Raw genomic sequence first — 72089 nt, 5'->3', positions numbered from 1 at the left:
CTCACCACGTATCTCCCTCTGCTAGTGCTGTTTCTTGTACGTCTCCTCTTCAAACTGTTCCCTGGATCTGCCACCTTTCGGACAACTCGGCGGGTGAAACCTTTTCAGGTCTTAACTCCTGATACAATAATTTTAAAATCTTTCAAGTGTAAATTTTGAAAGGTAGGAGAAAATAGTGCTCTGTCTCTGCGCAGGAAGATCCAGGCACAGTAATGGTTCTGTGTGGATACATGTATTTACTTTAAGTGTATATCTAGACCATTAAAAATGTTATTCATTTAAGCCTATATATGAACAACATTTCTATTGGTGTTGAGAGTTTTTCCTATGTATTTTCTAGTGCTGCAGGGTTTTAAATATTATTTTATTTAGAAGTGTTGCTAGTTTTTAATGTAGTAGGGCAAGTCACAATATGGCATTTCCAATATCTTGTATCTGAAGAGAAAGAATCTCAAGGGCAATAGCAAATACTCTGTCAAATGCAAGGACCTGACTTCCCAATACTATACTTTTCTTTTTAAATGCCGTTTTCTTTAGCGATATGCCAGATAATTGATACATAGTCATGGGAGGCTTTGGAGCAAAAAACCTTGTTTTTTAAGCTTTAAAAATATTTGTTTCCTTCTGGGCAGGGTTAGTTCTGACTGGGAATACCATCTTCTGTTTTGGAACTAAAGATATGAGAGATTTGTTATTGAGACATTAGAGAGAGAGGGATATCTTGTGGTCTGAAACAAGTTTCAGGGCTCTAATTCCACATCCTCCGCAATATTTACAAGGCAATTCGCTTAGATGTAATCTGGCTTTACTCAGCGGAGTTCCTCCTGATCTATACACTGCAGTAGAAATCAGAAACAGATACTCCACATCTGTTTCTGGTTTTCCACATGGGAAAAATAGCTTGGAACCAAAACCTAACTTCTAAACTTCAGTCCATACGTTTTAATATTTTAACTGAGACGTATCTCCAGTAGGACTGACTTGCCTGCTGTGGAGGTGATAGAGGTTAATTAATTAACATCCTTCGCAGACACTTTTTACAATGCACAGCACCAGAAGTACAGAGCTATTGGTTACTTCAATGCACCTCCAATTAGCAGTGCTTTTCTGACTTACCTCAGCGATCGGTTTTAAAAGCCAGTGTTTTCTGTGATTCTGTCTCGGATGCAGTGAAGCAGCAGCACTGACATTGAGACATACCATAGCAGGGTTTGTGGCCTTTCCCAATGACTGGGTTATATCATGGTTATAGTTCTAGATGTTAATATATAGAATAAATGATAGGCCCTGAAGTAAATTCCTATAAACATTGTGCATTGAGGGGATGATGACATCATAGTTAACCAGAAGAGCAAGGCTCCAGAGCTTGCTGTTGTCTCCAGAACCTTCTGTAATTACAGCTTTGTCCATGGTATCTTCCTGTTTCACTTTTTTCCCTTTATAATTCATAGGACCAGTTAGCATTTTTAGTAGAAAACAGGTTGCAAGTTGAGGAGTATAATCTGACAGCTAAAAATTGTGACTATCAGCACTGGTGTTTTACAGAGCCTGAATCATTATCAGCATCAAATGTACTTGACTGAATATGACAGTTCTGTCAACAGGGGATTAATGCTCAGCAGAGTTTTTTTGTCAAACCTACTTCTTCTTACATAGAAGTCAGGGGTGGGCAGAGAAGGTAATTCAGGGTGTTTTAGTTGTCTCAGAAGTTGAATGGTTCTCTTTGCAAAGAGATGATGACTGTATTTGGAGGGTATTTCAGGATGTAGTATGCTCCCTGCCTTATGCACGGTAAGACCTGGGTACATTTGCTGCATAAAATGGAAAACAGGGATGGGGCGTAGCCAGATTGATGGATGTGCTGAGGTGAAAGAGTCATTTTGGGACTATAGGTCTCTCAGAGCAGTTCTATTGCTGGGTGCTGGCTCCCTGCATCCAGCCTTTAAGAAGCATGTCTAAACATCTGTACTTGTGATGACTTCTAGCTGTTTTGTGTCTTGTTATAAATTAGTCCTTTGATCTGTGCTTCCAACTGAAGTTACTCATTTTAGAGAGAACTTTGTAGAAAATTTATGATTTCCCCCCCCCCCCCCAGTTTTTGTCCTTTTCCTATCCTGTTAACTACAAGATACGTATCAAATGCTCTGCAGTGGTATTATTAATTCATTACATGTTTTTAAAAACTTTCAGCAACAAAATCTGTGAGCAAGTGTTGCACCACATCTTCTCAGGAGATTTGTGTTTAGTACCTTTAAACACCAAAAAACAGTGAAGAGTTAGGTTTTGTAATCTGGTGATTCTTGAACTGGAGTTGCGTGGAGTATCTCTAAAAATAAGTATGTACTTTTGGAAATATTACTGATTCCAGTGCTGTATTCCTCATTTAAATCCAAGGCACATTACAGCCTTACTAATAGTGACATTAGCTTTTTAAGCAGACACATTCTTAGAGTTGTTTTACCCCAATAAATTTAAGAATGTTTGCTTTCCTGCTCCATCTACATCCATATTAGATGGCACAAAGGAACCTTTTTAATGATAAATACATCTAAAAGAAAGAACAAAAATCCCAAGATTTTAGCAAGCAGATATTTTTATTAGCCCTGCTTTATTTGCTCACACACAGGCGCACAAAACTACCTGGCAATCTGACTGTAATTAGCACCATACATCCTTTGTTGTCTGTATTGTGATTCACATGAAAAGGGGACTGAAAAGAAAATCATCACAGAACAAAGCTGCAAGTGACACTGTCAGAACAGATTAAGGGTTCCCAGTGTGAAATGGGAGGTGGGAGCACTTGCACCTTGTCTGTCAAGGAACTGCTTTGCTGTCCCTGTCACAAGGGTCAGAGGACCCCTGGAGCCCTGCAGGGGTGCATCCAGGAGGCAGTAGCTCAGCTAGCCTTGGTTCTCGGCATCCGGGAATGGAGAAGTGGAGTGATCTGGTCATTGTTGCAGCAGATGCTCATGAAATGCAGGGTGCATCAGAAACACAATTTTACAGGGTTTCAAAGTTTCATTTTCTTTCCATTAACATTCAAACTTACCCTTCAGGTCCTTGTGTCTAAAACAACATAAGAAGATAAAGATTTGCCTTTAAAGAGAGTTGATACCAACAGGTAGGTATCGTAATGCTGTAAGGAGAGAAGCTGAACTGGTTGAGATAAGCACCAAGTTCTAACAATTCATGTCAAACAAACAGGTCTAGACCAAATGACTTTTTATGGATGCATACTGCCCATCCCTCTAAAGATGGATGTGGCTGTAATATTGGTGCTTCTGGCGGGAAGGAGGGGTCAAGTGCATAGTGATTGCGTGGAGCATGCTGATGTCTTCCTTCTGTAAGGCCCTACCCGTGTCGCTGCGTGCAGGCATGGCTGAGATGCTGCTGGAGCCGTACCAGTGTTGGTTTGCACGCAGTTGTTCTGAGCTCTTGTGGGTGGCAAGAAATGCAGGAACTAACAATTGAAAGTCTTGTAAAGATACTGCAGTAGATATGAGAAACTGGCTACAATTTAGTGAAGGTCAGAAAGGTCGTTAATTGTGCTTGGTTAATTACAAACAATTAAACAATACCGCTTTTCTTTGAGGATACCTGCCATCGTTCTGTGTGACAATTGAACAGGGCTAAAAAACCAATGTTAAGAGCCATAGTGCTTGCTAATTTTAAATATTAGCTTAAATCTTACATGAGATAGTGTAGCATTCTCACAAGCTGTTTCATGAAATTACAGCCTCATGCTTTAAATTATAATACCTATGGCTGTAAGGTATATATGACACTTAACATAATCTAGGCTATCTCTGTATATGTCTGTGTAGCAATGAAAAGAACCATGCAGTATGCTAAGCTAAATTCTCTTGAGTGGAGGGGTCACCTGGTGATTTGCCCCTAACTTGCCATTTGCCTGTATCTTACTGTTTGCTGTGTGCTGTAAAGATTGATTCAAACAATGATCACTTATCTGATTCCATTATCCCAGCCATTGAGATATAGACCCTGAATGTGGTATCTTTTTCTCTCCTGTTTTTGGAAAAAAATATTTGCCAACTTAGTTTTTGTTGTAGGAAAACACTTATTCCGTGTGTCTTATTCAAACGGCAAGCACTGTGCCAAACCCAGGGCCATCCTGAGGAACTCCTTCTCTCCCTGGGATTTAGTGGTTTGTGTTAAATAAAATCTGGATTCACAGCTATCCCACTGAGGTTTTTTAAAAACCTTTCTTAAAATTATCTTTTGCCATTTTTGCATTTGCTGACCTGATGCTCTAGAATTATATAGCTTGCCATGGTTTTTACTACTTAAGTAATCTCTAAATTATCACAGTACCATGCCTTGCTAAAGTACAGTACTGTAATTACAGTGCTGCAATTACATTCAGCCATGATTTATGACAAACTTTCAGTGAACAAATAGTAAACACTGTATCACTTTGTGATGTATGTGTAACCGGGCATTTCTCTGTTCTTCTGCAAAATACCATGGTATTTTCTGTAGTGCACAGAAAATCAACTTGTCCTTCATTCATTCAGTTAATCCCTTCACTGTAATTTGAGGCAGAAATCCCAACCTAAAAACAAAACTGGTATTGCAAAAAGTGATTTTAACATGAAGTTTCATTCCCATGTAGTTGATTGAATGTGAAAAAAAGTAGTAGTATAAGCATGCAATGCATGATGTTTGTTTTTGGTTCTTAAATACTTACTGCTGATTTACCACAATCCTAGTTTTGTGTTTTTGGCATGATAAAGGTGGTACTGAATTTGTGCAAAATGCATTGAGAAGTAAGCCACAAACTCTTGTGGCAATAGCCTTATTTCTTTATAGGGTCATTGAAATAGAAGGGCTGGGTGTGACCAGGAGAGATGAGGGTTTCAAGGAAGTCTTCAAGGTGCAAATGAATCACTGATATAAACTTCTGTTTATTTTAGTCCTGTTGTGTAAATAGGAAGAACTGAGTTGCTACTGAACAGCACTCCCAAAACACTGAATCAGCTGCTACAGAGCTCTTGTGTGTGTCTGATATTTTGCAGTCTTTTATTGTCAGGCTGCAGATTCAGTGAAATGTGGATACTTTCTTCTGAGTAGTGACAGCTGGAGTAGAGGTGTTCTCACCTTGTAAAGAAGTCATACTGGACGGCAGCAAAATCCTCCTAAACCAGTGGGGGCTGTGTCTTCCCCTGTGTTACCTCTATGTATGCAGGAGCAGACCTTACAAGTTTTTCTTTTTAAGAAAGCGCTAAAATGAAGCAAAAGTATTTCATTTCATTAGTGCATCACAGGCATGTTTTAACCTACAAAAATGAGTACAAGACAATCCAATTAGTGATCTCTGAAAGTATTACAGAATGAAAGTTATTTCATTTACCATTACAAGTGTCCCCGGCAATTACCATGACTAGCCTTTTTTCATTTTACAGATTGATAAAGCAAAAGTATTATGTGATTTTGCAGAAATTAAGCACAAGCTCTAACTTCTATGATTCATCTTTAAAATGCATACCTATAGACCAGCCTTTGTAAAAATACTAATACTTTACACATTGCATTTCATACTCTGCTCCGGGAGAATGAGACTAGATTTTTATGATAACCAGACAGATGAAATTTGTGAAGTGATTCACTATGAAGTGGTTCACCAAGTTTGCCTGGAATTGAAGTGGACAGCTGTCTTAATCCAGTAGTGGTTATGATACTTAAAATGCTGGGGGCTTCCAAGGTTGATGTTCACCAAACCACAGAGTGTCTTCTCTCTTGAGGAGGTTTGCACAGAACCCTCACATTTTTCTGGTTGGAAGGAAGACATCTAGTCCAATCTGGAGGTGTCAATGTTAAATTCACTAAATTTACTTTGTGTAAAATAATAATTAAATCAGGGACTAGGCTGTTTCCCTACTGGTTAGCAAGTACTTCCCCCCCCTCTGCTCCCCCCCCCCCCCCCAACTAAATGAATATGTAAATACTTTTTTCAGGGAGAACAGTTTCAACAGAAGAACAAATACATCCAACAGTATAAAAAAACCTTAGAGAGCGTTTGTTAAAGTCAGACTCCCGGGGACTAGGAAAATGGCAGAGGATGTATATGTTTTCTTAATTCTGAGTGAATGCTTCAATTGCACAGTAGGTAAAAGAGAATTTTTGCCTATTTCATATTTCATACCTTTGTTGCCTTGCTTTTTTTACTAGTATTTGGAAATACATTTTGGAAGGATTGAGTCAGTTTGCTTTTCCTAGTCCCCAATATTTTTTTCACCTTAAATTTTTTTTTTCAACTTTCGTTTCAGATCAAACCAAGTTTGGATTTTTCTGTTCAGTTCTGTAGCTAAATTGACAATTTAGTTATTTACAACTTCACTGTTACTCTAACTTTTGTTTTTTCTCGGAGGCTCGGGCTTAAAACTGTGTTGCTGTGTTTCAAGCCTATGTTTCTAATAAGCTTTGTAGGGATTTGGTGAGTGAGCTTACAGCTGTGCCCCTTGCGTTCAGATTCTTTAATCTTGAAATTTACTTTTACAAAATTAGCAAAATTACAATTTTATTATTAATTAGCCTGCATGTTTAATAATACAATGTTCTATTTGTGCCTCTGGATGTATCACAACTCATTCTTTCCAAGTGTAAGTACGTATCAATTCCATCTCACAGAGCATTTATAAGCTTATTAGTAAGGCCAGCTCTTAACACCAGAAACCTCCCTGCAACTTACAGGGGCTTGCCTTGTTTCCTGCCCAAGGGGCAGCCTTTTACTTCTGTGAGGGCCCCTTTGCCCTTTTTGAATTAGGCTATGGCTTTGCACATTAGACAGTAATCTCAGTTAGGAATTCTGGCAAGTGTTTTCTGAAAATCCAAGTGCACAGTATCCACAGCATTCCCCGTGTTTGTATTGGCAGCCACAGGCTTAAACAATTCCAGCAAGTAAGCGAGGCATGCCCTTCCCTTCCTGAGACCATGTTGGCTATCCTTGATTCAAGATGTGATTTACTGATCGTTCTTCCATTTGCTCTTTAACAACCATTTCCAAGGCTTTCCCCACAGCTGATGCAAAGCTGCAGAAATAAGTCTATAATTTCCTCATCGATAGGTCCTAAAAATGTCCTTATTTTGGTGACTTGCCACACTTTCAGTCCTTTTCAGTCTCTGTTCTTTGAGTTTCTTTTCTTTGAGTTGAAAAAGCCATCATTTCCTATCAGACTTTCTGTAGGGTTAACTTTTTTGAGGTTTTGCTACCTGTAGCTGATAAATCATAAGAGCTTCAATGCAATGATCTGGGCCTATGAAATGGCAAAGGGAAGACAAAGAAATTAAAGAAGTGTTTTTTCGTTGGATGGTGGAGAAATTATGCCTAGTGGGACTTGACAAATTTCTAGATCTTATAATGAAAATTGATGCTTCTTCAGAAACTTTCATGTCCCATACATGGGATACAATCTGCTAGTTTCTTGCTCTGTTGAAATATGTGGGCTTTTTGCTTTCATAATTGAATCATTCTTGCAGCTGAAAATAATTTTTTTACATAAGACCATTCAGAACAAACAGAGGCAGAAATAGTGTCTTTGACCCATCCCTCTTTCACATCTGTTCATTATAAAAAATCAGAAACCTGGTAAAGCTCCTTTGCCTAATCTAAAAACTAATTAAAATGCGTATTTTGGAGACATAAATGTGGCGGAAAAGGAGGTAGAGATTTGCTCAGCAATTAATGGAGCAGGCTGTTGAACATGCCATTTTCTTCTCTGGTAATCTCTCAAATAATTCCCTTTTTTATCTTTTACAAAATTCTCTTTTACTGGGGGAGGCCCAAACAAAGAAGAAGAGATTGCATATTATTAAGTTTGAGTTGCTCTTTGGTGGACACTAAAGTATTTCCTTAAAAATGTGCTTTTAAGTTTCTGTATTAAAACTTAATATTAACCTTTTTCCTTTATTAAGTCTTTTTTTTTTTTAGTGCATTACATGATGAACTTCAAGGAAAAGAATAGAATGATGTACTCTTTGCAAAAAAAGTAGTCTTGCCATGACAGTCCATAGTATGGCATGAGGTTGTTGATTTCTGTAAAATCTAATTCATGTTACAGAGGATGAAATGGCAAAACAAAGAACATGCAGATAAAATATGGCTAAATGATGTGATTGTATTCTAGTACTAGGCTATGTCCACTGCTCAAAGAGAAAATGCTTTGATTTACCCTGTCCTTGGAATTGTATTTATAGTAGAAGAACTACAATATTTTAAAATCAAAATTAGATTCTACAACATAAAATGATTAGAAAATTCCTGAAAAGCGAAGAAATCACTTTTGTTTTAGGATAGAGGCAACCCACATGTCCCAAAACCTAGTCTTCTCCTGCCTCAGGTCCGCTGTCAGCTGTTCTTCAAATTCTCTGTTAAGGCATGGCCATTCTCTCTGCAGCAAGGGGGAACCTACAGTGTCTTCTTTTCTGACAAACTTGGTTTGACAGGACGTTTTTCTTTGTTCTTGGAAGTAATTTCTAAAGCATTATCTTCACTAAGAATAAATAAACTAAGAAGTTGTTTGAAGGTGACTATAGTTAGGTCATTACTGACACCTCACAACAAGCTAGGAAGCTAAGCATTGCTAAGGTCCAGGCTTGGACTAAAGTCTCAGGATAGGCAATGTTGTCAAACTGTTAACAGGATCTGTGTCATGGATTTGGTCTGCTCCACCTAGAATTCTCCCCCACAATTTCCAGACATGGTTTGGTTTATTAGGCGAGTTAGGCCAATCCTGTTTATCTGATTCAGTGTTTTAGTCAGTTGTAACTTTGCTGATTGTCTATTAACTTGAGAATATTTTCTCTTATTAGCAGTGGCATTAGGGCAGACCAATTTCTAATCTACTGTTCTGTTTCAGGATGTTTCAAGTTAGAGCAAAACCTGTGGGTACATGCAAGAAGGTCTTGTGACTGCTCAAAATCTTTAGTATTTTGGCCTCAGAGGGATGTATTCTCTATGAAAAAGGATCATAGCTTTAATTTATGGAAAAGTGGCACTAATAAAGTATCAAAAATATTTTTCTTTCATGGGGAAGTATCTCCAGAGCTGGTGGTGAGCTAGTGCACTCTGAGTAAATTTCTTGATTAGGAAAAAAGGACATGATAACCTGAGTGGACTGATAAATAGTAAGATCATTTGGCTGAACTTTGCCTGTGTGACAAGGAATGTACATTTATTGATAATAATGGATGGATAGACTACTTCCTCCAAGTCTTGCTGTTCCAGGGCTGTCCCACTATTGATTATTTACCTTCTAACAAAATTAATAACAGACATTTGGGAACATTCTCAGCATTGTGCCATCAATTCTATGTTGCTTGAATAATATTTTGTACTAGAAAAATAATTGTTAGTGCTTGATATGCAATATTTATTAAAGTTAAAAGGGCTTGACTGCAGTAACAAAAAAAAGAAGAAAAACAGATGGGAAAAACAGCTTCAAATTTGGCAAAGTAGAAAATCTTTCTTTTCATAATTTTTGTGATAAATTGAATTAAGACTCACAGTTGCTTTGTATATTATTCACACAAGACCTTTTTTGGCCAACTGCTGTTGCCAAGTGCTAGAGATCTACATTTCATTTTTTAGCACTGGCCTGCCAAGTTATATAAAGGAAATGTTTGCCCTCAATGTTGTTTTTCCTAAATTATTTGGAATGCTGCGTTTCAGTCTCCTTTGGGTCTATTCATTTTACAGAGGTTCTGTATTCTGTCCCTTCTGTTTGTCTTCCAATAATAGCAAATGTCTTATATCCAGAAATCCTTTCTTCAGTCGATGCAGATAGATCCCTCAATTCCTTGATCCCCAATACCCTTCATACAACCTATGCCTGTTTTCCCTGTCAGGGAAAAACCTTTTAGGAATCTTTTTTTTCCCATGCTGTTTACCTTCATCCTTGATTAGTTTTCCTTCCCTGACTCACTTTTTCTGTGTCCCCCCTCTGTTACAGTAATATAGTACTTAAGTGAGCAACAAAAAAGAGTATCAGAATTTATAATAACAGAGAACCAACTGATTGTTAAGAAAGGAGTCTGGACTGGCAGATTTAAAAATACCCTTTTTCTGTCAAGACAAAGCTGATAACTTCCTGTGGAGCCTTTTAGAAGTGGGTAAAATATTCCCGATATGTTGCAGCTAGTGAAGTGTGGTCATGAAATGTTTTCTGTCTTTAAATGAAGAAGCAGAGAGTGACTGGCCTGACAACTCATCATTTTCAGAAGTGAAATGCTATGTAAATTAATTATGGAAATGTGGGGTTTAATATACCTTGTCCAAATTAGATCTTTGCTGCACACATTTAGCTAAATGTTTTGCTGTTTCTGTGTGGCTGCATGTATGTACTGAATGGGAGAGATCACAAGATTAAGTTACACAGAGCCATCACACGTGGTGACATGGGGGATATTATTAATTTCTGTTTCCTGAGAAAAAGGAATGATTCCACTAAATAATAATTTGTGTGTTTTTTCAGTGAATTTAAGACTTGCACCAGTACAGATGTGTTTGTTTTTTCGTAAGACCAACCATGTACTCCTACTGTGGCTTCATTTGGCAGCTGAAAAAAAGAGGGTAAAAATTCCTGAGCTACACTTAGTGACTGAGAAAAGAATTTGGCTATTGTGTTTAAAGGGCATATTTCATAGCTTTTTTCCTTAATGATCCCAGTTTCCCAAAGAAACCCATGTGGCTCTGGGACTTCAGCACATATGGGATCTGCATCTTTGTTGCTGACTCCCTCTTCTGTTTTAGAAGGCGGCAAAATAAACGGATGTGTGACAGGAGGTTGACTTATGTCATGCCACAAACGTCCCAGACTTAAGGTACAGTTATATCTGTGTTAATCTAAGCATCACAACAATGTAAACAATGGTATGTGTGACTAACAGTGGAGCATTGTGGAGAACATTTGTGCCAATTATGTTATTAATGATGGAATTTCAGGCACGTGTTTGGATTACCTATTCATTTAAATCCTTTCCTGTTGTTGATTCTTTCTAGCAGTAATTTTTTTCCAATTACAGGAATCGTTAGATTTTTCTCCTGGAGACAGTAGACCTTTAGTATAGGTAGGAAAAGAGTCTGTAAGATGGTTTACATAGCCATATCCTCAAAGGGGCTGCTGCATAGTGTATCGTTCAAAGCTTAGCAGAGTGCATACCACAGCTAGAGGATGTAGAACATCTCAAGGGTCCCTGTGGCTGTTTTACTCTTTGAAATAAACTGTTCCTTCCAGCATGAGAAGGAAAAAATACACATTTGCTTGCCAAAGCTGTGCAAACACATTCATCCAAATAACGCTGATCAATTATGTAAAAAAGTGAGACATTTTAGGAGCAAGAGGCAGATGAAGGGAAAGAGGCACAGTTTATTTATTTAGCGATCATTTTTGCTTAGAGGCACCCTATACAAGGAAAGAGCAGCTGCTAAAAGAGATATTCTTCTTATGCAAACAGAGGAGACTGGCTTTTTCTTCATTGTTTTGAGAAGCAAAAGGTGCAATGTTGAAAAACAGACCTATTTCCAGGAGTACACACTTTTCCCTTCTTTGGGAAAAAGGTAGAAATACAATGGTTTTTTTAGTTAGAAATGTTGGTCACACTGGTTGTGGAGCAAGGTATCCATTTGCTAATGCTGTCAAAAACATTTGATATTTACCCTAAACATGAATGAAATTCCAGGTATCAGTGGAAATTCTTGGCAATCATGGCAGTTTGTAGAAATACTGTTCTACTCCCAGGACGATATAGTCAGAACAGACTCAACTTGCATAAAGATGGGACAAAGGCAGCCTTCTCTATAGCAGAGATGAAATGCATCTTGCTATGTTTAGCTGTAAACACTAAAACGATTCCATCAGCAGTTCTGTATGCGTGAAGTCTCATCTGCTAGAGGACTTGATGTACATCTTGGTGAGTCGTTTTCCCCCTCCAAGTAGGTATGGCTTCATAATGCAATTTGAGGTCACCAAATATCTAACCTGTCTTTCTCCTGATGTAGAGGAACTGACAAATTAGGGGAAACAATAAGACTAAAAGCAATTGTGTTACATGTTATTAATTTCTTCTTGGTTTTCTTAAGTCTTTATTATTCCTCATTTTTCTATTCTTTCATTTCTTGCCCATGTGGTATTGTTTTTTCCAGGGTTTCATTCCAGGTTCCATTTTCTTCTCACCACGCTTGGCATTTATACGGCACTCAACAGTACTTGATTCTTTGTAGCAATGAAATGCTATTACTCCAGGATACAGATAGGAAAATTAAAGGAAAAAATGTAAATGATTTGTCAAAGACTACTTGTGAATCAGAAATAGAATATAAAAGACAGAGTTTGTTTGTGCTTCCCCTGAATTGTCCAGAAATTAAATCAGACACTTATCAGAGGAGCTTTCAGAGTGAAGCTAGATGCCTGGGAACAAGCTCTCAGGGTTTAAGGGATGCTGCCCTCAGAAGCTGCTTGAGGAACAATCTCTTCCTGTATGTCCCGCTGACTGTTTTTGTCCAATCAGAGAAATCCATGTTGAAGATCTGTTGTGATAAATAGGGATGGAAACTTCTATTTATTTTTAATGAAGTCCTAGACAGCATTTAAGTGCTTCTTTGTGTGTCTGATTGTGGTTAAACTGTGGCTTGGTATTGCAGTCCCGAAAGGACAGCTTGGGCAGCACCATCATTCCTTAAATGTAGTTAACCTTTTCCTATCTTCTACATGTCTAGAGGTAGCCTTGACCAATCAATATAATACAACAAATTCTGCATGTATGTATGTTTACATAAGCTTAGAATATATTACAGCTAAGTAATACAGAACATCCTCAAATCACTCTGTTCAGTGGACATCGTGGAATCATGTCTTGCAAGATGGAGAACGTAGATATAGCTGAGGCTGTGGATGTTGATTCTTCTTATTCCCAGGTGCATGTGGAGAACTAGTGTAAAAAAACCTCCTTTGTCATCCTGTAAGTTCTGTAGGCCAAACTCCTACATACTCTACTCTCTTACAGTAGAATTTTGTGAGACATGGACAGTTACTCTTCCCTCTTCACAAACAAAAACTGAGGTTGTAAGCTTCTTTTTAAACAAGGCCTTAAGCGTTTAATGGTTTTGGGGTCAGAGCAATGCACTCCAGTGCTGTTTCTATCTGCAGGTTTGTTTTCCATGTTTCCTGTAATGAAAAGTCTTACAGAAGTGGTCTGTAGTAGGTGGTAAATAAATTGGAAGCATACAATGCAGGGCATTGTCTAAGTGGAATGAAGGGATTTGAACCTAAGACTGTCGTCTCTACTAAGTGATAGTTAGCTTAGAATTACAGTAATATACACAATTTCCATTGGCTCCATCCTGTTTCCATAGTAATCAGCATGTAATTAATTGTTAGCTTGTTTCTATGGAAATTGTATTTCTTGTATTTTTTACACTTCTAATGTCCCAAAATATAAAGAAGCATTCAAAGTTTCGATTTTGAGGAACCTTTATGGGGCGTTAAAAGTATGCTGATGCAAATCATGTATTTGGTCTGATCACAGTTACTTTCAAAATGATTTGTTTAACTGAATACGAAAAGATTTTCAGTGCCCTAAAATGTCTCCGCATCATGAATGAGAGCTCATTATGAGTAAACTGGAGTAGTAATTACTATATAACCTAGCCTTTAACACTTCTGGATATAAGAATTGGAAAAAAAAAAAAAAATCATTGTAAGACTGGGTAATTTGGCTGGAAGGGGAAACTTGAATCTGTGTAAATCGGCTAGACTGGAGTCTACTGAATGCAAGATAAACAGACATAGAGAGCCAGTTAGTCTTTTAAGTAAGATGTCAGTTGAATAATTCCTCATATAGTAGTCCCAGAAAACAACCTGTCTTTATCCAGGACCTCATCTAGCAATCTTCTGTCAGGGGAGAAGTTTAGGACTGCTGAACACAAGATTAGCCTTCTCAGTGTTTACTCTCATCTGGAATAGATAAAGTGGTGCTGTTCTCTGGTCACCTGGTAAATTATTTCCTTACCTCTACCCATTTTTGTGTCTCCCTCTCACTTATTTTTATAAACTGCTTCTGTAAATTGACAGGTGCCTGTAGTGTCCCTGTGTAGGAAAAAATGACCATAGAAAGTGCAATGTATACTCAAATCCAATTGAAAGCAGATTTATTTTCAGGAACCGTGGTAGGAACTGAAAGATTTGAGTTCTCCATCGATCAAGAACAAAGGCATGACAAATAAGAGGCTAAACAGACTTTTAAGTTAATACATATTCAGTTATATGAGACACTATGATTTAAAAGCAATAAGGCTTTCTGAAGATCTGCGGGCATACTGAAAACTAAATTGCTATCTCTATTTGACCACGGAATGGTCAAGTATAGAGAAAAGGCTTTTGTGATTGCCTGATGAGCAAAAAATTTTTAATTGACCAATTTTGTAACATTATCTAAACCTGTTTGCCTGTACTCTCACCTAAACTGCTCAAAATGATGAGTACTTTCTTGCTTAGCATTCATGTCATCAGCAGCTACCCACCGTTGCCTGGACTTAAAATTCCATTTCTAGTAGTTCTTTAACTTTTATGATCTGAAATGTTCCTCTACTTCACAGAAAAGACATGAGCATTTCTGAAATTGTAAACTAACAGTGCTCACCCTAACTTTCATGGGTTGAAATAGAAAACAGAAAATGGAGTGTTCAGAGCACAAGACTTAGACGAACCAGACAAAAATAGTGCAAAAGTCTGCAGATCCGATTTGTTAATTTAAGGGTTTTTTTTTTAATCAAAACTGCCTCAATGTACATGAAAATAATCTGTCCATGGGGACCTTGTTATAGGAATCTGTCACTGAATTGTAATTCTGTCACTGAATTACTAAGAAAACTCCTTCTTTCAGTTGATAAAGTTCATTTGCAGCCTTTTCTGACAAGTGGGTTCTTTTCCCTGTTGGGTGGGAAAAATCTTATTTTTCTAACCTGAATTTTCCCCTAGGATGCTTTTATTTAATTTTCTACCATGTGAATCTCCTCTCCAAGTACCTATCAATGCAGTCTATGCAGAAGTGGCTCTTTGAACTGTTGCCTCATCTGATTACCACGGCATGCGATGATATTGTTCCTTAGACGGCTGAAAATACAAAGAATGTGTTATGCATATGGAAAATATAATATGAGAAATTTTTTATTACAGAAATCTTATGAGAGGCTGGGGCTTATATAACAAGCTTTATAACAAGCTTTTGGAGGGTTCTTAGCAACCTAATGACTTATAGTAAGATTTCAGCTGAAAGGATGTTTTTCCTTTTAAAAATTGACAAAAAATAGAGACATGCTATTATAAAAGAAAACCATGTTATCTGAACCAATTAAGACAACAAGGAGACCTATCATCTGGATGCTGCTTCTGTGTCTGCATGGAGCATGTCATTGTCTAGGACTTTGTCTCGACAGGAGACAAATCATTTGAACTGTTACATGGGTATAATCTCCTACATGAACACTTTTATTAGAGGAGAAGAAGCGCTTGCTTACTTTAGCCTAGAACTCTTTCCATGTGATGCAAACAAACCTTAAAAAGTTTTGTGGTATTGGAATCAGAACATCCTCATGTAAGATTGTAACTCTATTACTTCAAATTTACAACAAAACTGTACCAAAACAATTCTCTTGTGAGGACAAGACTGAGTTCTGCAACCTCATATGCATGGTCAGCAAAAAGGAGTGATTGAAAAAGCTTGCTGTGCTCCACCAAATGAATAGTTGGGAATGATGGATTTGAAAGAGAGTAATCCGTGGCTAAGAAAGAAAATCACTGCCTCGTGGGCAGGAGGAAAAAAGGTGTAAAATATGACTGTTTTTGACAGAAGCAGCCCTATAATTATATCTTATATTTACATGTCTCTAGAAAAATGAAGAGCCATTTAATGATACATAGACATTGCTTTCATAAAACAAAGAAATATGAAGAGAAATAAATAACTGTAAAATAAAGAGCAAGCTGAAATTTCAATATGGCACATCATGAAAGAAAAATACAAAAATTTTTTTAAACTCTCCCTACAGGTCTCCTGCCTCAGGATCCAGCCCTTCTATTTCTAACAATGTATAGTTTAACTGTCTGCACGTTAATGTAATACACAATAAATGCAAACTGTAATTGCTTGTATAGGTTTATAAACAAGTTAAAATAGCAAATTCCAGAAATATTGCCATCAAGAATACTTTGCACCACTCTGATATCTGATATTTTCCTGAAATTGTGGGTGGGATGCCTTCTAGCAAAAGGCCAGAAAAAGCTGTGTTCTGTCCTGGTGCCAGTGTCAGCATGGAGTCATGACTGATGCTTTCCTGAGCCCCTGTCAGCTATGGCCACAAAGATGGCTCCTTTGGAACCTCACCAACTGGTACAAATTAGAGCAGCCTTCAGGATGTTAAAATTTGTACTGAAAAATTGGCCAGGCACACATTTGGCCTCAGACAAAGGAAGCAGAGAGGTGGCTTGACGTCTGCCTCTGAGTCCTTTTGTGTAGGCTGGTGTAAGAGGACTGATCTTCAGACTTCAGTAAACTTGCGGATTGCAAAAACATAAGCAAAAATATCCATGTTTATGGATAAAATCACTTAGCTGGTTTTGAATATTTAGTCACAAAGTTCAGAAGGTTTTGTGTGATGTTTCTTTTAGAGTGGATTTCTTCCCATGACAATTTCTAAATATGTCATTTTAGCAGTAAGTTATTTCTTATTTTCCCCAAAGGGATATAAGGAATGATCCTGTACTGAAATGGTGTTTGATAGCAATAGCTTTTACATGGCTACATTCCTGTTATTTATGAATTAAAGGATGTCTATTTTTTTTTCCCCCACACTTTTGGATATTTTGGTCTTTTGCTTCTGGCGAGTATTGTAAGAAGTCACTGAATATGCCTGTATGACACGAAATTGGAGTAATTACTGGAGTCCTAAAGGAGAGATGTAGCTGTAACACGTCCTACAGTTTCAATCTGACTGGCAGATGGGAGAGAGCAGTTAAGTTATTAGCTCCTCCATGTCCCTAAGGTAAAGAGGTTTTTGTTCTTAGGATATTATCTAGCTATTGGATGGGATTTTGGTTTTGTTAATTTTAAATATCCGGTTTGTGGAGAAAATGCTTGAGAAAAGTGACTAATGTGTTATATTGAACAAAAGCAATGTGTTTAATGTGCTTTAGAGAGTCCTGGAATATGAAGCCATCTCATGCAATGTCTCAACTTCACATTAAATGTTACTTTATTTTTGTTTTAACTGAGTAGCTAAGTCAGCTTGCTCCTGCATTTCTTATGGCACTGAGTTGAATGTGACTCTATTCACTCCTGAGCAGTCATATGGTTTATAGAAGTTTACAAATGAGCAGTGCTCTTGTACAGACATAACCCTTTTTACTTGGAAAATGAAGTTGAATTTTATGTCCTTGTGTAACATTTGTTCTTTACAGGTGGTGCCTCCTTACAATGCTTCCCTTTTCGGAGGGCACCTTGGTTCAATGCAGGGTTTCAGCAGGCTGCCGCTGACCAGCACCACCACAGGATGCTATTTAAACGTCTAAATAACAGTGACTCTGTCACACCATAACTAACTGCTGGTTTATTTTCTCCTCAAGTTTCAGAATTTTCAGTCACACAAAGAAACCGAAATGCCTTGTTTGCTTAAAAATACAGCTGTATGATGTTTTCTCTTTAAGATGGACTGAGAACCCGGAGGATTGCTTGTATGCAAATTGTCTCAAACTAAAACAAATATGACTGGGGATTTGCAAAATCTAGCATCCCACTGTGTTGTCTAATTTGCCAGAACAAGGATCAGGTGTCCTGAGATTATTTTAAGTCAATTCTGCATGAGGATTAGTTTATACACTTGCACAAAAATGTATTACAAGGGGTTTTACTTTATTTCTTGTCTGTTGCTTTTCTGTATCAAAACCATAAGTTCTGAAGTATTTTTTCAGTAGCCAAGCTTTCAACTTTGCCTTGTATACTCAAGCAACTGACTTCAAAGTTTCCCTGTGATGCCTATCGCAACATGTGCAAGACACAAAGAAAATTTTATAAGCTTATTCTTACAAAACACAAATATCTTCAAGGCCCAAATTTAAAGAAGCATGGAGATTCAGCACTGCTGAACGTCAACTTTCATTTTATTTATTCTTCAGGAAGAGTGTACAAATATTTATATTGAACTTGCAGTTATATAGACCAGGATTTTATTTAGTGTGTATGTGTGTTTGTATGCTAACTTAAGTGTTCATGTCTATATATTTTTCTAGTACAATCTTTCTAGTTTTACTTTTCAGCTTTCTTAAATCATTGTGAACAGTGACAATTGTCATTTTCTAAAAGAAGAAATTCTAGAAGGATGAACCCTCCAGAAATTATCTCAGTTAATGAAATTTTTTGATTTTTAATTTATACATGTATGTATGCTCTTGTATATTATTTTTTAATAGTAGAGAGAAAAAAGGTCATGGCATAGAAGAGAGTGAAAAGAAGAAAATGAGAAGTAGATGACAAAAGGAAAGTAGAAGAGAAAGAGAGAAAGAGGAAAAGAAAAAAGGGAAAAGGGGAAAAAAGGGAAAGGGGAAGTGGAAAAAGAAGAAAGGAAGGGGGAAGGGAGGAGGGAAGTGAGGGAGGGAAAGAAAAGAAGAAAAAAAAGGAGGAAGAAAGAAAGAAACAAGGAAGGAAAAGAAAGAAGGAAAGAAAAGACAGAAGAATATTGAAAAAGAACAGATTATTTGTGAAATAATGTATTAGGTGAAGGAAGTCAAGGCAAGATGAGAAGATAAGAGAGGTGACCAGGGAGGAAAAAAGAATAAAAAGAAGAGGCAGAAATTCAATTTGATTCTACTACTGGTGGCTTTCAGATGAGGAATAAAATATTATAATTATGAATATGAACTTAATGATTAATTTAAGTCAAAATATTGATCAGAAGAATGTTTCAGCAAGAAAGCCAAGACATGGATGAGATTAATTACTGTAAAAGGCATAACCAGCTTCCCCTGCATGAAACCCCAGTATTTGCAGTCTCTGGGGAAACTGGGAGTGGAAGGGTGATATGATAGTCCGTTCCAAGTCACCTATGTGCTTCTGTTGATGTATTCAGCACTGCTGACTTTTTCTGGATGACCTCCCTTTTCATGTTTTTTCTCTGGCTATGCAGGACCTGAGGGGGAACCATTCCTGTGGCATGATGGAGATCTGTTCAAGCTGCTCCACTACTGGTTCCCAATAATGCCTACATTAAAGGTGGCAATACGCTTTGTCTCTTTTCAACATAGTTTTACATCACCTTACTGTAGGGGAAAGACTCCAGCACACAGAAATGATGGCAGACTCGTTTAGACCCTGATTGAGAAGACTACTAATGTGCATGAGTTTAAACATGTACTTCAGTGCTATGCTAGATGAGGATATTGGTTTACGTCTCTTCAAACAGGAAATTTATTAAACATGAGAAGAGGGAGTATTTTATATGGAAACACATGGAAGTTATTTCTGGTTTATATTAATGGATCTGGTTTTAATGTATGAAAATACGTAATGCTATAATTGTTGGAAAGCCAGATAGTGAAGATAGGTCTTTCAGCCAGGCCTCTACCAAAGATCAGATATTCTAACTCTTCTTATTTAGATGGGGTTTTTTTTCTGTATAGGTGTGATTATTTTTTTTTTTTAATTTATGGCAAAAATATTCTATAAAATTTAATAGAAAGTTGTAATGTTTCTTTTCATATTTTTATAAAAGTCTAGTGATAAAAAAACAAAAACAAAACTGCAGAAAGATCTTTTTCTGCTCAGACCACTAGGTTTTTAGAGTACACATAGGACCATAGCACTGACAGTCTGTAATAAATTATAGAATACTTGTTAAAGCTACTTTACAAGCTAGCAAGTATCTGGGATCTGAGCATGTGTTGAGAAATTGAATGCTTGCACCCAGCAAGCATTTGTGTGTACTGATGTCTGAAACCCTACAGTAGTAATTACAAATGAATGTGACACATTCACCTATGGAACGCGCTTCAGTTTTGTTTAGAGAGTCACGTGCCCCTTCACTGCAGCACGTGGCCACAGGTCGGGCAGCATACTGTCGCAGTGGACCTTTCCTCTGAGACAGGTCCGGCATCCTCTGGAGATGAGGGAGGTCCATGAGAACTCACTCAAGCAGTGTTCCTTCCCTGAGAGAGGGAGATGCTCTGTCCTGCCTGTGTCTCTGGATTAATGTGGGATTAAGACATCTTCCATCTCCTTTGGACAACACCAGCTCCCTGCTGTATTCCTTTTCTGCTGCTCTTGTTTGAGTTCTCAGAACAAATCAGAATTCAAATCAAGTCTGTAACTGGAAATGAAATATGACAGAATCTGCCTGTGTTTGGAGAGACAAAGATGCAAAAGGCAAGGCAGAAGTTGTGGAGCGCTCTCTTTGCATACCAGCCACAGGGACAGATTTATGCATCCCAGTTTAATATATTGCTGTAATAACCTCTTGGAAACTTTGTTGTATGCAGTCTTTGTCACATGGGAGAACAGTTTGTTTATACAAATTGCCAGATACTGCTACTTTTTTTTTTTCTTGAAGAGTGTATTTTTTTGCTTGAAAAGTATGTTTTTTCAAATGCTGAATTTCTTAAACTGAAATGCGCTTGTTTTCATCTGGTCAACAAAACAAGTGCTTGTTGATATCTTTGCTGAGCTGGCAGGCTGGCAGTCTTATATAGTATCAGGAAAAAGAAAACACCACTTGTAATAACAGATTTAGTATGATCACCCTTACTTTAAAGTGAAAAGGAGGAACCATACTTCAGCTTAGAAGAACCATCCATGTAATTATCATTCCAGCTGTAAATAAATGTATCCCAACAGTGGTTAGGAGAGGGTGTCTCATTGTACAGCCTTTATGTCCTCAAATCAAAATAGACAGTAATGATGCTGAACATTCTTCCTGTTGGCCGTCACGTCTCCAGAGAACCATCTAAGTGGCAGACAGAAGTTGCCCTTAAATTGCAGTAATACTCTGTGCATTTGACAACATGGAGTTGCGTAATGGCTCATAATGGCTTCCAAAACTGTTGCTCTGATTACAGGTCAGAAAGGCAACATGAAATATTAAGGATGCAGAATTGAAGTGATAATCAATTGGGATTTATTTATTTATTTATTTTGAAAATACTTTGAAAAGCTGTCATGGAATTTCATGATGGGAAATTGGCTCACAGTCCTTAGGGAAGTTGTGTCCAGGTCACTGCCTATCATTTCAGTGGGATTGTGTGGTGTCAGGGAAGATTTTTATCCGTATAGTGCTACCAGCAGATGTTACATTGCGATGCCAAAGGGAGCGAACACAAGATTTTATGCAAACAAGTACTGCTTTCATTTGAAACGCAGCTGGAATCAAAATACTTGGACCTAAAAATTTTAGGGTTTTTTTTTTGTGAAAGCATTTAAAAAACCTCATTCAGATTGTTATGTAATGACTGAACCAAATCTTTAAAACATACCATTCCCAAAATCCTTGATTCAAAAATGTCAGATGCTGGAATGTTACAAATCCTCATCTGAATTTGGACATGGTAGGTCAGTTCCAATTCTAGAGGTAACTGCGTGCTATCATAGTTCTCTTACTCACATTTCAAATCAATGTTTTGTTTTCCCTTTACATTGAAATTTCTGCTAATTGAAACATCACCAATAATATTTGTAACTAAAGTAAATTTAAAGCAAATCTTCACTAATTTGGAGTTACGAATTTTTAATACACTAATTATCAATCTTGCATTCATTCAATCAAATAATCCTGTGATGTACACATCCAGTGGTGTCCAAGGAACATAGCTTGCATTTAGTAATGATTAGTTATGATTCCCCAGGATTGGCTCAAAATCAATGCACATTTTCATGATTATTATATAGGAAATAATTTTATGAATAATTTGAAACTATTATTTGAAATTATAATTATGACAATTCACAGCAGGAATAAAGCTATCAAACATTTGTCTTAAATTTTTCTGCCCAGCAGCATTTGTGCAGTGGTGATTTTTCCAGATGACAAAACTTACACCTATAACAAAGATGTTAGAAAGCTATCATCAGAGGAGGACCAGGAGAGAATGTTCTCCCTCTTCTCAGCTCTTCAGAGCAAGTCTGGAGTCTGAAGGCCAGAAAGGGACTGCTTTTTTTGTTCTTTGGACTTTGGACAGATTGGTATCTCTTTGCACTTTTGGAAAGAAATGAATATTTGTGCTCAATCCCCGTGCTCACCCAGTAAACACAAGGTATAGTTGTGGGATGGATGCTACTTGACTCAGCATCCTCTGTTTTACAGCAGATCTGACTTCCCTTCTGGGTCCAAGATCCACTTGTATTCATTTTATATTGAAGAACTGATGGTGGCACTGTGGAGAAGCAGGTAGAACAGGCCAACATTTTTTACTTACTCTGCCTTAAGCTAAGTCTTATTGAAGGCTAGTATTGTGCTCTGAAAAGAGCTGCCTGGGAAATGTTCATCTGTGTAACGGAAGCTACTGAGTTTCCCCAAATCTTTGTACTCTTTATGGGACAAGTCTTTCGCAGTTTTTCTTTTACTTAGATGTATTTTTATGTATTTTGAGAGAAGGAAATTCAGTGAAGGAATATAACTGCTCCGAGGAGAGACGTATCTTACCTGCAATAGTCAATAACTCAACACAGTACTAGGAAGTGGGAAAGTGGAGTCCTTGTTTGCCTGATTTGATGCAAGGACAGAACACTTTAGTGTCAGATGAATGTTGCAGCCACAGGACAACTGGAGTTTCTAGCGTGAGGACTCTGTCTGATTTATATCCTGCATCTAAGAAACATTTCCTGGCAAAGTTGAATTTCCACAGAAAGTTTCCATTTGGTCAAGAATAGGCCCACATGTGGCTTGCAAATGTTACTCACTGATTGTGGTAAAACAGTTATTAAAAAAAAAGTTGTTGTATGGACACAAATCACATTCATCACCTTGAAACTACGCTGTTTTTCTTAATGTGGATAAAGAGGTGTAGTGAATTCTAGACAGGATGCAACTGCTCTGAAAGTTTCTTCTTAGGAAGCTACCTTAGCCAGGGTCTGTCCCATGACATATATCCCTTTTCTGAACCAGCTATAGTATCCATCACCAAAATCTGATTCTACTGGAAAATAGTCATTCTTTCCAGGACACAATTTTTTCTTTTCAAGAGGCCATCAAGCTGAGCTTTGTAAATGTCCATGAGATAATGCAAGAGGGTAGGTGTTTAGTACCTTGATACATGCACACGGACTGGTGCAATAAGGCCAAATCCACATAATAAGCACAGTTGCCACAAATCTTGAGTAGCTACATTGGTACTTTCGGTTTAGCCAAGTGCCTGGTGGTTATCTAAATGCAAGAACTTTGTTCTGTGTTTCCCTCTGACTGATATTGCAGCTCAGGTAGGAAAAATTCCACAAACAATGTATTGCTGAGAGTGGGGCTTCCAATGGAACACACTGTACACCTCTTAAAAACACACTGAAACAATTACACTAATTTATCAGAGGACTATGTAACCTAAGCTGACTACTGTTGTGGTGCCAAGAGTGTCTGAAGTCTAATATTGCATATTTTGAGACAACTTGTATCTGGGGGTTGCTTCAATGAGCATGCACCCTGCTAATACATCATTTAAATAACAGATGGGTCCTCAAGCAGAGGGGCTTTGACTTCAGCGTTCTTGCTTCTTCACTTGACTCAGCTCTAGAAATACTTCCCCAGATTAAATCTCCTGGAAATGTGTCAGATCTATCATTTGGATGTCAGTGATTGAAAATAGGTTGATATACTCTGCATATGAAACTTGATGAATCTTTCTTCATGAGAAAACAGTGCAGAGATATCTGCTGAATTTAGGATTTAAAATGTGATTTCTCTTAGAGATCACATGCCAGGTTCTGAAAGAAATGTGTGGTGCTCTTAATATTTAAAAAATAATATGACAGCTCAAAGTGCCTAGTGTATGAAAACACACATACTTAATTTTTTTTTAAATTATTTTTGGTAACCATTTTGGCTCCTATAAGTTATTATTTTTTGCAATCTTTATATTTAAATTTTTTTTTTTAAATGGCATTTGCAAAGGAATGTCTTTGAATATTGTCTATTTACAAAAGAACACAGGTGGGCTGGAGTTTTGATGCTTTCCTAAACAAGGGATGTGGGAGACTCAAGAAACAGGGCAAATTATTGCCAGACTATCAGCACTGTATTGTGATGAAGCCTAGCAACCCCAATCATAAATCAGGTACTCAGCAAATAAAGAGGAAAAATTAACACATGCTAGTGTAAGGATTGAATCAGAGGAAAGAACAACTTCGATAAATAAATATTAAAAAATGTATTTTCCTCTGGGCAGGTTGAATGGGAGATTGAGTGCTTTCCTCAAATGCATCTTGAAACTGCCTAATGTCAGACACCAGACATCACACAAAGTAGACTGTTTGCTAGAATATGGTTTGCTTCTAAAACTCCCCCTTATCCCCACTCTCTTGAGAAGGTTGTAAAGGAAAAGAAGGGTGTTAACATCTCTTCTATAGGAAATCCATATCCATGCCTGCTCTTTTCATAGGAGGAAAAGCAATGGAAATGTGAAAGCAAGCAGAATTTAAAAGCAAACACATTAATAAAGGAAGAGCAAAGTAATATAGCCTTTAAATACAGAAATAAAAAGTAAATTCCTGATTTCAGCTCCGACAAACAAAAAGAGCAATAGGAAGTGACAAGTCTGGAAAGGAGCTATTCTTACTTTTACCTCTTCTTTCCCTATAATAGTTTTTCTTTCTTTCAGTGGAAAGTGTTGGCTTCTTTTTCCACCTTGTTTATTTTTTCCCTTTTCTTTTGGTGAAAACACATTTCCTTCCAGAAATCCACTCTGCCTTCATCCTGGCAGAAACTCCCCACTGTCCTTAATATCCCCTTACACTTATAAAAAGAAGAGGTAAAGAATGATTTTCTAGTTTGAGGCAAGACCTATGCTCTAACTCTAGTGTGCCCATATGCTTCTTCTAGGTTATCCAAATGCCTGCTGAAGACCACTCCATCCAAGTCCACAAAGATCTGATAGAATTATCTGGCTGAGTGTCAGCCTTTAAAGGAAATAGTTATTTTGGATGATTCACAGTGACTGCTTTTTTTGCTACTGCTTCAGTAATAAACACACTATTTTGATGACTCTTAGAAACGAATCCTGCAGTCCTCACTCAGCAAAACTCCTGTTGACTTCAATAAGCTTTCCTGAGCAAGTTTTGAAAAATGGCTTCAGTATTTGGCTGAAAATAACCTACCTGAAATGTGTGTCTCTTTCAAAACATTAATAAAATGTGTTGATTTTATTTACTTTTAAAATGACATCTTTCAATAACTTTGCCAACACTCCCCCAAACCAAGAAAAAACCTTACTATTGCTGGAACTAAATGTCCTTCAGACATTTGATTTTTCCCAAGAATGCCAGGACCAAAATTCCTTTCTCAAGTGTTTGTGAACTGGAAAAAGTGTGTATTCTGGTTTCTGGCACATGCGTAAGCATAAGTTGGCTACTTTTCCTCTGCGTACTTTAATGATCATAATAGTTTTCCATTACTTGTTGATTCCTGTTAATAACGTAGCATCAAGGGATCACAGTAAAAGAAAGGTTGATAAAATTCTGACTCACGTGTAGCAAATGGAAAGTTGGATGGGCAGACTTCTATGGCTTAACACAATGAAAGGCTTCTTTTGGTGGGTCAAGACATGTTACTGTAATAAACTCAGTCAATAGTGGTGTGTGGCATTTTTACTACAATGAATATGTACCCAAAGGGGAAGATAAAATTTGACACTTAGATTCTGCTTCAGTGCTGGATGCACCTGTTTCTTGTGAATGGCAGAAGGATGTGTGACAGCTGCTAATCTACTCATTCAGAACTGGAGATGGCTTCTGGCTACAGCTGGAGAAACTGGAAGTGCTGCAGAAAAGCAGAGAAAGAGATGGGCTAAATTTAGGGATAAGATTATTTTTCTGAGTCTGATACTAAAGTTCTTGCTTAGTATTAAACAAAAGTGATTTTTTGGTGACTCCTTACCATTGCGGCAGATACAAGATATGCACAGTCTTTCTGTCACACCACACATAGTGTGGTAGTGTGAAGGAAGAAGATATAGGTAGAACAGCACATGAGCTGGAATTGAAGTTGAAAGATTCTGGCTGCCTGGATCATGGCTTTTTCACCAGTGCAGATGCCTGATAAAGAGTTGTTTATCCACAACTGGCATTTTTGTCCCTGTCATATGGAAAACAAAAAATGCTAAAAATAAGTGCAATGATAGCTTTTTTGGCTAGCTTGCAGAATAACTTCAGAAGTTCAGGCTTCCGCTGGCTAAACATAACACCTCAGCACCCTAGCCCAGAAAGGGACTTTTAACACACACTGATCACTGGATCATACAAGGACTGTCAGGCAGAACAGGCTGTGGTGAATGCAGCAAGACTTTTTTGAAACACTTTTTTTCAGTTCTGCTGCACACCCCACTGCTTCTGCTGAACTTATTGATCTTGTTTTCCTTAGCATGTAACCTGTCTCTCAGCTCAGAGGGGAAGTTGATCCATCATCATTCAACCTTTCTCTTCCCCTCCTCCTTTTAAAAAACATTGCTCTTTTCCTGAATTGGTTGTTGTAACTGAGATACAATTTTGCACTGAAATAGCCATATTGCATTAAACTGCCTTAAGTTCTGGTTTCCATAAAGGGACTGACAATGTAAATGCTACCTTTATGTTTTTTCCTCCCTGGCATTTCTCATATAGTTAGGAATGAGGAGCTGTGGTGAGAGGAAACAATTATTTAGATGACAATTGCTTGCTGCTGCTGGAAAATCCAAAGTAAATTCCTTCACTTTGAAGGCAGCACAGGCACTGATGTCCTCTGATGGGAAGAAATAATCTTCTATCCTCAGTGATTTCTCCGCTGGATATGTGAATGCACTCTAGGCAAGTTCCCATGTTAAGGTAAATGAATTGAGAACCCCAGGGGATTTCAAGGTACTTCGAAACTTTCTAGTCAAGTCAATGAGACTGGAATAAGATCAACAGATACATTTGTAAGTCTATTGCTCTTGCTGTTAGATGTCTTGTGTAATACATCTAAGTTACTTACATCTCATTAAAACTTTTATAAACAAATACAGTGCTAAAGTTTAGCAAATCTCAGCTAAATATAAATGAATAATTAGTTCTTTATTTTATATGCATATTTAAAACACTGTAGGTGCTTTTAAAGTATTCTGAGGAAATTATGTTTGATAAAATTCAGTAATTGTGGGGACATGAAATGCATTACTTATGTTTTGGTCAAGAAGCAGCTTTTCAATCACTTTGTTCTAAATCTTTCTTCAGGAAAGGATTTGGGTTCAGTTTTTCCATTTGATACATACTGTGAGGGCATTGTATAAGCAACACCTGTTTTAGAGGGCTGAATCGTGGTTTTGTTCTTCATCCTGAATATTTACATTCAGTTACATTGCTTAGCTGAGTTTTCAATGTTAGACATGTTTGAGTATTTGTTTTACTTCTTTAGAGCAATGTGTGGCCCTCAAACTGTGTGCTGAAATCCTGCATTGCGAACCAACATCAATGGCATTTTAGTATATTTGAAACTGTATTCTACTAGTATCCAAATAGTGGATGTGCATATATATTCTTTTTGAATCAAACCAACTGTGATTTTGAAAAGTTTGATAAGAAGTTGATTTTTATCTGTAGTTGCTTACTTTTACTGCCTAATGTTACTCCAGCAAGATTAGGGTGACAAGGATGCTTTCGGGGCTGTGTGCAATGCAGTTGTTATCCTAGAAACCTGTTTCACTGAGCTACATGTTGAGTTGTTGTTAATCACTTTATTTTTTTTTAAATAAATGCAGCAGCTTCTGGAAAACACATGGAGAAAACATATCTCAATTCTACGTGCTGTAAACCTATATAATGCTCAATATATTAAGCTGCATTAGAAATTCTGAAGCCAATAATAACTTTGTACTAACCTCTGGTGCAGCGACCTGCTACCAAATTCAGTTTTCACATTGCCTTAAGATTGTTTCTGGGATTTTCTTGCAAGCCTGTCCCTGAATTTTGTTCTGCATTTGATGTTTTTATTAAGAGGAATAGCGCCTTTGGTGAAAGTGACTGCAGTCATTGCCAGACTAGTGGGAGAGAATTTACTAGGCAAGTCTTTGCACAAAATACGACCTATGAATAGGTAGGTAATTTCAGCATCTGGCAGTTGCTTTATAATCCCAAGTCATGCTTTAATTACAGATGGAATTTCAGCCTCCCAGGACTCTGGCTTGATCTCACTGGCATGCATCCTTGCCTTATAGTGCTATTGTATCTTGGGGGGCGTTTTTTGATATTTTGTGCTGAAAAGACAGTAGTGGATGACTTTCACTTTGATAAAAAAACCCCAAACTAAAGAAAACTTCCATTTAGTTTTTGTAGTTTAGTTGGAGGGATTGCATAAAGTAGATACCCAACTAATCATGTTGCTTTAGAAACTGTTAAATTGAACAGCATCTTTAACAGAAAACCAGCTATTGTAAGTAGCTATAGTGCTAGTAAGTTGTATTACCATAAGCTAACCCATTTAGCACAATTGCCTTGGAGGTCACATAGCAAGAATCTCTTCTTACCACACACCAAATGTTTCTCATTGAAACTGGCATTGTTGACTTGTTTGTGACATATATCAAGCAACTAATAAATCAAGGAAAAAATTCCTTGTTAGCACATGCCAACTCTTTTTCACTGGGTATGGTGTTGTAGAGGTATTTCTGATGTTTCTCAAGCAACTAACAAAACACAGAGAAATAAACACTGTGACTGATTACAAAATAAAAGTATCTCCATATTTTGGAGCTTCATCACTCATCCTGGCTGTCTCTGAGTTTACCTTTTGTTTACACTGATTCCCAACGTGACTTAAATTCAAGGACTCAGGTGCACAATGTAATTCTTGTGTATCTATCTTGGCTGTACTGAGAATTCAAATAATTAATTCTTTGATGTATAAACCTGGCAATTTAATTTGCTAAAAAAGGAATTGTGCTACAATTAGAATTGCTTTGAAGTCTAAAAGTATTTAATAGGTGACAGTAGATGGTGCTCAAGAATATGTAGCATTGTTCTTGAATAATAAGAGTTCTTGCTATTGTGCACTGTAAATGGTTAACATTGGGCAGTATTTCAGGTAAAGTTTTTAACAAAGCATACCATTGGCTTTGTAATAATAGCAAAACTGACTCAGGAAATGAAAATTCATATCCTTTGAAGCAAATATTCAACTTACATAAAAAATAATTTAAAATGAAATATTTAATGTTTAGAAAATGAAGTCTTGATTTTAAAATGGTAATTTGCAATGCATTTATGTATGTAAAAGTGTGATAAAAATACTTCTGTGGCCTGTGTATGGCCATATAATATGATGAGTTTATGTTTTAAAGGAATTATTCTCAAGGGATTAAAATGAGCCTCTGTCAAGATGATGGCTCAGGGAGATAAGCTGTTAGGATTTATTGCTTGGCTGCAAAATAAAAAGCTTTGCCTAAGTTATGCAAAAGTATTTTTAATTTTGCAGCTATGGTGATTGGTACCTTGATTAGTTTTGTGCTGGAAGTTTTACTTGGATATTTTTAAATGAGTTTAAAATTATACTGACCATTTTGTAAATTGCTGTGTTCAATGGAAACTTCAGAATCTTCCCATTCTTCAAAGGTCTAGTGATTCCATTCCCAATCGACCTTTCCAGGGATCTGTAATTCAGAACACTAGATTACATGCTTAAAATTTCTGTGTGTTCTCCCATAAATGTCACAATTAGACTTGAAGACTGAAACAATCCTGCATGAGTCTTCAACAAAGGCTGCATATCTGGAATATGGAATGATCTCTGCCATACTTTCTATCACCACAAAATCTAGAATTGCAACTCTTTATTATATTTAGATAATTATTTCTTAGACTGCTTATTAAGTATTACAAGCCAAGTCACATATTTAGCCTCCTTTGAGAGCTACAGAAGTATCCTGAACATTATGTTATACAAACCAGATATCAAGATATGAAAGTAAATGAAACTTTGCTTTATTTTCCGAATTAATTCTGTAAATTTTCTGGGCAAGTGACATTATTTGCTGGAACCTTTTGTTTGTCCAGTGTATCTAGTGTGTTAAGTTTAGCCCTCCACCCTTAGAATTTACAATTAAATTTATAGTTATTTACTTTCAAGAGTAGCTACAGTAATATATTTAAGAAATAGGTAAAATGGATAATGGAAAGAGTGTATCCATGGTCATGCCCACAACAGGGGGGTTGGGCTAGATGATCTTTAAAGGTCCCTTTCAACCCAAACCGTTCTATGATTCTGTGATTCTAAGATAAGAAAATACCCTTCTTTCAAATTCAAATAGGATTGTCACTCAAATTACTCAACACTAGATTGTGTCTACTGAAACATTCAAGGGATCTAGAGAGACAGTGGAGAAGATTCACTTTACATTAGACAAGAGAATTGATCATTTCTTCAGACATTCTCAGCGTACTTGGTAGTAACTATAATCTTGGTCACAGCCATCCAGAGCTAAGATAAGACATGTCAGGATTCCCCATGGCACGCAGATTCTATTTTTTCCCCTGCTGCATGCCACATGGTCCCCAGTTATAAATGTACCCAGGAATTTGTGTTTGCCTCTGCAGTGATAGCTGGAGATTGCTTAAGGGCACCTTTTATTCTCTCTTGTGCGAGTATTTCAAGAGACATGAGCCTTCATTTTGGAATAATTGCAGTCACATAGGTGTAAAGCTGAAATTAGTATAATCAAAAATTAATGGTTAGTCTTTAAAACTGAAAGTGAAAACTGTGATTGAAAGTTTAAAAGCAATTTTTAATGTATACTTACCTGATAAACAAATGGGTTTAAATGAAAAGAAATTTCAGTTCTGAATCTCTTCTGTTCATTGGCTACCATTAATTCTCTGCTCTTTCTACTGTGTCTTAATGACTGCAACATGTAATGAGTAACAATATCTTTCGTGTCCTTCTGTATATGTTGTAGTATATATTGCCAGTATCCTACATTAAAGTCTTGTAAGTAACCTATTTCTAAAATATTCAGCATATGGCTTATTGAGAGCTCTGTGGAAGGTGCCACTCATTTATGTGCATGATCCTTTACATATATGTACATCATTGCAACTTTTGTCACCTTCTCCCATGCTTTTTGTTGCCTTTTATGAAAGGTGTTTCCTTTAATGCCTGAACAATATTTGAGCAAGAATGGTGTGTACCAAGTAAAGTCATTTTCAAGATATAATAATCTCTACTGTATGCTTTTGTTAGGTCTTAATTCGGGCTATTCCAAAAGATACTCTGCAGTGTAAAATGAGTCTGCAGTCTTCAGTTCTAGCTATTCTTGATGCACCCCCGACTAGACATGATTACCAAGCAATTGCGTTTTCTCTTTTGTGTATTGTGGCCACTATGGAAGGATTCTCCTCTGCTATGTGATCAGGCAAGCTGTGGTTTTTTTAAATCAGGACCATGATTCTTGATATAGCTACCATATTCCAAACAAACTACAAATTAACTTCCTTTAGAGGTAAGAAGGCCACTGCCACCTTTCTTTCAATAAGCAGCAAGGATCCACGGACATATTTAGGATGTGGGATAGACACCTGCTAGGTAGGCTGAGAGCCTGGCCGGTTTCTCCTGTCAGGTCCTCCAGCTCTTTCTCAGCTCTCCATAGATAAAATGTTGGCTTTATTAAAGTCAGTAGGAGTTATGCCTTTAATTTGAGCCAGTCCAGGATTTCAGCTCATAAATCTGAAACTCATTTTATAGCATAAATCTCTTCCAGACAACACCATGGCAAGAAGGAAGTATTGTTTTGGTTCCACAGTGATTGATCTGAGCTTTTCCTTCTACTTTACATGATCTAGGAAGCAGTATGTCTGAGAGCACATATGCCGGAGACCAAACATTCATCTTCGTAATGCTACTGAGAACCTATTTGCCTTCTGTGTTTTTGGTAGAAATATATGAACCCTTTGAATCAAGATTGGGCAATTGAAGTGACTTGAACCTTCAACAAGGTTTGCAAGTATTTGGAGGTTTGTTCTTTGACTTTCATATTTCATTTTGCTGTGATATTTCCTGTTTCTGTCCAGCAGCAGAGGCACTGATGTATTACATGAAACATGGCTCCTATGTAGTTCTTAGCCTCAGTAGAACAAATTTCCAAAAAGGTATGATATTTTGTAATGGTTTCTAGAATTGAAGAGATTTAGAGAGTGCATTTGCAGATGATATCAGCATCTCAACTTTCGGATACTGATTATCTGAAGCAAATCTCTGCATCTCTGAAGACTTGCCTACCACCTTTTTGTTTGAACTATGATGCTTGCCAGAGGCTTTGTAGGGACTGGAATTTTAGTCTGGACTGAAAATATTCACTGTGTCTTTTGAGCTGTATCTCAGTGTAGCAATACATAAGAAAATAATAATCTTAAAAGGGCTTTCATATAAAATGAAATAGAATTAGCTATTGTGGCTCAACTTCTGTCAGATGTCCTAGGCTTGAAGTCATTGGCTTAGGCCTTGACAACACTGCTGAGATTAGCTTGTCATTCCTGGTGTTGAGTTGCAAATGTCTGGATTTGGCTTCTACTGACAGTAGCTCCAAGGACAGGAGGAAAAACAGCTTATAAATTCTTCAGAGTTCTTTGGAGCCAAGAGCCACTTTTTCGGCTGGCTTCGCAAGCAATATTATTTAAAGGGTACTGGGAGACATGAGGATAAGTGAAGAGTAAAATAAGGAGTGAAAAAATACTAAAAAGTTATTTCTTTTATAGAATAACTGATAAAAACTGTATACATAATTATCTTCAGTAACGTTTCTCATGACTTATAACCATTCTTTCTTTGCTGCGAGGGTAAGCATTCTTCAGGAAGATCAGTCATTGCCTCAGCTATGTTTGCCACTCTGTTTATTGCTCATTTTCTTGGAATATATTCATGAAAACTGGGCAATTGTATTTTACTAAGATTAATTGGGTTTTGGCCAATAAATTCCATTGACTTGTTTTGTTTTAAAATGTCCAAACTGAAGTTGGCTGGGAAAGCCAGACAAAGAATGACAGGTTTTTGTTCACTAGAAAAGAAAACACAACAGTAAGTCAAATCATGAAGCTTTTATTTGGGAGGGGGGAGTTAGCACTTATTGTTCCTTAGTGAATGGAAACACGTGAAGCTGCTGAGATTTTGCAGAACTGTCGTGGAGGAGTCTCTCAGACCTTGTTTCACTTTTAGCTGATAAGGATCTAATGGATGTTATGTGGTTCTGAGAAGATACTCCACAAGCTATGGAGACATTTAGATTTTAATTTTATTGGTTTTATCATCCATCTTATAGAATCCAATAGAATCCCAAGCCAGGGATTCTCCTGTCTTTTGAGATCGTGAAACCAAATATGACAAAAATCTTATTGTTTTGACTTTGATAAACTCCTTCACAAGTAGCTAGTGCCTGCTGGTCTAGTGGATTGCTTTTGTAAAATCTCTAGTTGGATGTTAATGGGACTTGAGGGCAAATATATTCTCTGGAGCCTACAAAAATGATCCCCTAAAATCTGTGCCAGCAAGTAATTAAACTAAATGAATGAAGGTATCAATAGCACAAAGCAACAAAGCTTGTAAATACAAATGTTAATTGCAGGCTTTATATACTTCACCTGCATATTCATTTGTCGGAGTTAAATATATTTGCAAATAAATAAATATATTTGCAATGAGATAAGCTAGTATTTAAGGCCTCCTACATAACAGATGCCATTATACTTCACCTGATTATCAAATAACCTATGCTACACGTGAAGGAGATTGGTTTTGGTACACAATTTCAGTAATTTTGGCTGCACTGTAGGTGGCTGGTCTACAGCCAGTGGTATTCACTCCACTGATTGAAGGTACTTAGGATCAGCTCTCTGCAAGAATCACACATTATTTTTGTGCTCGTCCAGAGAAATCTGGTAATAGTTCTTTTGCTGTCTTTGAAGTTAGTTTCTAGTTTTTTTAGCTGGTGGCTACCTTCCAGGTATTTAACATGCCTTAAGAAATTGGTGGAGTTTCCTCCAGTTGCTGCATATTATCACAGGTGAAATTTAGATGAGGAATGCTGCAGTTGGAAGACACTGACACCTACACAATGAACCTCGGAATGACTAGTAGCAGGGAGCTGTCTTCGAAAAATGTGGTAATAGCTCTGAAGGTTTAGCTGGTCAAGAAAAAGGAGCTGATGAAAAACAGCAGCCTTGAAGTTTAATTCTTCTTGTGGTCTTTTCAGGACATGGGCCAAATTTAACTACAGGCATAAGTAAGACTCAGCATAATCAGTTAAAATTGCAATATGTAGTCTCAAAAAGAGAAAAATGGAGTAATGTGGAAGAGCGATTTATTTTTTTTCTGTCATTTTTGTAAGGCTAGAGAAGATCTAATGAGAGTCTTGACCAAAAGATTAAGGGTGGGTGAGCTGGGAAAACACTGTTTTGGAATTATGACCGAATATCAACATTTCATTCTGCACACACTGGTCTGCAGAGCTGGAGTTGTGGGAAGCAGGAGCCTGGAAATGCAGTAGTAATGAAGCCAGATACTGGCTGTAGCTGAGCAGTTCACAGCAAAGCTGAGGGCCACAGGATTTAAAAATTAGCTATAGTCACTCTTCTGCATAAGTGAGACTAGCTAGGGATAAATAGCAATGATAACATCTTGCTGTGCTCTCATTGTAGTTACAGCAGAGTTGCACTAATGTAATTGTGACAAAAATTAGTCTCATGAATTTGGTATTTGCAGGTGGGAATTCTGATCCAGACCTTGGAGAATCTGTACCATGTCCTGCTGAAAAGAACTCAGTATTCATGCTTGGATACCAATTAAGAGTGTTAAGAAGTCTGAACCATGCTGTTGTCCCTTTCTTTGAAACTTGCTGGTATTTTTCCTGGAAGCAGAAATAAATTTAATCCTTGAACTGTCGCAGAAGTCTGCAGTAGACCAAAAGATTTATCACTAGATCTTTCTGCAAAAACATTTAAAAATGTTTGAGGTTTTTTTTGTTTTGTTTTGTTTTGTTTTGTTTTGTTTTTAACTGAAAGGTAGGAAATATATAAAGGAGTAGGTATCCACTTCCTTTGTTTTCTGCTACAGACTTTGGAAGAGACAGGACTAGACAGACTTTTCATCTTACACAAAATGGCTAGTTAATGCCCTTATCTTCCTAAGTGCTTCCTTTTGCCATTGCTCGGGATACTTTTGGCTAAGACTCTTTCAGTGTAAATAAGCCTTTCTTTGGGAAAAGTTTTCAGTTACACATGACGTCTCACTTTCAGTGGAGCAGGAGTTAGGGAATTGGGCTGGAATGATGACAGACCCTGTTCAGGTTTTCTTCCACCTGTTTCACAATATTCTGGGATGACAAACTGTATTCTGACTCCCAGGCCCATAGTTTCAACACCCAGTCACCAGGATGCCTTTTGAATGGGAAAGTTTGGCTCTTGACACCCAATTCCTTTCTGGCAATATTTCCAACAAAAAATAAAATGTTGAAAGCTTGAAAATTGCTATGAAAACAAAATACATGCCCTGCAGACAGCTCTGCCATCTGTGCTTCAGGTTCCCTAAATAAGTATTTCTAAAAGCTTGCACAGTATTTAAGCTGTGTCAGAGTAGTAGATTAAAAAGGTTTTTGTAGTCCATGTGGTTATTATTTATTTATTTATTTTTATCAGGGGTGCCTAGAGAGTAAGAATAAGTATTGCTTTCAAATGTGTCTGTGGGTACATATGTACACAGAATTTAAAAGAAGTGGTAAAATATAAGCAAAGTTTCATGTGTTGTGGAGCCAGCAGATATGTATCTTTGGCTCAAAAGGATTCAGTTTCATCTCCTAGTGGGAATTTTTGAGTTTTTCTAAAAAACTTTAATTGGAGACTGCTGTTCTAAACATGGGACACAGGAACAGCTAGTGACATTGGGATTCGGATCCACTCTGTGTGCAAGCAGTATCTGCTTCAGCCTTTAAAAATGTTACATCACCATAGTCTGAATTAGAGCCTATTGTGGGAGCTAAGAGGAAGTCAGTACAGAGATAGTTATGATTTGACATAAACGGAAGACTCTCTAGACAGAACTTTGAGTCTGCAGGAAACTGCAATGGTTATGAGAACAATTTTCTCACAGGAATTAGGCTAAAGATGTTTATAGGCTTTTTCATGTGTTATGACATTTTTACTCCATAACAAAGCTATTTTTGCTGAAAATATTTAGACGCGCTTACAGATAAGTAATGAATTACATTCCTCTTGGAATGTGTGTTTGTGTGATTTAAGCATTATCTTGAGTTTATTCTAGAAAAAATAGAGCGCAGAGGATAATTTATTAACAACATGTTAATAGAGGGAAATATGGGTACAATAATAACAAAAGTGGAGGATATTTTAGACAAAACAATTTGTACACCATGTCCAGCTAAAAAATACCAAATGCTTATGCATAAGATATTAGCATACAGACTTCCCAGGTCCTTGCTCAGAGCCTTTATCTTATGTTAAAAAAATTGTTACACGTAATATTGCTGGTTGGCCACTATCAAATTAGTGGATGATTGCAGTCCAATTTCTTTTCATATATATATGCTCACAAGATCACTATTATATTTGAACCAATTTGATGGTTCTGCAGAAATGACAGCAGAGGATTAATTTTGAAAGAACGTAGAATAGTGCAAGACTTAGCTAAAATAGAGGATTTCTGGTTAAGAAGAAATAGAAAATCTGCTCCTGCTAATATTTCAAATCAACCAGGTCTTAGTGGATTTTTCTTTCATTTACATATGTTTGTTTATTCTTTATTGTTTCCTGTAGTTGTGTGCAGCATAGATCCTATTTGCAACTCCTCCAGTGGTATCTAGATTATCTCAGAAAATGGATTTAACGGAGGTGTTAATTTCCTCTTGGTCAAGGGGGGAATAACTGGATATGATAACAGGAATCACGATATATCCTGAGTTTGGACAGACACCTCTGAAAGGGTAGAATGAATGGCAAGGCAACTCAGTGCACTGAGAAGAAGAGAGAAAAACAGAAAATACATTTTATGAACTGAGAGCTACATAGACATTGACAATATATAGAAACTATGACTTTCTTAAGGGAGGGGAATAGGGGGTTGCTTAGCTCATTTGCTGTTGCGCTCAGTAAATGTTACTGCATATACTGTTCTGATTGTTTAACAGATGGATTAGTAAATGTTTCTCTGTGCTTGGGTAGAGCTTATATTCAGAGAATTCCTGAATGCTGTTTCTGAAAGTCAATTTTTGAACCTGCTGAACTGCATTATCTGCAGTTGCTTTGCCATTTGTAATTAGTTATTCTACACTACCACATAGTGGAGAAATCACTAGAGAGTCTTACAGTGTAATGTAGTCAGTAGTGGTGCCAATAGTAAAATGAAGTTTCTATTATAAATTGGCTTGAATTTGGGTTGGTTTTTTTTTCTAATATGCAATTTCAATGCTTGTGGTACATTTTTTTGCTTTAGCTTCAGGGTGTGCAACATGAAATGACTGTTACTGGTTATTGTATGGGATCCATTCTCATCATCATGAAGATCTCTTTCTCAAACTCTTTGACTTACATCTAATTTCTGTAAGACACTATGTTTTCTGCTGCCAGAAATATGTTTTATATGCTGCTTGTATATCCAATTGCAAATGATGTTTTTGCCTAAATATATATCAAAGGGACCTATGCCACTGACGACTTGTGAGGCTTTTCTGTACTGCATGGAAAGAAGAAACTGGTCAATTTCTTTCCATTAGAGTGCTGTTTTCTGACCATAAATTTCACCAAATAAGCACACTGTTGCCAAGTTGGCTTTGAAAATGCCTAACTTCTACCAAGGCAACTTGTAGGAAGTTCTATGTTAGTCTTTATAATTGAGATCTTTCCATCTGTTCCCTTTCAATAACATTATTGAATGCATTTTATTAAATATGCAGGTATTCACAAACACCCCTTCCTCCCTTGACCCTCTTGATTCTCTTTATTTCTCTATGCATGGACAAACCTTAGAGTATCCTACTCCAAATGGACCCCTTTGACTTATAGTGTCGCGTTGCTATTGGTAATCTAAGAGAAAACTCCACTTTCCTTTTTAGCTTTTAGAACATTGAAAGCTGAAGTATTAGAAAGCTTTAGGAAATAAACATTTTTGGTTGTTCACGCTATTTTTATTCCTGTGTTACTGCTGGAAATATAAGCTGTTATATATTTTTTATTTAATTATTCATGACTAGAAAGTTAATAAAACTTGGAATTATCTTGAGTAATTCAGAAGGGCAGATCTTCAGGATAAAGAAGCAAGCTTCTTCCTTGTGAGGTCTCCAGAGAGAGAGCAACTGACCTCTGTTTGCCTGAGCATGATCCATAAATCTCCTCTTTAGTTTGCTTTGATACAAAACTATCCTGGTCCTTGCCTGAAAGAGGATTGCAGGGAGTGAGAGCTTGCCCTGAACTGAACATGGAGTCAGATGGGTCTAATACTGGGACTTAATTTTTTACCTTCACAAAATTTTGTTGTCATAAGAAAAAATAGTTACTTATTCCTGGGTGTGAAACTTGTCTGTGTCAGTCTAAGCCAGAACAGCTTCAGCTGTGTGTCTGTATTTTGGTCTGACTTGCTCAAGAAGCCTCAGCACACCACACAAAGCTCCTCTGTCTCTAGGCTGAGTAACAGCTATATGATACTCCCAGACATACCTTTCCTAGCCACATGACATATTGCCATTCCAAGTACTGAAAGACTGTATATTTCTCTTTCCTGTTATTATAAATTCCATGTAAAAACTAAACTTCAGAAATACAGTGAGGTATTTGCCAGAGACTTGAACCCAGAAGGGAGAGTTTTTCTGGGATCTCTTCTGGCAGTTTGGACCTCTCCACACACTCAGGTGGCCCTCAGGGGACGTGTGGAGACCTACACTCAAAATGGGGTGCAAGAAAGAGAAATGTTTTTATGGGCATAAGAGGTAGTGACCTGAGGTGGCCCCTGTAAATCAACAAAAATGTGCAAAAGGTTTTGGTTGCATGAGCAGAGAGAGAGCTTGAGTCATCTAGAAAAGTAAGGGGAAAAGGAACGTGTCAGATGGAAGACAGCAGGGACAGTGTGAGGAGAGTGGGAGAGGAAAAGCCCAAAATGGGAGCTGGGTGCGACGGGATCCAAGAACGAGAGATGCCAGGGAAAGAACAAAAGGGTATGTGTGTAAAATTCATGGCAGAATCTCCATTAGGATTTCTATTTAGGGAAAGCAAGGCAGCAAACTACTTGACAGGGGTAAGGATAGAAGACGTATAAAGAAAAAAAACACTAAAAAAGTTCAAGAGAGTCCCTCAGCCAGATCTGCCTTTGCTGCAAGAAAAGTGACGAGATTCTGGAGGCAGGAGTAATCATGCCTTCCAGATGAGAAGACAAAATCCCTAGAAGCTTGCAGGACAAACTTAGCATGGAAGAAGGATCAAAAATTGCCCCAAAGCTGAGAGGGATATGGGAACTGCTGCAGATCTAAAAGAGAGGGAATTATCCAGGGCAGTGTATGTGTTCCTGGTGTGAGGCCAGAGAGTGGGATTTATCTGTCACAGAGCAGCCTTACCAGTGTAATTAGTTTCACGTGCAATTCTTACAGCTCCACTAATTACGGACACCCTCCCCTGGGGCTCTTTGTAACTGACATTGCCTCCTGTTTATGCCCCCACCCCTTGCCCCCGCCGTTGGGATGTCAGCCCATCTCTCTGAGTGGCAGCAGTATCAGCTGCAGGTTTTAGGACTAGGAAGAACCTCTTTCCATTTGTGCTGTTCTTGCTGTGGCTGTACAGTTCCTACCTAATGTTTGGCACTGAAAGCAATATTCTATGTAAATGGTAGAGTTTAAAAGAACCCAACAGAAACCCAATCGTATAGCAGGATAGGAATCTGCAGCCATTTCAAACAATCTCTGAGCTGTCATTTCACTTACATCCTTCTTGAGGAAGGCTCAGAAGGTGCTCATCTTCAGAGACAGTCTACTTGCCCGTCATTCTTCATGAGGATTGGCAATAGTTTTATGATCAGTACCCATAGATTTTGTCTTTCAGAGCTAAAATGCCTCCCTGTTTCATCCTTTTGGTTTAACACTTGATACTTTTTGGAATTCAGGTTCATCGTTACTATGTCAGGTTGTGGTAGCCTAACTGCAATCCCATTATTTACATATTTTCATTTCATTCAGTTAGGTTCCAGATTCAGATGCTATCCCTTTTTTGGTCTTTGAGAAAAATTAAGTCTGTTTTTTTGTTGAAGAGTTGCTGCTATGAGATAAACTACCTGCAGTATTTAAAAATGTGTCTCTAAAAGGCAAATTCTGTTCCTGTTTATCTTATAAATCAGTATTTAAAATTTGAGTAAACAATATTTGGGGTGAACAATTCTCTTTGATCTGACTCCTCTAGGGTGAGATTCTCCATTTGGTTGACTAGGAGGAAGGAAGATTAACTTCAAGGGAGCAATGGTCACTGTCATTCAAACTTGCTTTGTTTGTACTCATCTGTATCTGAGGGAAAAGAAACTAGGAGATGTTATATAGGAGAGAGGAGAAAAGGTAAGACCGTAGTATATGAAGGCCTTCATACTGCTTATGTTTGCCTACAGTAGAGTTGCTGTTAATTTATACCAATGTACACTTGCTGAATTGGGGGCACAAGTTGGTTTATGGAAGAACAAGACCTAATTATACCAACGGGAGCAGAAAATATAGCCATCTAGGCTGACGGTTAGAATATTCAACTGTAGATGAAAAGAGGATTTACAATATCCCAAAGTCCCAACCAGCATTCTGGCTTAGCCTGTGTCTACAGTTCATGGCTGGCCTGAAACTGTAACTGAACTCCAAACTGTCAGAGTCCTGTACCATAATCGTCCCTCTTTAGGATTGAAAAGTCTCCAAAGAACTTGGATCAGAAGAAAGACAACTTGACTCTGTGAGATCTTCCTTCTGTAATGCAGCTGGAACAACTGTCCATCATACTTAAGACTGGGCTGAGAGGGGGAAACTGACAGCAGAGAGAGTAAAGAACTTCTTCCAAAACATCTGAACTGTATCCGATGGTATGAAGATGCCTCTCATGAGTTGCAAAGGCAAAAAGTTTAGCTTAAATCACTATGGATTTAACAATCCAGCCCTTTAGGATCCTGCTCAGTCCGTGTAGTTGTACAAAAGAAATTTTTTTTCGTTTTTTTTGCCTTTCCTTTTCCATGACAGCAGTAGTGCCAAGACAGCTTTTCTGTATTAAGAGGAGTTAAACCTAGAGCTAGGGACAAGAGAAAATGGATGTACCTTATGGAGAGTCTTGCTTCCTTTGTTAATGGGGAAAAATTACATTTCTTTTACTGCAGCTGCTGGCCTAGCTATTCAGACCAGATGTTTTTGACTTTCAGAAGAATGTTACCAGTTTCTCAGCCACACAATATTTTGAGTAGATTGCATGTGAATGCTGACTTTGATATATGGTATGGCAATTGTGAATTTGTTTACAGGAAATTATGTTCCAAACAGCAGCATTAAATGTCACTGAGTTTGATGGACAGAAAAACTGCATAGATTGTTTATGAAATTTGCCCTTCAACAGAGCAGAAGCAACCTCACTGAGAGTGGGGTAGAACATTGTTGTACAAGTGCACATGTTCCTATGGGAAACATACACATTTCCTGTTTTTTGTCTCTTCTCTTGTCTCTGAGGTGAGAGATATTGCGCACAATTTCTTCATAAGCTGTGTTCGCTAGACACCATTGAAATTATATATTTATGTAGGCACATACTGAGTGCATACAACTACACTGATGGGTGTGCAAAATTAGCAAAATGCTAAGTTTGTAGTTCTTCTGTTCTTCCTGTTCTTCTTTAGGGTTTTTGATGTATGAGAAGTTTCAGAGAATGAATATCGTTGTTTCTCTCTTCTTAGAAAGGGATTTAGGAAATCAATATTTGTTTCCAAATACAATAGGCTTCAAGTGTATTTCATTAGGATGTGGGCATTTGATTTAATTCCCTCAGAGTCCAATTATGAGCCAACCTTTTTTTCTTTCCTTGAAAGCACCACAAAAATGTTTTTGAAGTATAGTAACAGTCACGCCTTTAGATTTATACTAAGGGTGAATTGTGCTGTGATGTCTGATTTATAACTGACCCCGATTTCTGGCAGACCAAGCAACACACATTTTTATTTGTACGGACACCAGACTGTCTTGTGTTGACAAATTTATCTGAACATGGAGTCTCTTCTGTCACGTTTTTTCTGCTCTTTTTTTCCTGTTCTTAGCGTCAGGAGGGGACATTTTTCATTCCCACAAGCAGATTGCTATAAACATTTTGGTGGAACGCAAGGGCACTGATGGTGTGGGCACTGATGCTGTGTCTAGCACCTCCTTGCATGCTATGGAGTCAGGATCCAGAATCAGTCACCTTCAAGCACTTTTCTGCAAGAGTACACTTACACCTGTACAGAAAGAGTATCCTGGATCACCACACTGTCTTTGGAGTGACATGTGCTACTGTATCATCTGCCACTAGAGCAGTATCAGGGCACAAAACCTCTTCACTGAATGATTGTCATGGGGACAATCTGACTGAGCCTCTTCCTGCACACAACAAACCACCAAATAATTACAGTGCTCTAATGGCATGTGATCATACATACGGACAGCACACCTAACAGAAAAATGGGGATGGCAAGTTACCTTTCTTCAACTGCTTATTCCATGCAGTAAGGGTCTAGTCTTTGATTAAGAAATGTCCCAAAAAAGAAACAAATGGATGTACAAAGGAACAGTGAAACTTACTGCACACAAATCTCTCTCCCATGCCCCAAACAAGGGAACTGAAAAGTATGATTTTTATTGTCATTACTAACTTCTATCTGAATCTTTCTTAATGCAGTATGTACAATATCCTCTGTAAGAATACAGCTTTTCAAGATGATGGTTTCTACTAAAGATGGCCCTGAGTCTGGACCTGACTATCCCAAGCTCTATGGGGAAAGGAAGTGGGTGGAGATCATGATCTAAAACTAGATCCATGTCCACATTTTGCAAATGAGCGCCCTCTGAAAAAAGACCTGAATGCCTCTAAACTTTGAAATGGTGATGCCGGAAATCTAGAACTGCCTTCTGCTTTTGTGGCTTGGATTTTTTCCTTTTACTCTTCAGTCCTGACTCTCTGTTACACCTTCTTTGAAATGTAGAAGAGCCTTCAATTTTTGTTACTTAGTTTCAACATTGTTAATGACTGCTCATCCTTTCCTAAAAGCATAGGTCATCATGGAAGCAAAAATGAGCAAAAGTCTTGTTCATATGGCTGGTACAGCACGTGCCACTACCAGTCACAATCGCCTCTAGCTCTAGTAAGCAGATTGCATTCGCAAGACCTGAATTGCTATAACTTGGGATAGTTCCATAAATTTAAGTGGTGCTGCTTTGATTTATTGCAACAGGGACCTGGTCCTCATTGCTTTGCATGAGAAGAATAACATATCTCCTGCATATACTATATTTTCCTGCATATAACATTTTTGATTACCCTATGTTCATTATTACTGAAAAGGGGTGGTAATCCAAAATCACAGCTTCTAAGGAGTCTGGGGCTATTTTGCCAAGAACAACACCGTATACCAGCTTTTACTTCAGGATGAAGTCTGTTAAGTATCTAGCAGATTTGTTTTTCATCAAAATAAAGTTAATATATTATATGTGGCCCTTTAAAGGTTACATGGTTTCTGAAAAGGGCTTTTTTGGGATCAAATTGCATTCATTGCAGAACTTGATATGGAGATGGTGAAGCTCATTAAAGAGCTTTATGGCATGTAGTCAATGCCACTACTACCACAAGTCTACAAAATTTTTCCAAATTACAATTCCAGGCATATTTTGGTTTCTTCTGAGCAAAAACAAGTGACACTGTAGGAAACTATAGGCTAAGAAAAGAAGGAAATGGGATGTGTTTCTCCATTTGAGTAAGTCCTGCTAACTTGCAATAATATATTGAGTATCACTATAAAAATCATTGAAATGCCGGACCAAAACACAAAAAGACAGTGGCATAGGCCACCCAGTTTCAAAAAAGGATTTAGATTCCAGTGACCTAACTCTGTAGCTGATTGACAACTTCTTTTGACCAATTTCTGCTTTAAGAACAGTCAAGTCGTCTTGGTTTTTTTTCCTTACAATACTTTATTACATTTAATCTGACATTCCTAATGGTGTACCTAATCACAGTACATTTTAGTAAATACTAAAGCTTAGGCACTGGAATTGGAATTTAAGAAGAACTCAAGAACCAAATTCAAAACAGTGGTTTCCAAGTCTGCACTTAGTCACTGCATATATAGTTCTTCAACTATCCATGTAATTCCCTAAATCCTCAGGTAACTAAAATTTTGCTTCTGGACATGGACAGAAGCATTTCAGTTTTGGTTTGTCTGAGTGTTTCAGCATCAATCACAAAGACTGACAGACTAGTAATTCCATACTTAAGTTGCTATAATGAGATGATTTTTGTTTTATCTGCCAGGAAGGACTCCAGCTGCCAACTGAAGGTTATAAGAATTACAAAAGCACACTTTTGGTAGCCTCACCTGCAGTTTCATGGCCTCCTAAACATTTTGGAAGAAGCTGCCAATATTGAGAATTATTGTCTTATAATTCTTCTGCAACTTCTGAGGTTTCTTAGAGTTTTCATGTTAATTCTTTTAGGAGCTCTCAAATCTGGTAGCCCAATAGAGGTGAGGCTGCCACAGCTCTGTGTTCCTGGGTCCAACCAGTAGCGAGACTGAACCTATATTCACAATAGAAACACAAACATGTATACAAATATACAGGTATATGTGGCTGGTCACACAGATCAACAGAGACAGAAAACATAGCACTCACACAAACACAAACAGCACCAGTGGCCTCCTCCTCTTCCTCTGGCTGCTCAGGATGAAAGCCCATTAGTATAAAATATATAAGTATATACATATATAAGCCAATATGGATCTCTGTAGTAGCTAGTCTTAGACACCCAGCCTACGCAGCAGCTGGCCCAGGATCCCCTGGTTTCCCAGATGCCTCACTGTCCTGGTTTTGGCTGGGACAGAGTTAATTTTCTTCCTAGTAACTGGTACAGTGTGTTTTGGATTTAATGTTGATAACCCTCTGATGTTTTAGTTGTTGCTAAGTAGCACTATCCCAAGTTAAGGATTTTTCAGTTTCCCATGCTCTAGCAGCAAGCAGGGGCACAAGAAGCTGGGAGGGAGCATAGCCAGGACAGCTGACCCAAAGTAGCCAAAGGGATATTCCATACCATAGAATGTCATGGTGAGTATATAAACTGGATGGAGTTGGCTAGGAGGTGTGGGTTGCTGCTTGGGCATCAGTCAGATAGTGGTGAGCAATTGCATTGTGCATCACTGGTTTTTTTGCTTGGGTTTTATTTCTTTTTTTTCCTTTTTTTGGTTATAGTCCTTTCCATTAAAATTATTATTATTATTACATTTTTATTATTGTTGTTAGTATTCTATTTTATTTTACTTTAGTTATTAAACTGTTCTTATCTCAACCCACGAGTTTTACTTTTTTCCAATCCTCCTCCCCATCCCACTGGGAGGGGGTAGGAGTGAGCGAGTGGCTGCGTGGTGCTTAGTTGCTGGCTGGAGTTAAACCATGACACTCACACACAGACACACACATGCAGACAGGTCTCTCCAGTCGCTGGCCCAGAACTATGACCTTACCAGTAGCTGACCTCCAAATCCCAAGGTCTCTCCAGTAGCTGGCTTGGACCGCCTGGTCCTCCGCTAGCCAACTTTCAGAGCCCTCTTGTACCCCCTGGTTATCTGGCCCAGAGTTACGGCCACACCAATACTTGCCTCCTAAGCATCTTATCCTACTTGCTGGCTAGTCTGGCTTGACGTTCAGTAGTGATTACACACTGACATACACACCCACACAAATGAACACTCTCCAGTCTCTCCAGTTGTTGCCACCCTGATGTGTGGGCCCTGATGTCCCATGGTCTGACTCCCGTTACCGCACTTGGACCTCTGTATGCACACAGACCCATGGAGCAGAGAGCCCCTCACCCAAGAGAAGAGTTGGAAATGGAGTTTAATGAGAAGATGGGATAGACTGTGCATAGCCAGACAAGCGTACTGACCAAATGCCAGTTTATAGATGGCTTTTATCCCTGTTTTCCTCTAGTTTCCCACACTTGTCCTCCTTGAACTCTCCCTTTCCCTGTCTTTGGTGCTTACCCTGAACATCTCATACGTCTTGTAGAATCCCACAATGTTCATCCCCTGCATCCCAGAATGGCTCCCTTACCCCTGGGCTAAACTCCCTCAGTCTGAAAGGAGACCCAGAGAGCCTCTCCCACAGACTCAAAAATGAGGGTCACCTCTGGCCCATGGGGCTGAGGCTCCCCTGTGACAGCTTCTTTCTCTGAGTACATTATTGGAGTTCCCCCATCTACTGTTGTGTCTCTCTGCTCCTTCATGTTCATGGAGATGAGCCTGTAATCACATTACCTAACAAATTCCTCTGTGTCTGAGGGTGTCTGGAAGATTTTTCTGAAAGGCTGTTACAGATAATTGGAATGGAAGTGCGACAGGATGCTAACAGATGGAGGAAGCAAAATACAATTGCAGCTTAGTTAATGCATTTGAGTTCTATTATTTGGTGCACAAATTAGAGCAATATTTTCTTAACCTAAAAAGCACTTATAAAAGAGTAATGCTTTTAAAGCTAAAATCATGGTTCTGCATATTCAGCCTGGAAAGAACTGATAAGTCAAGACAGATGACAATGATAAGTCAGGAAATTTGAGAAAATTACAGGAAAAGAGAAGAAACAGTGTCCTGGTTTCAGGTGGGGTAGAGTTAGTTGTCTTCCTAGTAGCTGGTATCATGCAGTGTTTTGGATTTAGTAGGCAAATAATGTTGATAACACACTGAGGTTTTCAGTTGTTGCGAAGTAGTGTTTATACTAAGTCAAGGATTTTTCAGCTTCTCAAGGCCAGCCAGCAAGAAGGCTGGAGGGGCACAAGAAGCTGGGAGGGGACACAGCCAGGACAGCTGACCCAAACTGGCCAAAGGTGTATTCCATACCATATGGCATCATGCCCAGTATATAAACTGGGGGGAGTTGGCTGGGAGGGGTGGATCGCTGCTTGGGAACTAACTGGGCATTGTTCAGCGAGTGGTGAGCATTTGCATTGTGCATCACTTGTTTTGTATAGTCTAATTCTTTTAGTACTGTTATTGTCATTATTATAATTATCATTATTTTTCCTTCCTTTCTGTCCTATTAAACTGTCGTTATCTCAATGCATGATTTTTTTTTTTTTTTCCGATTCTCTCCCCCATCCCACTGGGTTGGGGGGAGCGAGCGAGTGGCTGCGTGGTGCTTAGTTGCCAGCTGGGGTTAAACCACGACAAACAGATTTGGAAAAAGTTTGTTTGTTTGCTTTGTATTGTTTTACTAGTGCAGTGAAATGGTGATGGAGGGCTGCAGAGGGGTGGCTTGCTGTGGATGATGTATATTACAGCTGCCATTAATTCAGAGAGGATTTCTAAAACAAGAATATGATACCAGGAAAAGCAATATAACATTCAAAATTGTGTTTTCCTATACATGTAAATTTGGATTTAATTTCTGAAATTCTGATCAGTGAAGTGTAACCTTATTTTTACCCTGGGCATGCTGTTACAGTATGGGAGTAAGAGACGATGACTATCATTAGGTGTCTGCTGCAAGCTGTGAAAACTGAATGCCCAGCCCATGGGTTACAACAGTAGCTCCTACTATCTGAAAGCATAGTTTAGAGTTCAAGTCATTTTGTTTGCTTAAGAATGTCTTTCATGTTGCAGTGATAATGTTGGCACGCATTGCTGAGAATTAAGAAGATAGGGAGCACAGTTTATTTTATTTTATTGGCTATGGGAACCTGCATGTTGAGGGAAGTTTTTAGAAATAACCTATGGACACAACTGAGCCAGGACTGTTAAATTCTAATCCCAGCTCTGCCACCAAGTCACTGCGTGGCTGCTGGCATGGCACAGCTACCTTGGGACAGACACTGCTTCGATGGGCTCAAGCTACCAGAAATCCAGAATGCTAAAAACACCCCATTGCAGTAGTCCAGACACCGTCTGCCTGAGTTAGTCTGCTGTTGGGCCCAGGCTAACATGTCCTAGCTCTGAGGTAGCGTTATTAAAATGGATGCAGTTCAGGGCCAGCGTGGCTCGAAGGCCTGGCTTGTGGTGGCTCTTGTTCTGTAGGAGCAGGTGTCTTGTCACTGTGATCCGCTGACTTCCAGTCCTGGACTCAGTGCAGGCTGAACGAACTCAGTGTGCCTACAGCCAGCGGTGCAGAATGGCCCTTCATACCTTTACGATTTCGTTATCCCACTGACACTGCTTTTTGAAATCTGTGGGTTTAAACATTGAGAGTTATTATACATGGGTGCAGTGCTGACATATGTAATGCATATATAATGGTTAAACTAAACCCTAAGTCTGACCAACCTTTACAAGTTTAAATATAGCTAGGAACCTCGTTCTGAATTTTGCAGCTAGAAGCCATATCTGTTCTTTACATTATTATTATAGCATCTTATATCTACTTGAAGTATGCAAAGAAATAAAATTAGTTTTTGAAGATGGTGATATCAATGACCATAAGTTCAGTATTTTGGCTTTCCTGTTGGATGGTCTAGGACATGAAGCTGAACTTCTATACAGGAAGCAGGTAAATGAAATAAATACACAAATAATCTCAGTACACAGCTCATACGCCAAGCAAAAGAAAAGGATGTCTCCTGAAATAATTATGTTGGGTTTTATGCTATTATCGGTATTACTAACTATGCAAAGAGCAAGAAGGTTCTAACCTGACTTTGAGTCAGATTCTGTTAGGAGTCATACAAACACATGGTAAAAGACAGCCCTTCCATCAAAGACTTTACAATCTTCAGTCAGGAATTTTATTAAGATCCACTTCTTCACACCATTTTTGAGACAGAGAGGCAGCCAGCACTGTGACTGCAAATCTAAACACAGAATGCTTTATGAGTAACTTCACTGACAGCAGTGTTTCTAAAGGTGCAACACAATGTTGAAAATTTAAACAAAAAAAAAAAAGACAAAATTATAAACTACTTATATGTTTTAACCAAGGTCCCAGTCCAAATTCAAGGAGGAATAAAAGGTGAGGGTGAAAGGTTAAAGACATGAAAAGCTTTAGACTAATGAGTAAGGTGATAAGAAATGAATGAGAAAGGACCTAAGAGGGGTGAGGGTGGAAGGAGAAAATGAAGTAAGAGGCAAGGGTAAGAGTGACTACATACTCTACTTTAAGTTGTATATTAATTTTCTGTGGCATCATTCAAATCAGAAAAGAATTCTACATTCATTTAAATATGAAAATTTATAATCTCACCAGCATGCCAACCTCAGAGTTGTTAGAGAGAGATGAGAAATACATCTATCAGTAAGGTAGATATGGAGGTTCTACCTAATGCAAGGATTTTCCTTGTTTCACAGCATAATGGATGAATGCTAGCCCCAGTCCTGTAAATGGATAAGATAAATGGGACTATATAGGGAAGCAGAATTAGAATAGAGGTTTGGATTTTCAGTTTTAACACAGTTGTTCTTTTGAACTTTATTACCATTTACCAGCGATATTCTGGATGAAATACTGATTTTCTGTCCCATGAAAAATATTTTTCCGTCATGATTTTTTTTGAAAGTAAGTTTTTCAGACAGCATTTTAAATATTTGAACATACTATCATATCAGTATACATTTAGTTCATATTTTTAATATTTTTCCTCCACAGCTATACGGCAAAGAAGGATTAGTCAGAGAAGAAGAGAGAAAGTCTGTGAGCATGCGTGTGGCACATACATAAGAACTTACTTTTTGGAGCTGGACTTTGTGGCAAAAAGGTAGGTTCTCTGACAAACTCTGTAATCACAGAATTCCCACATATGCTTGAGCTCTTCTGTGGCTAAAAGTTATCCAAGAGCAAGACAACCATAACTGTTGCATAGTCAAAAGGCAGTTGGACAGACAGGCAGCATGGGTGAGCGCTGAAGAAGTCTATAGTTGGCTAAGGGGTGGGCAGAAGGCTAGGCTGGCACTTCTCCTGCTTCTTCCTTGCTGATCGTGTTTAAATGTACTTTTCCCTTACATTAGACACTCAGATTTTCCTTTCCTTCTTTTTAACTTCAAAAGCCACCTCACCTTTCCTTCAGTGCCCCATTTTCTCAGCCCTAGTATTCCTCCAAGGCAGAGCAGTGTAAATAGGAAGAGGCCAGTGGTAGTGTTACTTCACAGTAAAGTGGGTAAGAAGGAAAGCACAATCAGGATCATCCAGATTTTCAGGATCAGCCTAATTAATACACAGCTTCTTCAATATGTCTCCTTCAACATACCCAGGTCAGACTCTTTGAGGAAGAAAATGCATTATTCTTGATTGATAATGGAGTCTTAAAGTATTCCTCTATTTCTGGCAGCAAAATGTTACCAACTCTCTCCTTTCCTTAACTTAAAAAAAAAGAATGAATAAAGCAGTATGTATTTAGAAAGTCTTTAACAAAATGCTTCACTCACAGCTGTTGAACTAGCCAACAAAATAACATTTGTAAAAACTGACTTTGTGCAAAGTTCTTAATTTAGAATGGTATTGCGCAAGACTGTCAGGAAGTGTGGCAAAATGAGAAGTAAATGTTGATATTCACTACAGGAAAACAAAGAAAAGGAATGAGATATCTGGATTTTTTTTTCGACTTGCATTAATATTTAGATAAACTTCAGGTAAGATATGGGGGAGCAACATGAAAGAGGCTTAACTAATGTTGCAAATTGTGGTGGGTTGACCCTGGCTGGATGCCAGGTGCCCACCAAAGCTGCTCTATCACTTCCCTCCTCAGCTGGACAGGGGAGAGAAAATATAATGAAAGGCTTATAGGTCAAGATAAGGACAAGGAGATCCCTCAGCAATTACCGTCACAGGCAAAACAGACATGACTTGGGGGAAAAAAATTAATTTAATTTATTACCAGTCAAATCAGAGTAGGGTAATGAGAAATAAAACCAAATCTTAGAAAACACCTTCCCCCCACGTCTCCCTTCTTCCTGGGCCTAACTTTACTCCTGATTTTCTCTACCTCCTCTCCCCGAGCGGCGCAGGGGAATGGGGAATGGGAGTTGTGGTCAGTTCATCACACGTTGTTTCTGCCGCTTCTTCCTCCTCAAGGGGAGGACTCCTCACACTCTTCCCCTGCTCCAGCGTGGGGTCCCTCCCAGGGGAGGCAGTCCTCCACAAACTTCTCCAACGTGAGTCCTTCCAATGGGCTACAGTTGTTCACGAACTGTTCCAGCGTGGGTCCCTTCCACAGGGTGCAGTCCTTCAGGAACAGGCTGCTCCAGCGTGGGTCCCCTGTGGGGTCACAAGTCCTGCCAGCAAACCTGCTCCAGCGTGGGCTCCTCTCTCTACGGGGCTACAGGTCCTGCCAGGAGCCTGCTTCAGCGTGGGATTCCCATGGGGCCACAGCCTCCTTTGGTCCCAGCCACCTGCTCCGGCGTGGGGTCCTCCACGGGCTGCAGGTGGATATCTGCTCCACCGTTCACCTCCATGGGCTGCAGGGGGACAGCCTGCCTCACCAGGGTCTTCACCATGGGCTGCAGGGGAATCTCTGCTCCAGCGCCTGGAGCACCTCCTCCCCCTCCTTCTTTACTGACCTTGGTGTGTGCAGAGTTGTTTCTCTCATGTATTCTCACTCCTCTCTCCAGCTGCAATTGCTGCTGCAGGGTAACTTCTTCCCCTTTCTTAAATATGCTATCACAGAGGTGCTACCACCATCACTGATGGGCTCGGCCTTGGCCAGCGGTGGGTCCGTCTTGGAGCTAGCTAGCATCGGCTCTATGGGACACAGGGGAAGCTTCTAGCAGCTTCTCACAGAAGCCACCCCTGTAGCTCCCCCTCTGTCAAAACCTTGCCACGCAAACCCAATACACAAATACATTAAAATTCAGAATAATAGACTTAGTATTCTTCACATTTAGATAGAATTGTACCAATTGTTATTCTCTGGATCTACCCCAGACTGAATGACATCAGAGAAAGTCCTTGTATCTCCTCTTGAAGAAATTCCCAGTCTCCTCTATGCTAGAGAAATGCCAGAGATTCCGTGTTTGCAGATCTCTTACATCAGATGCTGAGAAATAGAAGGCTGGTTTGGCCAGTGCCCATCCACAAAGACTCAGTATTGGCCTTGCCAAAGAACGTAAGACATTAGCTGATGTCTTCTGCAATGCCACGGGACATGGTTCAGAGAGACTCTGCAGCAAATGTACATGCAGTATAGGGGCCTTCTACACACGTGCAGAGTATGTCTGCTGTGCACATACAGTAGTTCTGATCCATCTGATATTAGACCTATAGCACTGACAGGGATCCCTCTCCAAAATTATGGAAACAGAAAATTCAGTCCACATTTTCTTTTCAGATAGAGCCATTTTTTCATAACTAGTAAAAGGAACTTTACCAGTAAAGCTATCATAGCTGGTAAAATCTAGGTAGGAAAAGGAACTTTAAATTTTCAGAAGAATCTGCACTACAGCAGAGCTAATACTGCTTCTAAAGTTCCCTCCCTGCCCTTTGCTCAGCTTAGATGCTATGAAGTGTGCTCAGGGCTCTCTGCTATTGCACTTACTACTGGCATAATAATCGTTATAAGCTGAGTGAAGAAGTTATTGTTGGCTTTACCTCAAGGATCTCAAGTACAAAAATGACTTGTGAAGATTCCATGACACATTGAAACAGGTCGGCAAATCATGTGCTTACAAACTCAAGCTGGAGTGTGAAGATGAAGACATAGGTATTTCTTACTACTGCCTGACATAAATAACTAGCGGCAAGATTAATCACCTTATTATATATTGACTTATTTTTCTAAAATCAAGGAGTATATCTACATAGGTTAGATCCTGAATAAACTGTCTTCCAGAAATGAAAGAGTCTCCACTTTGATAAGAGACATAGTACAGTTACTATGTATGAACACTGGAAAATGACATTTCCTTTCTTGGAATTTGATAATATAAAATTCTTATGTTGAGCATCCAGGACTGGAAGAACATTTGTCAGGGAAAAGCATATGGTTTCTCACACAGGACTGCACAGTAGCCCATTATGACCATCAGACCACTGACTAAATGCAGTGAATGTAAAATCTGAAAGTAGTTATAAGGCTACAGTTGAATAGCCAATTTGGGAATTGAAATTTAGGGTCTAAAGTGTTTTTTACCTGGGCACCGTATTCTCCTGCCACTGGAAATGAATAACTGACATTGACTTTTTTAAAATTGCTTGTCTCTAAAGTGGGAAAACAAGGCCTTTGGGTATACAGTGCTTACCACAAATCATAGACATACTCTGTTCTTTGTTTTCTCAAGCTTACCATCTCCTTCTTTAACCACCTACCTATTCTGATTTTTGTTTTATTAGTGCTGGATATTCATAGATAGAAATTCTTCTGCAAGTGATGAATTTTGCAAGTGAAATTCTTATTCCCTGCCCAACTTCATAAGAAAACAAGCCTATAAGGATCTCCAGACAGAAGCAGAAGCCATTGAATTTAGTGCATGGTTATAACGAAATATACTTATACTTAAACGTATGCATATACAAACACCATTCACATGGCCTTTTTCACTTCATTTCTTGTTCACTATATTGTCTTCTAAATCAATAAAAGGACAGTGGTGGGAAAAATTGCTTTTCAAATCTAAGTTAAATATAATACTAATCTAGGAGACAGGAAGGTGTAAAGGTGTATAAATAGATGACAAAAAGGAGAGGAAAGAAGATGGGTATTTCCAGTATCCAAATGTATGAGACAAGTATTAGAAAAGCAGAAAAAACTCAAAAAGTATATAAGAATATAAGAAGCAAAAGTAAAGTGATGAGTGAGGCATTCTGTTATAGACTAGTGAAGATGTCATACTCTTAACATATGCTTAACTAAAGATCAAATTATACAATCTTTTGCAATAAGAATAAAAGACCCTCAGTTTCCACATAGACAGATTATATGAGCAAAGTAGCTAAATTAATGAACTGAGGAAAAGCAGGTTGATTAGTCTTTAGCTGTTATGACTGTGGTGAGGATTTGATAACAAGCCAAGGAAAGCAACCATAATAGGGAGCTCCTATTAAGCTTTCTAGCTGAGAAACGATGTTGAAGTGTAATTTTAATTAGGATTGTGAGTGAAAGACAGCAGAAAGTAGCTTTCTGCTACATTTAAGAAGTGACGAGTATGAAACATTTTCCATATTAGTTAGGAACAGAGTCTAGTATTACATTAATTAAAGTTTTTCTATTTTCATTTTGTTGCTGCATTTTTTTTTCATACTGTGAATACCTTTCTGAATATTTATTAGACTATTATTTTAAACCTTCTCTACTCAAGGAAAGAACAGTGTCTGAAAAGCAACTGAGCAGGAAGAACTTTTTTTCTAGTGATCAGAGAAATCTAGCTTATCTGAGTTTAATGTTTGAAAGACTAGTCCTAGAGGAGATGCCTTAGTTATATAAATAATTAGGTATAACTTTACTTGTAGCTTAGAAATCTAAAGAACTTTAAAAAAAGTGTGGATTTCTTAGGGAGCAGTATGTGAATGCCAAGCCCTCCATTTACCCCTTGGTCATATTAAGTTATTACTTCTGTGAAATATGGGTATAGTGCAGTTCTGTATGCAGTGCATAGTGCAATCCTATATATTAACCACTAAGATTTGGTTACATTAATTTAACTTTTTTGACCTAAGTAGCCCTGATGTAAATCTTTTCAACAGCTTGCTCTGCTTTAGCTGCTGGGGGATTATGCAAAGCCTTATCACTGCTGCCTTTGTACTCTTATCCTGAGGAAAGCTGCAGCAACATTGACATCAAGTAGCTAGGAAAACATCTGCATGTGCATTACATTTACTTCTTTGGGTTCAGCTCAGCTAATGAGCTGGCTGCTTCCATGTAAATCAAGTCAACCAAAAACAGTTAATGCTTTCATCAGGTGAGCAGTGCTCTGGAGTCTCTTTGAAGGTGGGGCCACATTCACTGCAGTGGCTGAATGTTGCCCATATAAACACCTCATCTCAAAGATGTTGTTCTGTTTTTCAGACAGGCTTACAGTTGTTGAGAGGAAGCGTGCCACTGTGCCAGGTACCAGAAGCCAGACCAATTTACTTTGAATTTGTGGAAGGGGGGGAAGAAAGAAAACACCCAACAAAAATCCCACGAGTGGTTTTGGAGACATTAACAAAACAGAAAGCATGAAAAGCTGAGATCACATCTGGGATTTATCACTGTGTTTTGATAAACCTTTGGGCTTAGCCAGCACTCTGTCCTGCACTAGGGGTTCAGCGAAATTACAGCATACATGTTCTCAACGGAGTTTGTCAGATCAACTTTATACTTGAGTGTTTTTGACTGATTAATTACCCCCATAGACAAGTGAGGAGTTCAGAGAAAGGTGACTTTTTCTTCTTAGGAAAGTTAAGCATGAGAAGTATTACTAGGGAGTGTGACCGTAATTAGAAGAATAGGAATTGTTAATTTGTTTCAATTCTAATTTAAAGGTAACTTCTGGATCTTCTTATAGAGCAATAGATCCAATCTACTTAATATCAAATTGATGTGTTGACATATTGCCAGTAAAGGAGAGGTCCATAAAAAAGGTGCTTTTAAAATTACTTAATCTCAGATTAGTGGTCCAGGGCCTTTCACAGTGCATGAGCTCTGAGGTGCCTAAGCATGGAAAGCCAGCTCAATTGTCTGCTTGGAAAAGCCATGGAGAGAGTCCTAGTTTTAGGACTAGTTAACAAGCGTTAGAGTCATTCTTCTATTACTATGTATTTCATTATTTATGCAAAAATATGGTAACTTTGACTTGAGAGCTGCTAACAGCTGTATCCCTAGAATATTCTGCAGATGAGGGCCCTGCCTGAATGTCTAAACATGCTACGTTCGTGCCCCTTTTCAATCTAGGCAGAGGAATGGCATTAAAAGTGGTCTCCTACAATGTCTCTAAAGACAGACTGCTGGACAACATGGAATTCATGCCTCCCTTACTTGCCGGTCTTTTCTTTCAGACTCTGCTTCAGGAGAAAGCTGGCTGGATCAGGGTCTTTGGGGAAGATTAATTCAGAATGCCTGATGCAGGAATTCTGCGGTGATCCTACTGTTGGGTAGTTTGGGCAAATCTTGGTCAAAGCAATGGAATGAAAAGCCATCGAGGGCTATACAGAGACACTATCTCCAGCTGTGGAAGTGCCTGAATCCCAAATCAGAGGGGACAGGATTGGGCATATCGGTCATGCGTGTGTGCATTTGATGGCTTTTTAACCCAGTCAATGGGAAACAAGGAAGAAGCTTCTTTTCTATAGATCTGGTCCTGTGTTAAGCACCTCTTGAACCTGGTGTTTGCAGCCCAAATCCTTCTTCTTGACTCATAACCTCTACTGTCCTGTGGAAATGCATGATGGACTCTATTTGAGATTTCACAGGTAAGAAGCCAGAGATTTAAGAAAGAGACTTTTTAGTACCAGCCTAGTAAATAAAACATTTACACTCAGCATTTCAAACCCTCTCTAGTCCCTTGAGCAGGTGTCATGGTTTAACCCCAGTCAGCAGCTGAGCACCACACAGCCACTCCCTCACTTCCCGCCCCGGCTCCTAGTGAAATGGGGAGGAGAATCAGGAAAGAAGGTAAAACTCATGGGTTGAGATAAGAACGGTTTAATAACTAAAGTAAAATACAATATTAACAACAATAATAATGAAATATTATAATGATAATAATAATAGTAATGAAAAGGAATATAACAAAAAAAGAAGAGAGGAAAAAAAGGAAAAAAACCCCCAGTGATGCACAATGCAATTGCTCACCACCCACTGACCAATGCCCGAGCTGCGATCCACCCCTCCTGGCCAACTCCCCCCTGTTTATATACAGGGCATGACGTTCCATGGTATGGAATAGCCCTTTGGCTAGTTCAGGTCAGCTGCCCCGGCTATGCTCCCTCCCAGCTTCTCGCACACCTGCTTGCTGGCAGAGCATGGGAAACTGAAAAATCCTTAAGATAAGCGCTACTTAGCAACAACTAAAACATCAGTGTGTTATCAAGATTGTTCTCCCACTAAATCCAAAACCCAGCACTGTACCAGCTACTAAGAAGAGAATTAACTCTATCCCAGCCGAAACCAGGACAATAGGTGAAGCTACTGTCCTTAGATAAAAGTACACTACAGAAATTAATTCAAACTCTGCATGGCTAGAGAAGGACCCCATCTCAAAATTTTGAGATCATATATCTAAGTACTGGACTGCGTTCCCAGTGCTGTCTGTACATTGTAGCCTGTGATGGTTTAATGAAAAATGGATAGATAAGCAGTTCCACTACTTTTGTCTGAGATAGTCTGGGACAACATTACCCTGTCTTTACTCCAAACAATGAAGGGTGGTTATTGGCCTCCTGAGAGGGTACAAATGTAAGAGTCTATCAAAACTAAGCACACAGAAATTGACATTCTTGCTTTATTGCTCATTTGAATGTATTTTTTATCTTTCTGTTATTGGATAGTCTGTCTCTGTGTTTATTTAAAGGACACTCTAATTCTCTGCTTCCTGTTGGCATATGAATACCAGAATTGGCTTTAATCGTCCCTTGTGTAATTTAAAGACGTAACTTCTTAAGTCTTTTACTAAAAGATATGAAATTGAGGTCTTATACTTAGTCTTTTGAAAGTGCTATTCTTCTTCCATCATACATTTTAAAATGTGAAAAGCACAAGTGGAAGTCCATGGTCATTTAACTATCTACCATGACCTTTTCAGCATATGTTCCAGGTCACAGTCCCTGTCCTGTGAGACTACACTCCTTCTTTACCATTGCCACGTGTTTCCATTTGGCTGTGTTTTTAAACACGCAGTTCCCATATAAAGTAGCTTGAGAAAATCATGCATATTACCCCATATAAGTGGCCTGTTATCTTCTGCACATATCAGTTCTTTAGTCCTTGTATCTTTCTTGAACTTCACTGGATATAATTTTGTCTTTTGTTCAGATAATTTATGAAAAGTATTCAACAGTATTTGACAAGGATATATCCTCATTCAAAACCTTCTTAGAAATAACTACACTGGAGGATGAGTACAATCTGAGGACTATCAGTTAGCAGTTTTTAACTGATTTTACATGTGTTTTGTTGGTTCTGAATTCCTCTTAGAAGATTTAAATATTATGTCAAACTAAGGGTGTCTAACACTATGTAGTTGTACGTTCTGGCTTATGTAGAGTTATAGTAACTGGCATTAACAGTACTATTATCTTTTACACTCTTTACCTATATGGCTCCTACCACATATTAAAATGCACTTTTAAGAATATCACCTGTATCAAGCATAATTTTCCTTCCAGGGCTTCAGTTTGCGAGCAGCTTTTTTCTAAAACTGGGCTTTCTACTTGCTTAGATAAGAATAGCTGAGGGGAAAAAAAGTAGCTAACATGGTAATACAGCCAGTTAAATTGCAATTTGGTGACAAGTGTATGATATCCTCTATATTTACCTACAGTCTTGTTAGCGATGCACGTTCCATTACGTGCTATTTTGCTTTAGTAAGTAAAAGAGCATTTACGAATAAATCAGAAAGGTGCCAGTCAGCTATGTATTTGGAAAGAAGTGAAAAATAGTGTGTGTAAACATAAGCTCTTTGTAACTCCAGATACCGTAATATCAGCTGCATTGTGCGTGTCTGGCAAGCCAAGGGTAAGTGACAGAGTACAATGAAATGTTAAATTAGCCTGTAAGGGGTTCCTAAGGACAGAGGATACATTTTATTTAAAGAAAGTAACATTGTACCTCATGCCAAACTGAGGTAATTTCCTTCCCCTTTCTATACTTCCTAGGTTTCCAGATTTATAATTTTTTACGGCATTTGCCAGAGCTCACCTGAAGAAAGCATTACTCAAATAAAGTCTAAAGGAAATATTTTTGTTCAGAATCCAGACCCATAAAGAATAACTACTGTATGTTAAAGAAAAAAACTGTGTAATTTTACTACTAATTATGCACATAAGCCGAATAAATAGACCACTGTTGCTGTGTTGAATAGAAAATTCACACATTGCTGCTTACAGCAATGCACTGGGGTTGCTTTCTGTATCACTAACCTAATTAAGGGATTTCTTCCCATGTAAAGTTTGCCTTTTCTTGGAAGCCAAAGTAGATTGTGTGAAATAGAATATACACATGATCCCACTGACTGGGAGAATTATTATTTTCAGTGTCTACTTCAGTCAGTTATTCAAGAACTCAGCTATTTCTTTTTAGGAATAAAGGGGCTTTAGTTTAATTGAATTTACTTAAAATGTATAATTCAGTGGTTCCAGAAGGATTGTATTGGCAACGCTGCTATTAATAAATTATTTCAAGGCCAAAAGGCCCAAAATTTAACCAGCAGGAGCTGGACTGACAAGGACATGTATGAGTGTAAATTTAGCAGTAAGGTACCTCTTTTAGTCACAAAACTATCATGCAGATGCTGCTTAAAACTGTAGGAGCAAAAATTCCCCCGACACTTACATTTCCACTAATAAAGCTTTTTCAGTGGCTACCTCTGCTGCAGAAGGCCGTAAGTCCTGGCAGCGCTGGCATACATGCTAGTTAGACAGGTCAGGGACTTCAGGCCCTTTGCAGAGTGTGGCTGGTTATCTCGCAGTGAGCCCTTCCTAGCCCTCTGGCTTCCCACGTGCCATCCTTGGGCACCCATTTCTCCCGCAGCTCCATGCAGGCACGCAGCTTGGGTGTATGAATTCTGCCAAGCAGCAAGACAAATGCTGGGGAGTGAATTGAGTCCTTTATTTCATATGTCGTGACATTACCAAACAAAGAGTGGAAACCTTTTGCAGCGCTACACTGTTCAAACTCTCTCTCAGTCAGCATAAATCCGCACAATGAAAACTGAAGAACCCAAGAAAGAAGGCGGAGACTTCACGAAGTCCTCTGTCCCTCTCTGTGAAAGACGCAGAACATGAATGGAATCTGATATTCTTGGGAATGTGTGAGGATAATGCAACCGCTGTACGACAATAATCACAGAATTGCTTTTTCCTAGTACTAGACAAATATTTTTTTTTTTTTACCAAGGAAAAAAGCATGACCTCTGTCTTTCCTTCTCTTTCAATTTGGAGTTACTAGCCAACAAATTCCTCAACTATGTCCTGGTTTCCTGATTCATATTTACAGAAAAGTACACATGCTCCCATCTATCATCTCTTTTCTGAGTATGCGATATTATCCAAAAATATTTCACAGCAAATTAGAACTCCAGATGAGTCACTGATTTCAACAGTGACCCAGATCTGCCCGTTTTATGTGTAAGAACGTTTTGTACAAATATTTTACTTGGTTTCATTAGTTCTTGAGCTGTGTGTTCCTCCTACTCAATACGTTGAGGATTTTGAGCAGGTGGATTGCCTGCTGCCTTTGGCTGGGGCTATGAGGTGAGTGTCACTGATGCTATGGTCACAGGCAAATCATGTCATTCTGAACCAGTTAATGCTGCATGTGCCTGACCTGCTGAGTATTTTGAGTGGTCTATACAGTATATAAGGTCTGAAATTGCATTTATATCCAACAGGAAATGCTGGAGTTAGTGTTTTCCTTATGCCATTTTATGAATATTGAGTCTTGTGGTTACATTTTGGATAAAGTTCTGTGTTCCAATGGTTAAAGATAAATGCCTGAGATATCTTAGGCTGGCATCTCTCAGTTCTGCGTTTTTAATGACGTGCAGTCTGAGACAAGAAGTTTCCCCTGAATTTGTCGGTGTTTTTCTGGTCTGCTCATTCATGTACAGCTGATTTACATGAATATTAATGTTTAGATCAGCAGAACAGGCATTATGCTTTTATTGTAGAATCCTCCCAGCAATTTATACTAATTTCTTCCCAGAATATTTCTTCTGCGTGCAAAAATGTTGATCATTTTCAAAAAGGGTGGCCTAACCACCAGGCAAATCTTACAAGGTATATTCCATGATGAATTAGAGAAACACATTCATTTGTTTAATTAGATGTTAATTTCTTTAAATAAATCCTGTGCCCTTATTTTAAAACTAGCAATCAAACTGTTGCTGTAACCATGAGGGTCTATTGATACAAATGAATCCAGATCTGTAGGGAGAAGTCATAGCTTTTGTTAGAGTAGCTAATATAGCAAAGAGGTTTACTTTGTATGCTTTTCCAGCCATGCCAGTTTCTCTGAAAAAAAATGCATCATCTTATCTTACAAATCCTAATAAGGTAAATAGAGAAAGTATCAAAAACAGATGAAAGATGCAAAATAATTTAAAATATACATGAAAAATTTGGATTCTATTAAATTACTTTTTTTCAAATAATGAAGGATTTTACCTGTACACTGTCCTGAACTCCCCCGCCAGAGTATAAAGAATGAATCAAAAAGGATGCTCTCTCTCTCTTATTTCTCTATAGCAGAGAATGAATGTGGATTTTAGTACTAGACTGACAAGAGGAGAAGCCATAGCAATGCTTCTAGATACTTGGAAATACCAGCCAAAAATTGAGTCCAATTTACATGCTTGGAAATACAGTCTTGCTGAAAAGATTCACCTGTTCCCAGGCAATAAATGATCCCATCACTTTCATCACTGGTACATCTCTGCTCACTTTTGGGTTTTTTTATATATCACATGTTAGTGATAACACATTTTGTGTTTTCCCATTTATATTTTGGACTTCCATATCAGACAAGTGAGGATGCTGAACTGCACAGACTGTTTGAACTGCTGAGGTAACTGCTGTTTTCTTTTATATAAACCTTGTTTTATAAAATTTAATATATGCACATCTGTACTGCTTCAGTGAAACTCCTGCTACAGCTAATAAAACTAATGCATTTACGACATTAAAAGCATTAGAAATTATAGAAATCATATAAAAGTTATAAATTATATGAATTGCATAAATCACTAATAAGAGAATCCTGTGAAATCTGTTTTCTCTCGTGAGATAGTCTCACTGAAATCAGGGGGAGTGCACAGCACAGAGACGACATCTCCTGTGAACAGTCCTTTATGAGCATTACAACAAACTTGAACGTATTTGATTTCACAGGATCTACAGGTCCTGGGGTCATGAGTTCTGTAGGTGGATTTCCTAGTTTTTCGAGGTGCAAGTTCATGGTGCCTAGCCAGTTCCCACAAAGTACTGATTCAAAGAAAAAGCCTGCAAGCTGAGGTCCTTGGGTTTGACCTCTTTTGCATACTTAAAAACACCATTGTAATGAGAATCTAGCAGATATACAAGTTATTCCTTAAGTGGGCATTTAAATATATCCTATTTAATTTTTCACTCATTCCTTTTACAATTGCAAGGAACTCTTCATTTCAGAAACCAGAATGAAAACTTATACATTTTTGGATGGCTCACTGGTATGAGTTCTAGAGATTGAATTTATTTCTCATCACTAAAAATACTCTGTTTCAGGCTAGGACTGAGACCTCCTGTTAGCACTCTGTGAAGAGGATCCAGCATTGTTGCTTCTACTATCTATACTTATATTCTGAGAAGGTGGAGTATTTAAACAAGGTATGATACTCTTTAAGACTCTACATACTGGATATGGATATACAGGCAACTTCACCCATTCATGGAAATAAAAGAATCCAGCAAGCAATATTATTCATTGCTGTTTCAAATCATATGGCTTGGACAATATAGTAAAAGATGGCACTCTGCATCACATAAAAAAGCAGTAACTAAAAGCAGATTGCCGGAATTCACAGCCTAGCTCATGGAAGACAGAAAGAGAGATCGAGTACTTTAAGTTCAGTCTTTCCTTTGCTTCATATTTTTCTTTCTTTTAAAAAACAAGATTATTATGTCCAGCTACTTTGAGCCAAATTTTCTGTCTCCACTCCCCAACGAAAAAAGTTGTTAAACAGTAAATGAAATTCTATTTTCGTATACGTATTTAAGACTCAAAAAGCTATTTTTAGGTCAGGTCCTCCTTATTACTAGAAAGACATCTTTCTGGTCCTTCTGGTTGACAGAAAATCAAATCCAGATCTAAACACCAAGATTTTTTCCTCATGTTCTGTGATCTGCAGTAATAATTTTCAAAATGAAGATTTTTAGAGCTGGCAAAAGAAGGCACCTCCTGTGTTCTGTTTATTTCGGCAAAGCGTACAAGTAGATTTGGCTGGCATCAAATTTTAGGCTATCTGGATAACCAAGTGTTGCAGCATGTTTTATCCTGCTTGTACCACCGATTTTTGCTAGTTTGGTACCTATGTCTGACCTGCAGTGAAGTTCAACAAATTTCACATTCTTGACAGACTCAGTTAAGTCGTAAAAGATTTAAAAAGCATGTGCCTATTGGCTAGCCAATTCCATGGAATAATTACATGCCTTCATCAAAGAATTTATCTTTTTCAAGTCAAATTTCATTTTGAATCCATTCCAGTGACAGTTTTAGTGAGTGACAAAGATGGTGACTGGTCCTCAGAAGGACTTGAGTTTTCACTTGAATTTTTCCTTGAGTGGAGATAGCACTGTGAATTCTGATGGTTTAGATTGCAAAGGGTCAATGGTTATTGTTTCTTAGGGGAGTGTGGAGCCTCTACCCTCCACATCACAGTCCAAAGTTAGCACAGCATGGAAATGACAAAAATTTTTAATGATGCATGAGCTCAGTCAAGTTCCTGTGTCCCTTCAGGTGACTATAATGCAGAAAGGACAATCACTGTTGGAACTAATTGACATCCTTGTTTCTTGTCTCAGGAGAGGTCAAAGCCTAGTGGTGAAGGACAAGCCAAATCTGAAGATCTTGTACAGTCCATAGGTAGTGTTTGACTTCTATATTTGAGGAGGTGGGATCTGCAGACAGAAATGATCTGTTATTACGAACTTGCCCATTGTTGATGTTGCTCAGATAGAATGAAGGGGAAAGGATTAGAGGCTTCAGCAAACAACCTTTAAGTTTCTGAACAATATCCTTGCTAAATGTACTTCAGCATTTGCCTCTGCTTGAATCACATTGGTTCAGCTGCAGGGAACCCTGATAAAAGGCACTTTTATAATACATGCAAGACATTTTGATTACATGTAAAATATATTTACTTTCAAAATTAGTTACTTTAAATCTATAAAACACTCTTATTTTGCCATCACTGAAACTGTTCCTTCCTAAACGGTAGGAGCTCCATCCATTCCAGTGGCCGTGTTCCCATTGATTTTAGAGGTTTGGAATAAGACTTCTAATCCTTACCATGTTTGCTCAAAGTTATATTTTGCTTTGATACCGAAGTCCTCCTTTATACAGCATTTATTTCATTTCTATATTAATTTAAACAACTTCAAGGCAATGCTGGAAAAAAAGATGAGTGGAGCACCTTATATGAGTCTAGAATCAGTTTCTAGATATACTACAAACAGGCTTGGGTTATCATGAAATGGAGAAGTATGTTTTCTTATTACCCACATTCTATATATTCAAGTTACAGGTAATGGAATATTCTGCAGGGTAAAATACACTTATTATTGCTCAGATGAATCAAAATTAAGCTTATATTTATCATAAATCAGAAAAATGATTGCATGGATATAAAATAGCAAAAGGTATGTTAACCCTATTACACATTGCTCGCATTTTTCTGAGGCTGAACCTAACCCAGTATCTCAGGTAGTTGTGAGGAAGCAGTAGAAAATTCTGGCTGAAGAGGCTTTTTGAAAGTGTAAATCTAATAAATGACTAAATTGACTTCAAGTAGTTAGTGCTTTGTTGGGCCAAGCTCTGTTCTCCATTTTAAAGCCTTGCCAAGTTTATGTTGGTGTGCTATGAACCAGGGACCTCTTTCTACCTCTGCTGCATTCTTGCAAACTATTTCAATCAGTAGAAATGACTCTGCTGGGGTTCCACAGATGACAAGGAGTAGAAATTTTTTATATCCTAAAGAGTAAGATATCTAAGTTCAATTTAAAAATGCCCTGATGACCAGCAAGTTAGTTCTAGCACTGCAGAGAGTCTCAGGTTCTCAATAGCTTCCAGTGGTGAAATAGTTGTGATGGATAAAAGCATTGCAAATACTACAGATTGTAGGCATCAATGCGTGTAACTCTTCTGACTTTAATGCAGATGCACCTACATATCAGCAGTAAGTATGGCTCTCTGCATCCTAGGTTTACTGGAGTACCATTTTAAATAACTGTGAGTGGTGACAATTTTAGTCTTCCATTTCACTTTGGTTTTGCTGAAGAAAATAAATATTAAATGATTGTGAGATATTTAAATTAAAAACATAATAGAAAAAAATGTGTTACTAAACATTGTTCGTGCAGCTCAAAAGTAAGATACTAAGTTGTCTCTTCCCTTGAAAAAATTGGGGGAAGAAACAGGTCTGACTACCTGTATATTAACATGAATGTATTGTGCATGTGCTCAAGAATGACCATAAGTTCTTAAAGTATTGCAGGAACTACAAAGAAGTTTGGTCAAACGATAAACAACTGAGGAAGTGATTTATTCTGGGGACTTTGGTTAAAAGGAGATTTCAGTAAAGTGGGAGGATGGGAGTTTAATAAATACACAGGCTGTATACACAAATACATCCACAAATGTATGTCAGTGAAGGGAAAATGATGAGATACTGAAAACTGATGTGTGTTTTTGACCTTCTCCCATTCCATTCCATTCCAGTGGTTTTGCTTTCTAAAAGGCATGTTTGCACATCTGGTTGGAGGAGAGAGATTAGGCTGAAAGGACACCTCTCTAACCATGACTGAGGGAAGAAAAACCAGAACACATTTCAAAAACATACTGAATAGATTAGCCATATGGTGTCAGTGCATTTCATTCATTTTTACAGACAGAAAACAAAAAACTTCTTTTACAGGCCAACATTCAGCTCCAGGATTTAGAGACTGTAAGTGCAGAAATATCAAGACATGACAAAATACAGAGTATATGAGCTGGGTAGAATAGTCAGAACATGCTTGTTCACTGTAGCGCAGCTGGCATTTAGACTCAGTATTCATTTCCCTTCTGTGGTCTTCCTTATCATAATAGCTGTTTTCCAAGATATCACACTCTATCCCTGTTACATTTGACACTGTATGCATGCATATAGCAATGCTTCAGTGGGAATGTGACTCTTTCAACGTAATCTGTTATTGTCTTTAATATACTGACTCTAAACAGTATTTTGGAATGTCTTTAGAGTGCCAAAGAATAAAATGATAATTTAATTTTTTTTACTGATTCTGTCAAGCAATAATGTTTGGTTAATCTATGGTCAAAATATGAATAGTATTATGAACTTTGTTTTGCACAAAATCCTAGGAAAAGGGGATGGGGAACAGAGAGACAGCAGCACAAATGGGCAGAATGCTACTGAAACATGATTATCTAGGAACTCAAGGGAAACCAAGGACCATTCTGAGCAGTGAAGGGATGTTTTATACTCTGAGTATATTCTTACATTCCATCTCACGCCTTTCCTTTATGATTCTTGTTACGTGGGCTTGCTGCATCTTACATAAAAGTTTGCTGTAAACTGTTTGGGATATGAATGTATCTTCCTGTGTGCTCCCTCAATTAAAATACTTAGTAAAAAGAAATAAGTTATGCATACAGAAAAAAACGTATAGCTATATAGGAAGGGCCAGAATGAAACAGTGAAGCTATCCCTATTCAGATTCTGGGCAGGTTCTCTTTCAGATCTGGATCTAAACTCCATGATTCACAGCCTGATCTGTGGGTCAGCTGGTGGCAGCCACGAGGCTAAAAGACTGTGTAACAGTAAAGAGAAAATCCTCCTAGGAAAACCAGTAAAGCAATCCTGCTGCTGCCACCTTCCTGCTTTGTTATGGGAAGGAGTAGGTAATGTAGGTGTGGCTTCCCCATTGCCATAGTGGTTGAAGGCACACTATCCATCATCCTCAGGTCTGTCATGATATTTCAGATTTACTATTTTGGCTTAAGAATACCAAGTGATGGTGTTTGTTTTTGGAAAAGTCAGCATAGTTTTCAATGACTGTCAGAAATTCTTGCTTTCTAAAATCACTCCCAATATTAAAACCAACTACAGCCTCTTGGAAGCTAAATCCTACCCAGGATCATGTGGCCTTCTGTGAGTTAAAGGTTTTGAAAGAACCGCATACTGGTCAGGGTGGTGCTAAAAGTGCAGCCTGAATTTAGGTTGTGGTTTTCATTTGTGCCCCTGAACCATGAGGACATTGTTTTCTTTAAACATCAAGAAAGGAAAAAACCAAGTTCGTTGCTGCAGTTTTACTGTTAGCTTGAGGAGATGTTGCATCCCAGGCATTGTGAGGCCCTGCACCATAGCATGCATTGGAATTTTTCTAGGGACTGTAAATGGACTTCTTCCTAAACATTGTAGGCAGAAATCTATTTGGGGGCAAAATATTTAGCATTATTGTAATTTCAATTGTTTAGCAGCCCATTAAACTGCAGGGTAATTGTCACCTAGTTCCTAATGAACACAGACATCCTTATTATTATTATTTTTGGAAGCATCTGTTAAATTTAATAGTAACTGGCACTCTCAGAAGATGCCAGGGAAGAAATGATGGTAGAAATGTAACTGTAATTCCACCCTTAGATCATACCTATTTGAAATTTGGAATTACAGTGTTTTTTTCAAATTATTTAATGTCATGATTTAAATAACTTGTAGATGCACTTTAATATTTGCCATTTTTATATTGTCTGTTAACAGTTTGCAATTTTCATGAAACAAGTAATCAAATAGGATTTTTGGGATAATACTTGACTTTAGCTTGCTTTCTAGTAGTCCATTAATTGTGTTTGATATTTAAAATTCAGACTGTTTTGATTGCATATGCATGAAGTTAGGCATATTTTAGTTCCCATCCACAGATGTTAGGAAAATAGTCCTGATATGTTCTCTTAACCTCCTGTCTCCTGGATAATCTGAATAGGACTTAAACAATTGGAGTCAGCAGTTACTTTGCGACATTTCACCCCAGAAAAGTAAGACACACAGAATCCTTTTTTTGCCAGAAATTGGATACTTCATGTGTCTTGCCTGGTAATTTCTGACCTGTATCAGAATTAGCTCAGATAGATACCTTTCATTTCTGTTTAAAGAAATGCATAAGCTTGTTATTGAAAAGTTTTGGGTGGTTTGTAAATTTTTTCTTTTAAACAAATCTGTGAAATGATCAATCAACCACTGTATATTGCCAAAAGTCTTGCAATCCAGCACTCAAACAACACTTTATTCACACAGAGCCCTTCTGTGCTCTATAGGTGACAGTGCCTGTGGAGGTACAGTAAGGGAAACAGAAGGCTCCCTTCCTCATCTCTAAAGTGTTTGGCTGCAGACACTGCTAGGTAAGATGCCTTAAAATGGTGTGAGACACAGTGTGGCAGTTGTGTATTTTTATGTAAGTGTTTATTTTTAAAGCCTAAAGGAAAGGAGGTAAAGGTTTCCTGTATTCCATAAATACAGCTAGGTCACTGGATAGTATAACCTTGTGGTTGTCCAAGAGGAAATTCCATGTAACTCTATGTGATTATTAGACTCTGTCTCTCAGCTTGTTTTCATCATCTCCTGAAAGGCTGTTAGGAGAAAAGTGAAAGGTTAAAGAGAAGTTAGGGCTCGGTCCCGGGATGTGCTGAATGCTTCATGTATCCCTCCTTCCTCCGGAGAAGTTAATGGAAAGTAAAGTTCAGCTTTTCACAGCAGGTGCTTTGCACCTCCGAAGATCAGAGGTGTCTGCACCAGCAAGGTTTCACTCCACTCCTTGTGGTCTTTGTGAAATGGTGAAAAGAAGTTAAGAGATACAGTCTAATAATCACTGGAGATACACTAAGATATAGGTGACAGACCTCTGTTGAACACTAAGGTGCTAAGGGAAATGGTTTGGATGATTCAGCATCAAGCACTCTTTCCTCTAAATAAATATAGACAATATCCCAGCAGAGCATGTGAGGACAAGGATCTACAAGCAGGACTGCATTTTAGATAGAGATATCAGTGAATATCCTTATCAGTGGAAAGAAATAAACATCTGGTGATTAATTTTTGAAAATAAATGAGTCTTAACCTCAATACACTGCCTGAAAGCTAATCTAGGAAAAGTAATTCTGTGTTCATAAACTGCCTCTCCAGGTTTATTTGGAATAGACACAATATTCTTCCTGCCTCATTCTGCCCATGGTTGGAGCTGCAGGTTTTAGCTTGTTAATTTTATTTTGGAGCAGATGTCAGGATGCTACCTGTAGATTATATTCAGACATTGGGGAAAATTTTCATCCCACTGAAGTCAGGGGAAGTTCTGCCATAAAAATGTAGTTGGTCCAGATTTTATTCTAAGTCTTTTGAACATCTTAACATTGGCTCAGATTCTTTTTATAAGAGTGAATGAAAAACATCAAGTCTATGTGGTGTGTTTAGTCTATTTCCAGCACTGCCATAAAGTGACTTGGATGAATATTCAACAAAGTGTATTTTATAGGTACTCTGCATTCAGATAATTGACACTCAATCTGTTCTGCCTGTCAGATATTTAATGAGTATCTATAACAATTTTTTTGGTAGCGTTTAGCATTATACTTTTATCAAAATAATAAATCAATTGTCATACATGAGATGAATTACAAGCAGTGTTTTCCCTTCCAATGAAACATGCAGATTATAGAGTTGGGTACATATGATGAATTTGAATTTATCCAATTGTCCACTGCCAAGATCCTACTGGTGTTGCTGACATTCCTGCTAATGCCATCCCTGCAATTCATTTAAACTCGGAATATTTCAATAATGTTGGCTTGACAACAGGATGATTTTCATTGAATGTTGAAGAATGAAAGGGTTTCTGCCTTCCTTTGTCCCTTCAGAATACCAAACTGACAACGCAGGTGGATGTTCTCTCCTCTCTGATGGAAGACTCAAATAGGTTCACTACTATCTGTAACAAATGCAGTAGTTTTAGACAGAAGGATGGGAACACCAAGAGGGCACCATCACTCTGGGTTAAGATAAACAAAGCTTTAGGGAGGTGATTTGATATTTAGTGAGGGGAGGTAATCATACTTCTTTTTTTTCTGTATTAAGGGGTGTAGTCCAGTCCTTGCTTTTAAAGATCTTAGATTCGGTATATAGTAGGGGAAAACATCAAAATGTTTGGTAGTAGGCTTTCATTTAATCCATAAACTTTGTATTACTACTGTGTCCCAAGGGAGGCAAAAATGGAGAGCAATTGCTCAAACTTTTCAAAGACCAGAAAACACGGAGCAGGTCAATTGGACTCATTAGGATGAGAATAACTTTTCATTTTACAAGTGAATAACTGGGCATATTCAAAATAATAATCTATCACAGAACCCCAAAACCCCTAAACAATTAATTATATGAGCTAAATTTTATACCAGATGTTTTAAAAACTATGAACATTAATTCAGGGAGGATCTGGATTTCTCTGAGGAATTTGACTCCTATATGCTGTTTAGACATGGAAAATATCTTTTGCTTGTCTGTTAGGTTTTGCAACGTTAGCCAAAAACTCCCTAATAATTTACATAACACAAACAAAAAGTAAGATTGTAACACGGGAAGACCAACACTGTCTCTGCTTACAAAGCAAAAATAGTCTTTACTGAAAATACATTTAAATTATATACTAAAAGAGCTTGTAGCTGGGATTTCACTTCAAAACTTATCTGTACAGAGCACATTATACTTAGGGAAGTGACTTGAAATAAATATACTATGGTTACCATTAAATGTTCCCATTTACCAACAGCTACCACATGAAACATCTGAGATCACAACTGTTTCCCCTGCAATTAGAACAGGATATAGATTTGTGGTAATTTTGTGGTAACCAATGAGAATGTTCTTTGTGTGTGATTTCCACAGTACTTGGACACACAGATTGGAAGAAACAAAACAAAACAGAAATCATGCTTAAGATTTGATTGGAATAAAAATAATCATCCCCAAATTCTAACCTGTACATTTAGTAGATCGCTAGAAAAATACAGAGATGAAGACACTTTTTATCTTTAGCTATTCAATTTAACTTCTACTTTGCAAAAATAGAAATTGATATATCCAAGCAACACAAAATGAAAAGGCAAATTTTAAAAAACACTAGTGGAAAATCACACACCCTGTAACCCCAAGAGATACTTCCAGGAGTCATATGCACTGTGATAATAAGTCCCCTCATCAGTAAAAGTGTGTCAAGTAGGTCCAGTAAAGAAATACTCAGTATCTGCAGAGTGTGTCCACCTCTACTTCACCATCAGGGAAGTGACTGTCCCATTGCATTTAACCATGATTTTCATGTGCTGTCAGCAGACTTGTGTTCTTAGTGGCTGCATTTATCATGAGAAACAGCTCTTCTCTCTGCATTAATTTCTTTGACTCAAAATATTGCTTTAGGCAATGAGCTGCTCTTTCCAGGTTACACTCTCATAAGGAAATGAAAAACAGCTCATGTTGTAATGAGAACAGGTTGCTGATGTTTTCATCTTCTGGTGTCCCAGAAATACCAGGAAATCACCCTCTTCAGAGGTAGGTACAGATGAAAAAACAGGAAAAAAAGTTTAGTCCAAGGGGTGAGTAAAGCTTCATTCAATCATCTCAACTAGTTCCACAGTTCCTCAGTCTTTCTTTTTATTGCCCATGATTTCCCAGTGGTTTCAGATGATTCTAAGATTTATTTCCCATCAGTACAAGCTTAAAGGATATGCTGCACCAAATTCTCAGTACTAGTCATACCGAT

This window comes from Gymnogyps californianus, chromosome 5 (assembly GCF_018139145.2).
Source record: "Gymnogyps californianus isolate 813 chromosome 5, ASM1813914v2, whole genome shotgun sequence".
Taxonomy (NCBI): Eukaryota; Metazoa; Chordata; class Aves; order Accipitriformes; family Cathartidae; genus Gymnogyps; species Gymnogyps californianus.
Note: the sequence above shows the minus strand (reverse complement) of the source record.